This window comes from Eublepharis macularius, chromosome 7 (genome assembly GCF_028583425.1).
Source record: "Eublepharis macularius isolate TG4126 chromosome 7, MPM_Emac_v1.0, whole genome shotgun sequence".
NCBI classification, from domain to species: Eukaryota; Metazoa; Chordata; class Lepidosauria; order Squamata; family Eublepharidae; genus Eublepharis; species Eublepharis macularius.
Window position 1 is genome coordinate 53,150,897 of NC_072796.1, and position 72,089 is coordinate 53,222,985.

Consider the following 72,089-nt stretch of genomic DNA (forward strand, 5'->3'; position numbering starts at 1 on the left):
AAAAACAACTCCCAATGGATACAAATCTGATATAAAAATGATAATATTTACAAACCACTGAGAGAACTTTTCTGATATCCAGGACATGCTGGGTTTGGAGGCTTGATCTTATGAGCCTCGGGTGAAAGTGACTTATGGATCCAGGTATCACCTGTCTTTCCCTTCACCCATCTCTAGGTTAGGAAATTCCTGGAGATTTGGGGGGATAGAGCTGGAGGAGGGTGAGGTTTAGGAGAGGAGGAGCCTCAATGGATATAATACCATAGAGTCCATCCTCCAAAGCATCCTCAATGGGTACAATACCATAGAGTCCATCCTCCAGTTTTCTGAAGATGAGTTGTAATTCCAGGAGATCTTCAGGCCTCACCTGGAGATGGGAAATCCTACCCAGTAGCCTTTTGAGATTTCCCTCAAAAAGTATGGGATGGTGGTAATAGTAGGAAGTTTGTGCACAAAATGCCACAGCATTTCAGGGCTACAGCGAGGAAGGGGAATCAGGAAAAATTGCCCACTTTTACAAATTGAACTTGCACTACAGGACTTACTACCTTTTTGCTAATTTTCCCTTTCTTGACCGCCGTTATCAGTGCTTCATAGTATTTCATCCAGAAGACTCCTATAGCTCCCAACTCCAGTTTTTTTGAAGTATCAAGGGCTGCTGGAGGAACAGGTAAGCAGCAAAAATCTACCACACTGAGTGTTCTTGAACTCATGCCGCAAAAGATCCAACCATTGCTTATCTAAAAGGCACCCTTAGTCAAAAAAGGAACATATAAAGCAAACAAAGCATAGAATAGTTACATTAGACTTCATCAGGAAATCTGATTATATTCATGTAGGTCTTAATAAATATGATGCTTGATTCAGGTTAATTAGGGAAACCATTATCATCTGTTATTGTTCTTGAAGATGGTCACTATTAGACATGGGCACAAACCAAAAAAAATTAACGAACCAGCGGTTTGCGGTTTGGTGCCAACGACGATCCCTAGATCGCGAACCACAACGAACATTTTCCGTTACCGAGCCGGTTCGCAGTTCACGGTTCTTGGGGAGTGGAACAGCCCCCGTGGCACTTAGAGAGCCGATATTCCCAGGGAGTCTTTTGCAGGCTCTCCTACAGCCATTATCCAAGTTTGTACAATATTGCAAAAGTGATCTTGGAGTTATACCCTCTCCAATCCAAGGCCCCCAGGAAACTCCCACAAAAATCCAAGCTCAGTTATACTCTCAGTCTCTCTCCTCAAAGGCTAGCAAGTGGCAAGCAAGAGCTCTGTCCCACTCCACTGCTTGCTGAAAGTGAAACCCAGCCTGGGAGCCCACAGCTATTTATAAGCACAGGTCCCACTGAGCAACGCAGGAGGTCTGTGTTTGGCCATCAGAGCTGCCTATCAAGGTTTGCAGGGACGAGATTGGAGTGCCCATGGCTACAGAACACCCCCTTCCCCCTCCCTCCCCTGGGTATCTTCTCCCAACTTGTAACCGCTTTGCAGCTCTGTGGTTGGAAGGAAGACCTGCCAATCAAGGTAAGCTGGGCTTCCATTTGGGTTTTCAGGGCAACAGAAGGCATGCAGACAGAGTTCAGGCATTCCCCCGGCTCCATTGCCAGGGGAATTGATTGCTGGCGCCTGACTGTCTGGCTTCCTGAACCGCAGCCGAACGCACTGAACCAGGCCTCTCCTGAACACTGGTTCATTGGCCGTGGACAATCACAAACTGCTGGATCACGATTGCGCAATTGCCAATTTCGTGGGTTTTTGAAGTTCGTAATGCAGTTCGTGCCCATCTCTAGTCACTATCTCATATATATTTGAGCTTTGCTTACACCAAATGTCATCAACTGTACCTCTTGCATTTCATGGCCTTTCTGTCCCGCTGCTTATGTCTTTCTTTCCTCAACCCATGTAAAGTCAACTGAGAACATATTACATACAGCTGAAGAAGTGGGCTCCAGTTAACAAAAGCTTACATTGTAATAAATCTGTTGGTTTTTAAGGTGCCCAAAGACTCTCTTTGTTTTACCTGTGCATCTGAACCATGACCAAAGTCTTTAATAACTAAGTAATAACAGTAAAAGGTATTGTCTTGCTCCAAGTTTCTAGACTACATTTTTCCTTTATACACTTTATCTCATGTTATACTATCCATTTGCTTCCATTTTTACTTCTGTAACTAACCACGTAGCCATTGATGGTTTGTTCTGTCTCTTCTCTAATGCAAACACCTAAAGTATTAGCCACAACTTTTAAAACTCCAGATTTCAAACATGTTTATGATTTAAGAAGGATTTTCACTGCACATTAACGAGACATCAAGACACTTTAGTATGGGCTTATTTAAGTAACTGGTTTTTAAAATTATTTATTTCATAAAAAGACAGCGTATTCCACACGTTTAACATTATTTATTTATTTATGTATTTGCCATTAAAATAGACATCTGTTAAAATGTGGCTGATGATAAAAATGGATATTTTTTTTCACAGATTTGCATATTACAACTAGATAATCTTTTATGAATTTCCCCATTTTACATGTTTCTGTGTAAATTGTTTCACAGTAAATCTGCTTAAGTTTATTTATGGAATATGACAGGTGCATTTTTATGACACCTTGTACTTTAGGTCTTTATTTTGACAAATGTTCTTTTATCCTATTCGTTTGTACTTGAAAGTTTTCAATATCTATTATGTTTCAAAGGAAATTTTGACAAAGGCCATGTGTGGTTGTAGTTTTGATTTTGAGAAACTGCTAGCTAAAAATGAGATATTAGAGCAAATATAAATGGTCATAGAATAACAGAAGCAAGAAGGGAGCAAATGAATGAGTGAGGTTGCCACAGAACCCTCAAGATGTAAAGTGGACGGTCAGTAAAGGGATACATATTGCAGAAGAGCTACAAAATTTCTCTATACAGCTTTCATTTCAGGGTCCACTGGGGAAATACCTGCACTTTAGGAATAATTGCTGGAAAATAATTCTGAAGAAATGCCTTACACATTTATTTATTAAAACTTTATATCTTCCTCAGCAATGTAGAATTTTAGTGGCTTGTAAAATGGGGACCCTTTCTCCTTGTCTGCAATTTGGCAGGGAGAATCTTTTCACTTTCAGTCATGGCTACTATCCCTGAGAAAATAGCCTAATTGGATGTCTGAGGCATAACTTGCGAGAAAGCTTATAGACTGAAATGTGTTTCCCTTTTATCATTTCTAGAAAAGGGATACTTTCTCCTATTCACATGAACTTTGGTAGGTAGCTTCCCGTTGATGAAGAGTAAAACCTTTGGTAATTTGATTGCAACTGATTGGAATAAAAAAGGCTGAGGTGAAAATGTGTTACACACAGAAATCAAAGCAGATGACACAATAAAACAACCTCAATGAATTACACATTAGTTTTAAAGTCTCTGCTTATTCACCAGATAAATTCCTCATGCCATTTACAGTTAGCAGACTTTCCTCTGCTATTATAGTGATGATGTCACTTCTTGAAACTATAGTAATATAGTGATGATATCACTTCCTGAAACTGATGTCATCACACCAGTGTGGAGTCATGTATGCTAAGCGTGCACACAAAACCCCTCCCAAAGCACTGGGAAAGTAAGCACTAGGTCCCCACCCTCCCAGCAGGAGGGTAAAGGGACCTGGCATCCCCAGCAGTGGTGCTGTGCAGCTGGGGGACAATGGTAGGAAGCTGGCCTGGCCAGACCAGCTGTCAGGCGATGGATGACAGGATACGGTAGACAGGTCTCTGTACCATTGCAACAAGAAGTCCAAGCTCTTGGTTAAATGGTTTTATTCAGAAATCAGATCATTTCCATATGTATGTCCATAGAATTACTCAGAAGCAAGAAAGCATCTAAGCAGTACATGATCCATTGACAGGAATAGAAACTTGAAGAAAGTACAGCTCTAAATACCCAATCATTTCCCCCTTCCCACCTAGACCACAGGTTTGCGTGGGAAACAGTCTGGGAATTTCTTCTAGGGTTGATGCATCAGCCTAGACATGAAAAAAGGCAAAAGATTAAACTGTAACATTTCAGACAGTGCAAGGTCACTCCTGGGAGCATCAAAGGAAGGAGATAAGACAGCTGTGTTCTCAGGATGCTTTAGAAATGAAGTGATGGTTAGAGCATTTGGCAAATGACATTAAGGTACAGCATTAGCAATACATAGAACAATGACATGGATGTAGGGGTACAGACATGACACCAGCCTTCCTGGGGGTGTGCTGCTTGACATGAAACAAAGAGGCTGAGGTGCTGTGGGACTGTCCTGTGAATAGTGCTGGCTCCCAGGGCCCAGTCCACCTTTGCATGTTCTGTGACAGCTAGTGGTTTGACCTCCTCCACATCACACTGCTCCCTCCCCTTCCTGGCCAGCCCAATCCTCCTAGGGGTGCACTGCCTGACAGGGAGTAAAAAGGCTGGGGTGCTCTAGGCTCAGTCTGAGGGTGGTGCTGTAGCAGGACTAGGGATTTGCCCAAGGACTTGAAACCAAACAGAATCTCAAGAAGGAAAATTTATTAAGCCGGCTGGCTCAGATGTGATATCGTATCACTTCAAAATCTCTGAGCCCCGAATAGAGAGAGTTCAGATGCTGAAATAGTCAAGCTTGCTTACATCACATAGCATGTGGTACATAGTTGATTACAAGCTTACAATATTTTAGCTTCATCATCAGAATCAATTGACCCAGACATGACTTTTCTTAGTGCAGCATAAATCTAGACAAATTCTCTTAAATCATCAGTTTTATCTTTCAGGCAGTCTATTCTGAGATACACAATGCTGTATACTTCTTCTTTTCTCAGGCTACAAGTTTCCTGTTCCAACAGTATCTAGCTGACATGACAGCTATATTTTACTCTGAAGAAGGATTTTATTTAATCTTTTTAAATGTTAGTTAATCAGAACAATATTATAACACTTATTAGTTAATAATCAATATAATTGGTCTGCAGCTGCTAGAGGAGGTAAGGGCTTTTTGCCTTTCTTGGCTGTGGTGGGTTAAGCTGAGAAGCTAAGGGTGGTCCTCTCTAGCTTTGGGGCTTTTTGTGTGTAGTTTTGTGTTGATTTGAGAGTAGTTTTGAGGCTGAGTGTGTTTGGGCTTGATTGTGTTTGAGGGTGAGTGTGTTTGTAAGGCTGCTGGGGGTTGCTGGAGTACAAGCCACACACACCCCTTTGTGCTCACCTCCTGTGCTTAGCAGGAAGTGACCTTTTGCATTGAAAAGGCAACTGCTGGGCAGGGGCGCGAGCCTTTGGCGCGAGCCGAAGGGCGAGAGCTAAAGGGCTCTTGGCCGGGGGATCATAGCTGTTTTCTTTCCTCTTTCTGTGTTATTCCTAAAACAGAATAATGAAGTCAGAATGCCAGCAGGGGGTTGGGGGCTTTCCAGTGTATTGCACTGAGTGTCACATGTATGACTATCTGCCTTCTGGTCAGAAGTCCTGGATGTGTGCTCGCTGCAAGGAGCTCCTGGTTCTCAGGGAACGAGTACGTACCCTTGAGGCCAAGGTGGCTGACCTGGAGAAGCGGAGACAGTTAGATAGGCACGAGGACAAGATTCTCAGGGACAGGATAGATGTGTCCCACTCTAAAAATGGCAGCGTTCTTGTTGTCAAGGAGAATGAGGATCTTGTGGAATCAGGGCACTGTACTGAGGATAAGGGGAACATGCCCTCAGAAGGGACCTCTTCTTCAGTTGGTGAGCAGGTTTCCTTTCGCATCAAGGAACCATCCCTGGGTGGGGCAGGAGGGAGGCTCTTGGTAGTTGGTGATTCGATCCTTAGACAAGTAGATAGCTGGGTGGCACAACCGCGTTCTGACCGTATGGTGACTTGCCTGCCTGGTGCGAAGGTAGCGGACATTACGCGTGTTATAGATAGGCTGGTAGATAGTGCTGGGGAAGAGTCAGCGGTCGTGGTCCATGTTGGAACCAACGATGTTGGGAAATGCAGTTGTGAGGTCTTGGAACAAAAATTTAGGCTGTTAGGCAGGAGACTCAAGGCCAGGACCTCCAAGGTAGCCTTCTCAGAAGTGCTACCTGTTCCACGCGCAGGGCCAGAGAGACAAACGCAGATCAGGAGTCTCAATGCGTGGATGAGACGATGGTGTAGGGAGGAAGGGTTCAAGTTTGTTAGGCACTGGGATTCTTTTTGGGACAAGCGGGAGCTGTACAAGAGAGACGGTCTCCACTTGTCCCGAGAAGGAACCCGGCTGCTGGCACTTAAAATCAAAAAGGTGGCAGAGCAGTTTTTAAACTAAATGCTAGGGGAAAGCCGACAAGAGATAAAGTGTCTCTGGTTCAGGATGGTTCATCTCAGAGAGATGAAGGGCTAGGTATAACACTTCTACAGGGAGATAGATTAGAATTGTCAACTGAGATGGAGACAAACAGTGCAGATGACCTAACTACGTCTCGAGGCAAAGTGTGCCGGGGAAGTTACAGGTGTTTATATACAAATGCTAGAAGTGTCCGAGGTAAAATTGGGGAGCTGGAATGTTTAGTGTTGGGAGAATCCATAGACATTGTGGGCATATCAGAAACTTGGTGGGATGAGGAAAATCAGTGGGACACGGTGATTCCTGGATATAAATTATATCGGAAGGATAGGGAGGGAAGGGTTGGTGGTGGGGTGGCTCTATATGTCAGAGAAGGTATACATTCCAGTAAGATTGAGAAGGTAACTGAATTAGATTCGCTTCTGGAAATGCTATGGGTTGAAATTACGGGCCCAAATGGAAACTTAACTGTGGGAGTTTGTTATCGCCCTCCAGATCAGAAAATAGAGGAGGATTATAAAATGATGACAGGATTAAAGATGACTGCTAAACAAAAAAACTGTGTTGTAATGGGTGATTTTAACTACCCACACATTGACTGGGCCAATGGGTGTTCGAATCGGGGGAGAGAAAGTGAGTTTCTAGACTGTCTCAATGACTGTGCTATGGAACAGATGGTTACAGAACCTACTAGGGGAGAGGTGATCCTGGATTTGGTCCTCAGTAATGCTGAAGACCTGGTGAGAGATGTAAATGTGATTGCACCACTTGGGAACAGTGACCATAATGTTATTGAGTACAACATATGTATAAATAGGAAATTGCCAAATAAGACCAACACAGCCATGTTTAACTTCAAAAGGGGTAACTTTTCTGAGATGAGGGGGTACGTGAAGAAGAAACTGAAAGGGAAAGTAAAAAAGGTCAAAACACTTGGGGAATCTTGGAGACTATTTAAAACTACAATCCTGGAAGCTCAAATTAAATATATACCGCTGGTTAGGAAAGGCACAAATAGGTTTAGGAAAAGGCCAGCATGGTTAACAAGCAATGTAATAGAAGCTGTAAAAGGTAAAAAGGATTCTTTTAGGCAGTGGAAAACTAGTCGGAGTGAGGTTGATAAAAAGGAGCATAAGCTGTGGCAAAAAAAGTGCAAGTCTGTGATCAGACAGGCAAAAAGGGAATATGAGGAGCATATTGCAAAGAACATAAAGAAAAACAATAAACAATTCTTTAAATATATTAGAAGTAGGAAACCAGCTAGGGAGGCAGTGGGGCCCTTGGATGACCAAGGCGTAAAAGGATTACTAAAGGGTGATAGGGAAATGGCCGAGAAGCTGAATGCGTTCTTTGCTTCTGTCTTCACTGTGGAAGATAAGAAGTGCATGCCCACTCCGGAAGCACTGACTTTGGGAGGGGTTTTGAAAGACCTGAGTCACATTGAGGTGACGAGAGAGGAGGTTATGCGACTGCTAGATAATTTAAAAACTGATAAATCACCGGGCCCAGATGGCATACATCCAAGAGTTCTGAAAGAACTCAAGTGTGAACTTGTAGATCTCCTCACAAAAATATGTAATCTGTCATTAAACTCTGCATCTGTTCCTGAGGACTGGAAGGTAGCTAATGTTGTCCCCATCTTTAAAAAAGGTTCCAGGGGAGATCCGGGAAATTACAGGCCAGTCAGCCTGACGTCAATACCGGGTAAGTTGGTGGAAACTATTATCAAAAATAAAATTAGTGGGCACATTGATGACCAAAAGCTGATGAGGAAAACTCAGCATGGGTTCTGTAAGGGAAGATCTTGTCTCACCAATCTGTTAGAGTTCTTTGAGGGAGTGAACAAACAAGTGGACAAGGGAGACCCGATAGATATTGTTTATCTTGACTTCCAGAAAGCTTTTGACAAAGTTCCTCATCAAAGGCTCCTAAGTAAGCTCAGTAGCTATGGGATAAAGGGCCAAGTCCTCTTGTGGATCGAAAACTGGCTAATTAATAGGAAACAGAGAGTGAGTATAAACGGGCACTTCTCACAGTGGAGGGTGGTGAGCAGTGGGGTGCCACAGGGGTCGGTATTGGGTCCAATGCTTTTTAACTTGTTTATTAATGATTTGGAATTGGGATTAAGCAGTGAAGTGGCTAAATTTGCAGATGACACGAAATTGTTCAGGGTGGTGAAAGCCAGAGAGGATTGTGAGGCACTCCAAAGGGATCTGTCGAGGCTAGAAGAGTGGGCATCCATGTGGCAAATGAGGTTCAATGTAGCCAAGTGCAAAGTAATGCACATTGGAACCAAAAATCCAAAATATAAATACAAGTTGATGGGGTCTGAACTGGCGGAGACTGACCAAGAGAGAGATCTTGGAGTCATGATAGATAACTCACTAAAAACGTCAGCACAGTGTGCGACTGCCATAAAAAAAGCTAATGCTATGCTAGGGGTTATTAGGAAAGGGATTGAAAACAAATCAGCCGGTATCATAATGCCTCTGTATAAATCGATGGTGAGGCCTCATTTGGAGTACTGTGTACAGTTCTGGTCGCCACACCTTAAAAAAGATATCATAGCACTGGAAAAAGTACAGAGAAGGGCAACTAAAATGATTAAAGGGTTGGAACACTTTCCCTATGAGGAAAGATTGAGGCGCTTGGGGCTCTTTAGCCTGGAGAAAAGACGACTGAGGGGAGACATGATAGAGGTTTACAAGATAATGCACGGGTTAGAGAAGGTAGAGAAAGATGTGTTTTTCTCCCTTTCTCACAATACAAGAACTCATGGGCACTCTATGAAATTATTGAGCAGTCGGGTTAGAACAGATAGAAGAAAATACTACTTTACACAAAGGGTGATAAACACATGGAATTCGTTGCCACAGGAGGTGGTGGCAGCTACAAGCATTGCCAGCTTCAAGAGGGGACTGGACAAATATATGGAGCAGAGGTCCATCAGTGGCTATTAGCCACAGGAGATAGATGGTATTCTCTTTGTGGGGAGGTGGTGCTCTGTTGTCTTGGTGCTGGAAGGAAGGCAGTGGGAGGGCTTCTGGTGTCCTGGCCTCACTGACAGTCCTTTAGATGGCACTGGATTTCTAGCCACTGTGTGTGACAGAATGTTGGACTGGATGGGCCACTGGCCTGATCCAACATGGCTTTGCTTATGTTCTTATGTTCTTATAATATAAAACATTTTTCTTGAGGTTTGCTACAGTGCCAGGCCAAGTCCACTCCTGTCTGTTCTGTGGCGCCAGGTGGGCTGGTTTCCTCCATGTCACACTGCTTGCTTCTCATCCTTGCCTTTCCCTTTCTCCTCCCTATTAGAAATCGTTATATTTTGTTTCGTAGCAGAGTTAGTCAGAAATGTTTTCCCCCAAATGTAGTAATTAATCCTCAGGCACTCAAATTGTAGAAAGATAGCGCTTACAGTTTATTGAAGTAGATTCCATTCTTGAAGGATAAAGAAAGAGTCCTAGTCTAAGGAGTCTCTTTCCCTATAAATACCACAGCTAGTTAGTCCAGCACGGAGGCTGGAAGTGGGGGGGGGGGTCTGTGGATGAGGCCTTCATGATAGGAGTTCTGAGAAATACATCCTTCCCCTTTGGAAGGCCATGAGGCAAGAAGAAACAAAACTCTCAAGGGACAGAAAGACAGTGGAGGAGTCAGGAGGTGTTCCTGGCTTAGGCAAAGAGAATCAGTTTACTATCAAGAGAGTAACACATACACGCAGAGAGACATACTGCACCCCTCAATGTTCAAGGCATGTTGAGTCACCTATTCCATCATTCCTCCCTCCCCTCCAGGTGTCCAGTATTTTCAGGACATTTCCTTTGCACAGTCCATAAAAATACCAGTTGGTCCAGGTGAAAACTTGCACCTGGCAACCCAAATAGCCACTGAAAAGGCATGGGACCTCACCAGGGCCGGATCGACGGGGGGGGGGGCAGGGGGGTAGTCTGCCCCCAGCGCCGCCAAAGAGGGGGCACCGGGTGCAGTTGCCAGCCCCAGGAGCGCGCTGCCAGCCCCGGGAGCGCGCCTGGGGATAGGCGAACAGCTCAGGCTGCCTCCCAGCCACCTGCACTGCCTTTTGCCTTTCCCGCAGAACAAGGGGCAGCCGGCTTGCAGGAAAGGCAAAAGGCAGCATGGTTGGCTGGGAGGCCACCTACGCCGTTCGCCCTTCCCCAGGACAAGGGGCCCGCGGCAAGCCGGCCGCCCCTTGTCCTGGGGAAAGGCAAAAGGTAGCACAGGTGGCTGAGAGGCTGCCTGCACCGTTCGCCTTTCCCCAGGACAAGGGGCGCGTGGCATGCCCGCCACCCCTTGTCCTGAGGAAAGGCAAATGGTAGTGCGGGTGGCTGGGATGCCGCCCATGCCGTTCACCTTTCCCCAGGACAAGGGGCTCACAGCAAGCCGGCTGCCCCTTGTCCTGAGGAAAGGCAAAAGGCAGCGCGGGTGGCTGGGAGGCCGTCCACACTGTTCGCCTTTCCCCAGGACAAGGGGTGTGTGGCAAGCCGGCCGCCCCTTGTCCTGCAGGGCAGGTGAACGGCGTGGGCAGCCTTCGAGCCACTTGCACTGCCGCCAGCTCCTTGGCGTGCCAGGACAGCCGGCTTGCTGCAGGGGCGGGGGGGGCGCCCCAGCGTGATGACGTCACGGGAGTGACGTCATCACACAGCGCCAGGAGCGTGCACGTGCTATGCATGCACGTGTAGAGCCTGACTATGGTTGCCCTGGGTGCTGGCAACCATAGATCCAGCCTTGGACCTCATAGGAAAACCTCACAGTTGTCTGGGAGGAAAAATAGCACAACTAACTATGTTTGCTAGGCCCAGCTTAAGAAGTTGTTTCTTGGTTTCATATAGCAGGAATCACTCTTTTAGACGGTAATCCCCAGGTCTTGAAGGCATTTAAGGGTAAGGATTTGCACCTTGATGGAACTCAGAAGCAAATTATTGTGTTTTATTCATTGTTTTGCAAGTTATTTCATGTTAAATTTCAAAAGTGTGTCCCATTAAGGAGACTCTAAGTCTATAGGAAAGAAGAATAAAACTTGTTAAGAATTCTGCCTGTTGTTGACTGCATTAAGGTACAAACCAAATACTCAGCCAAAGGAACTGATTCAGAATCAGTGTCATATATGCCTTAAAATCCACACTGCCTAAAAGTCAGGCTACTACACTCTGAATGCACTGTAGTTTCTGAACTGCATGCACTGGAGCTTCCAAGGGTAGCCACATTCATTGACCTCAGTGGCTATATATAGAGTTTCCTCTGTGTAACATCTTTAGAAAATGATAACATACCTCAACTTTTTAAACCTAACAACCAATGTTAAAGTTGGGAGTCAGAGACTGGGCGGGGGGGGGGGGCTTGTGAACTTGACCCCAATGTCAACTTCATTATGTCACTTTCAGGTATAACCCCAAAGTGATAATGGGTAGCTTGTGGAATTCCTAGAAATTCTATAGTACACCCTATGGTTTTACCATAATGTTTCTGGCAGGTTCTAGAGCTACTCACTGCTGGCATAGAGGAACCAAAGGTTTTTGTTTTATTTTTTTCTCCTACCACCATTCCAAGTAGTGGTGGACAAAAGAGGTAATCAGCAGGATGCCTCCAGTCACATAAGTGGGAGGTGAAGGAGGTGGTAACTTACCAAGGGAGTGCAGTCATCAGCCCATTCAATGATGCAACTTTATTTGAGGATTGGCAGGCAGCAGTCTCAGTCTCCGGGACACTGCCCTCCATAAGTGGACAAATGGGAAGCCTATTTCCCCCTCCGTCTATTCCAATTTCTGGCTAGCTTCCTAGGACTCTGTGTGTGTGTGTTGGTTTTTCCTCTTTAAACAAAAATACTCTTTGACCTTAAAATCACCAAGTCTCATCTGCTACCTTGGGGAAAGGAGCCCATAAATGTTGGTTGAGATATCCCATTGTTATTCTTCTTGCATAGCCTTCCTCCTTGCCGCTAATTCCCCCCACTTACTTGCAAAGAGCCCATTCCAGGTAACACCTGTGCTTGCCCATCTGTTTCTAGACACAATTTGAAGTGCTGGTTCTTACCTGTAAGGCCCTAAATGGCTGGAGTGCAGAGTTCTTGAAGGACTACCTCCCCCCACCCCATACTGTAATGTCTACCAGTTAAGATCCTTCCCACAAGCCCTGATCTCTGTACTTTAGAGGTGAGGCAGGTGGTTACCAGAGTCAGGGCTTTTTCTGTGGTGATTCCGTCACCTGTGGAAGAGATAGGTAGGCAAGTAAATATGTACGCATGCTATGATTAAATATGCATGGACATTATGGTTGTGTTTCCTTTCCAAACCCTGGATTTCAAACCAGCTTTAAAGCATGCAAGCGTACTGCAAGCCATAAGTGCAAGCCACAGTTTGTTGCTCTGGATCTAACAATAATTTATAGTAAACAGAGATCACCAATGAATTCTGAATGCCTTGCTGTGTATTATATCTACCTGTAATTTTATGTTATCTGCAAAATTTCATAGTCAGGGTGGAATGAGAGCAGTTTTAAGTATTTGTACTATGTTGTCATTTTATTGACTATATTGGTCATTTCCACACGCTGTTAAAGAGACAGGCCACTTACTGAACGCTGGTATTTCCCCCCCACAAATTCCAGACGACTCCGATTTCAAACTGGAAGCAGGCAATTTGGCTTCCGTTTGTTCAGTGTCTTTTAGCAGGCACAGGAAAGAGTGGGAAATCCCGTTCTCAGAAATGACGCTGAATGGAAGCCAGACTTCCTGCTTCCACTTTGAAATTGGAATCATCTGGAATTTGTGAAAAAAACAGCCAGCGTTCAGTAAGTGGCCCGTCCCTTTAACAGCGTGTGGAAACGGCCATTGTGTTTTGTATTGTTTAACTGATGTAATTGTTTATGTTGTGAACTGCTTTGAGCTCTTAATTGAAGAGAAACAGTATAGAAATTGAACAAATAAATAAATGAGGAGAGGCAGAAGGAGGCAATAGAGTATTTGTTCATGTGACTAGACATGGGCACGAACAAAAAAAAATAACGAACCTGTGGTTTGTGGTTCGTTGCTGCTGACGAACCCGAATTAATGAACTGCAATGAACTTTTCCCGTTGATGAACCTGTTCGAGGTTCATGGTTCATGGGGCTCAGAACGTCCCCCCATTGGACTTAGAGAGCCCATATTCACAGGGAGTGTTTAGCAGGCTCTCCTCCAGCCAGCAGCCAAGTTTGGTCAAGATTGCAATAGGGATCTTGGAGTTTTACCCTCTCCAATCTGAGGCCCCCAGGAAACTCCCACTTGATACAATTAGAGCCACCAGTTGATGTTGGCCCAGTGTACAAGGGGTGTACTCGAAGGCAGGCTGCCTCCCCTCTAGGGGGCAGGGAGTATGGCCACTTGCTGGTGGCACCCCCATGTGCCCACCCGCCAGACCTCAGAAGAGTGCGTGTTTATTCCCGGTGCAGGCTGGAAGGTGGGTGATGACGGCGGCTGCTGGGCCTGGCAGGCTCAGGGAGGCAGGGGCATGCAACCTCCCCTCAGGGGGTGGGGGGTCTGGCTGCTTGCCGGTGGCACCCCCCATGTGCCCACCCGCCAGGCCTCAGAGGAGCGCACACTTATTCTCCAGGACCTGGCAGCAGCCCTGGCACCAGAGGGAGGGAGGGACTACAGCCCTAGCCCACCACTCTCACATACCTGACCAGATCAGGCACTAATAATACTGTGAGCCCTCAACCCAGGTGCCCACTGAGCTTGGCCCCAGGGCCTGGCAGCAGCCCTGGCACCAGAGGGAAGGGAGAGACTAGAGCCCTCACCCACCACTCCCAGAGACCTGACCAGATCAGGCACTAATAATACTGTGAGCCCTCAACCCAGGTGCCCACTGAGCTTGGCCCCAGGGCCTGGCAGCAGCCCTGGAACCAGAGGAGATAGATTCCTATCCCAAAAATCCAAGCTCAGTTATACTCTCTCTGTCTCTCTCCCCAAAGGCTAGCAAGTAGCAAGCAACAGCTCTGTCACACTCCATTGCTCGCTGAAAGTGAAACCCAGCCTGGGAGCCCACTGCTATTTATAAGCTCAGATCCCATAGACCAACACAGGAGGTCTGTGGTTGGCCATCAGAGCTGCCTATCAGGGTTTGCAGGGATGAGATTGGAGTGCCCATGGCTACAGAACACCCCCTCTCCCTCCCTCCCCCGGGTGTCTTCTCCCAAGTTGTAACCACTTTGCAGCTCCATGGTTGGAAGGAAGACCAGCCGATCAAGGTAAGCTGGGCTTTGATTCAGGTTTCCAGGGCGACAGAAGGAGTGCAGAGAGAGTTCAGGCATTCCCCCCGGCTCCGTTTCCAAGGGAATTGATTGATGGTGCCCGACTGTCTGGCTTCATGAACTGCGGAAGAACACAATGAACCTGGCCTCTTATGAACGCTAGTTCGTTGGCCATGGATGCTCATGAACTGCTGGATCGCGAATGGCCGATCAGGCGGTTTGTGGGTTTTTTGCGTTTGTAATGCAGTTCATGCCCATGTCTACATGTGACATTAGAACTTGCCCATCCATATGAAATTTCTGGAGACCCATCCTCCAAACATGGCAGAAATGTTTTCCTCAGAGAGATCTATTCAGGCATATCAAACACTGGTATTTCTAGCTTAGTATGATCACTTTTACATGTTTGAGTTATTGTTCTAGTTAGTTGTATTGTCCTTCTGTCTATATCTTCCAGGAAGAAATGAGAAATTTCAAAACATTCTAATGTACAATGAGTTGGCTTCTCTGTTACAAATATCTTCTGAAAAAAAAAGATGAAGAAGAAAAGCTCTTGGTATAAGCATACCTCTCCATCTCTGAGAAGCTAGCTTTGTGGGCTAAATGTCATATTTGAAATATTTACTCTCCTTTGAGACATCCATTCAAATCTAGGAAAGGTTGGCTCTAATCCCACATTCTTAAAGTAAAGAACCTTGTATTAATTTCTCAAATCAGACCTTGGAAAATATGACTTTGACTGTGCATTAAATGAACTTAATAAATTCAATAGAAGATCTCCAAAACTGTTAGTTAACTTGGTTGCGGCATTTCACTGGGAGAAAGTGAAGATTGTAGCAGCAGCAGCAGTAGTAGTTGGAGCATTTTGTGTGGTATGTTGGTGATTCATAGGAGATTAATGGAGGAAAATGTACATATGCAATTGTGTTTGAGCACATTTATAGGATCATCTGGTGAACTTGCTAAAATAATGACCTTAAGGACCACTTACAGAGCTCAGCTTAACAAACGGGGAATTCCTGCCTCCTCCCTCCCTCCTGCAACACTCTATGCCTTCCATTTGTGGAGGATAAGAAAACCTCTTGACCCCTCTTCCAAGCAGTGTTTGGGGCTGCAGTGGAAAAGGGGAAGATCACTGGAAATGAGAGAGACAAATGGAAATATCTTGCCTTCGGGTATTATTGTATCCAAGTGTAGTATCTGTATAATGTTGGAGAATGTGAAAACATTTTGTACCGGTTGAATATGCCATATACAAAATTTACTGTTTGCGATGTTTGCCATTTGTACACGGATTGTGCAATCTCACTATTCTTTGTTTTTGACTCACATTAACAACATACAAAAAATACAAGAATGATTACATGGAAGATAAACACCAGTAAATCATAAGTAATATGGTCCTCATATTGTACAAGAGAGTGTGAACTTTATTATCTACATATGTGCTAGATGTAATATGCAGAAAGCTCAGCCGTTGCAATATATATATTACAGCAAAATAGTATTTCACATTACAGCTATGATCACATGAACAGCTGATGGAATTTACTTCTGAATAAGCATGCATAGGGATGTATTGCAAGCAACATTCTTATCCTAAGAGATATAGAGCTTCAGCTTGGAAAAAAGGAAGAGCGGTAATCTTTTCAATGCTTTATTAAGGAGGCTGTGAGTTGATAAGGCTGCTCTATGGTAAGATGCAAGTCAAATTTCTGATACAGGAATAGTTACTCCATTTTTTCTTGTGCTGTACTGTTTTCTATTAATTCCAAGGTTCCATGCAGCAGAGCTCAGAGTGGGGCTCGGTGGTTCACATGACTAGAAATGTGCCCATTTCCCAACTTGCCCCAATTCCTCAAGCTGTCACTTGGACTTTTAGTGGCAAAGACACACTTGTCCCAGCAATGCTAATCTTGGCAGTCAGTTGAAGTCATCAAATTAACCACGAGCAGCTGTGCAGTCAGCCTAGAAGAATGTGCTACTTTACTCTCTTTTTTTCACTCCATTTCCCCCTCTCTTTCTCTATTTTTTCTTCTTGTTTGTATATGGCCTCTAATGTTATACTGGAGCAGATCTCTACCCCCTCCTCCCACCTAGCCTTTTTTTCCAGTGAATGCCCCCCCCCCCAGATCTAGCATGAGCTCTGCTTAATTAGATATTTAAATGATTGGAGCAATGCTATTTCTTTAACTTCTCACCAACCACAAACACATACGAAACATACTGTTGGCGGCATTTAATCAACAGCAGTCAATTTATCATTTTCACAGTTTTAGTGAGTGGTTATGAATCACTAAAATCACAGGTATTGTAGACGCAAGCGTTGTGGCACTATCATTAACAAATGCGCAGTGCACAGAGGGATGACTTGGTAATTGAGTGGGACTAATAAGAATACATCATTTAGCCGTGTGTGACAAACTGTGCCTCCAAACACAAGCATGGAAAATTCACATTTTGCTTAATAAATAAATTACACAGCCGATGTATTATACATAATTTGTGTCCTCATGGATTTGAGTGATATATATAATGCATGGTCCAAGTCATTTATTTATTAAGACTAACTATATATATTGTAGGTTGGGAATTTTAAACTCCAAAGCAAGACCTGCCAAGGTAACTATTACAACTACTGAGTTTGATTGGGCAGCAAATGAGGCTGAGCGTTCAGGGACTTGCAAACACACCAAGTGTTTCTAATGTTACAAGCTCCAGCATGTTTATAAACTTCAGTTTCCTCCATTTATTTAGGAGCCAAGGAGGAGAAAATCCCAAGCCTTTGTGGGAAGATGGCTATTGGATTTTGTTTTTGAAAATGGACCATGGGGCACCTCATTTAAAAGCGAGAAGGGATTGAGAATACTAATGTTAATAACTAATGTCACTTGGGACTCGTTCTCAGAGGCACTGAACTTGTGACTGTGGACTGCATGGGGTTGCCAACTTTGGTTTGGGAATTTCCTAGAGATTTGGCAGGAGTACCTGGGGAGGGCAGAGTTTGGGGTGGGGAGGGAACGTAGCAAGGATGTGATGCTGTCACAGAGTCTACCCTGTGAAGCTGGGTAGAGAAACTGATTTCTGTACTCTGAAGATCACAGGAGAACTTCAGGCTGTGGCTTGAAGTTGTTACCTCTAGGGCTGTATCACTTCAGACTGTTGTGGTGGTGGGGTGGGGTGGGGGTTGCACATAAACAAAAGCAGAACTTTTCTCTGTGTAACTGAGTGTTTTAAACGCAGAACCAATGTTTTATGTTGAGGAACGTTCCGTCAACCTACCATTTGAATCCATATAACCCAGATATAGGTTTATTACTTAAGGGAGAGCTAGGCCTACACGATTTGCCTGAAGGACTGCCTGTAAATTGACTGACCATAGAGTGTTTACACTGCAGGTATCAACACTGTTATCATCATAGCCATCCTAACACAAAAAAAACCCAATAGTGTTATTAATAAGTAAAAAAAAAATACTGACCAACAGATTTTCAAATAGTTCTCCAAACAGAAGAAATCCCAGAGATATGTGGCACACTGAATGAATACAGTAGGAGATAGTGAAAAGGGATGAAAGAGAACAAAAGGGGCTCATGGAAAGCAAAAGGGATGGTAAAAGAAGAATGGGCAAAAATGGACAGGAGAGATCTCCAACCTCATCTCCAAGAAAAACTCACCCCCCTTTGCGTTTCACTCGCATATGACTTGAGTGACTAAAAACAACACCATTTGTCTTTTTATGGTACATTATACAACTTGGGTATACATATGTGCAGTAAGACCAGGTGTCTTTACAGCTCCAAGTGAATGCCTGATCAAGATTATATATAGAGATTGTATATAGATTATATATATATAAGATTATATAGGATATGACACTGAATTAGTCGCTATACACCCTCCCTTTTTCTAATGCCTGTAACAAACCAATGGACACTAAGGTACCTTCAGTATACTCCTGGAAGGGGCGGTGTGGGGGCGGTGGAGGAAGAGAAATGATTTATGAAAGCTGCTGTGCTATAAACATGTCCTTGATATAATTTACATAATCTCTTGCAGTTATTTCCTATTAAACCTGCAATATCTGCAATAGTTCAAGGATTTTCTGTACACTTTCCTGCTTCAGTCTGTCATGCCTGATCCCCAAGCAGTGAACTTAGTTGAACAGGAAAAAAAAAAAAAGGAATGCTCAGACCCTTTCAGTCTCTGAGATAAATAAGATACTGCATTTTGGCCTAAAGGCCTAGGTATATGTTCCTCCCTGCTTAGATGACCCAGGATTCTTAACTCATTTTGGAGTCTGTATCTAGACATGTAAAAGTGTTAATGTTCCTCTATCACAGTACACTGATTACACACCCTTTCTTTCCGCCCAATAACCACAGACAATGATTATATTATTCATAAGATATTTTACCTGAAGTAATAAAGCAAGCAGCTTTAGTTATTATTTCCTAATCTTTTTTTTTTTTTTAATACATGATACACCTCTTTTTCTAGCCTCAGGGATAACCCTACAATTTACATTAACAAAAATACTTGCTTTCTGTCTTTTCGAAGCCGATGTAATAGTATAAGCAATGGCCAATGTATGCTGAGAATTTGTGTATTTTTGGTAAGGGAAGTCATGGGGAGGATTCTTTAGAACATTACTCCTTTGCTTAAAGCTGTAATGCTTTTTAATTAAAAAAAAATACTACCGCAGCTACTTAATATTGCTATAAAAGCCTAACAGTGCAATCCTAAGAAGCATTGTACTGTTCTAAGACCATTTTATTCTGTGGATTTAGAAAGGTAGAACTCTGGGGGTTTCATCGATTCTGGACTCATACTGCTTCAGTTTATCTCCTGATTTCTGCACATTTTCTTCTGCTTTTAGTTTTTGGGTCACTTTCCCCACAGCCTTTGCTGGTTCTTCTGAGAATACTTTTACTTCAATCATTTTTAAAGCTGATTTTGAGTTTCCTTTGTTCCTTGTGCATAATGTTTCCTTTGGTTTTGTTTGTTCCACCAGATCCCACCCCCACCCTCGCCTCAAACTCACTTTTCAGTTACTGGATTTCATCATCAAACCATGCTTTCTCTCATCCTTCTCCACCCTGGATTTTTTTAAAAAATGCATATCCTACAGTAATGCATTGCTATATTGCAATAAAAGGATGCTTCCAAAGGCATGCTTATTGCTCTTCTTGCACAATGCCACAACACTCATGTACATCGATAAGTGATTTTCCTGAGAACCTGTTCATAACTGTAATGATTTTGTTAGTTTTTAACCTTGCCTTTGGACTTTTAATTCAGCTCCTCCTTACATTACCCCAGGAAGACTGGTCACTTTTACCCCAGGAAGACTGGTCACAAACACTCCTTTTTTCCCCACACATACAGCTCCAGATGTTCTCTGCTTCATTTTGGGGTTTGAATCCCACTGCTAATAGCACCTGTGTTTTTGTGACCTATATATTGCTGCCTCCCTGATTCACTCACAAGGTTTTTGCTGCCATCAAAGGCTTTCGCCTTAGACCTCTTTTAACTAGTAATAGAGGATGGTAATAGAGGATGTCAAACTACCATATAGATGGTAGTTTGACAGAACAGTCAGCACATGAGGGAGGTTGTGAGATAAAAATGGGATCCTTTCTTGCTTAATCAGTAGAATTTATTTATAAGTACATAAGTGAGATGGCTGCAGACTGCAGAGTATTGAAAAACGTGTGGGTTTCAGAATAGTTCTTAAGCCTGGTGGTTTCAAAAATAGTTATATATTCACAGACTGTGTAACAAAGACTTATTTTCCACATAGTTCTTCACTAACAGAACAAACGCTCATCTCATCCACACAGACATAGATTTACTCAGGCACTATAGAAGAAGAAGAAAATGAACATGAAGCAGGCTTGTTTTTAATGTTGCTGGATTGCACTGCGTGGAGTTTTTCTCCTACTTGGGAATGCCCTGCTACTCCACTCACCAGCAGTCACCTTCTGTAGGTCCATTGTTGTATGTGTGTTATTGTGCTTGAGGAAAACTCAGTGGATCAATAGTTTAGTCTAGGAGGGGGACTAATGGTTATTGCTGTTTTTGGTTAAGGGTGAAAGCAGCTGCCCCAGAGCCTTGTTTCACCACCCCATCCTTGGAAAGAACTGAGTGCATTTGCGCATGTGGTCAATATGCATGCAATGGACTGAAATGAAAGAAATCAAATGGATCAGTTCCAAGCCCGCATCGTCTCAGCCAGAAAAAACTAATAATGGAACAGAATGATTCTGGAACTCCAGGAACTGAAACTGAAAGGGAAACCTTCTTGGTGCACACCCCTTTTATGAACTCCTATAATTCCTCAGACTAGGGCTGTCAGTCTCCTAGTTTGGTGGTGGGGAAATCTCTCGCACTCAGCCTTTACCCTCCACTACCACTTTCCTGGCCAGCAGGGGGGAAATGCACAGGGAACAGGCCTAGTAGGCAAGGAACCTCCTAGGAAAACATGCAGCTAGTGATCTCCTGGTGGGTGCGACAACATCACTTCCTCAAGTGATGTCACTGTGCCCAGCAGTGAGCATGTTCCTGTGTTTTCCAGGGTCCAAATTTGGCCCCCAATGGGCTAAATTGGCTCTGCACAAAGTGTGGGACAAGCTCACTGCCTGCACAATGACATCACTTCCTGGAAGGGATTGGACCAAAAGAAAGATACCAGGTCCCTCTGCCCACCACACACACGAGAAAGGTATAGGGACTAGAGATGGGCACAAACAGAAAAAAAAATGAACATGATGTTCGTTGTTTGTTGCCATCCATGAACAGGGACTCATGAACAACCACGAACATGGCCCTGTTCATGAACATGTTCGTGGCTGGCTGTTCGTGGGGGCCAGCAGGCTCTCCTCCAGCCATCATCCAAGTCCAGATCCCTACTGCACCACTTCCAGATACCTGACCTGAGCAGGCACCAGGAAAGGTACCAATAATAAATCATAGCTTGGCCCCAGAGCCTGGCAGCAGCCCTGGAACTTGAAGGGGTAGATCCCTACTGCATCACTCCCAGAAACCTTACCAGAGCAGGCGGCAGGAAAGGTACCAATAATAAATAATAGCTTGGCCCAGAGCCGGGCAGCAGCCCTGGAACTTGAAGGGGTAGATCCCTATCCCACCACACACAAAGAAAATTCAAGCTCCAATGCACTCTATCAAAATGCCAACAGCGACTCTCTCCCTCTCCACTGTCTGCCAGAGCTGGGTGCCCCCCTCTCCCCTGCTCGTTGCTCCCTTGTAACAAATTTGGAGATCCACACTTGAAAGGATGACCTGCCTATCAAGCTAAATTGAGCTTAGATTGGGGTTTCCAGGGCAACAGCAGGAGTTCAGACAGAGTTCAGACAATCCCTGCCTAAGTTGTCAAGGGAATTGATTGCAGGTGCTAGACTGTCTGGCTTGACAAACAGCAATGAACAGCAACCAATGAGGCTTGCAACGACCACCTGTTTGTTTAGAATGGGGCCTCATGAACAGCTTGATCACAAACAGCAGATTGGGCTGTTCATGGCTTTTTTTTTTTTTGTATTGCTGTTCGTGCCCATCTCTAATAGGGACCTGGCAATCCTACTCAAGATTACATCCCACATGTTATTGTTGTTCAAGATGAGGCCTCATGTTGAAAGTAATGGCACATACACAACAATTAGGGAGACTTCCCAGCCTCTGTCTCCTCTGCCCACTGTAACTCATTGGGTAAAAAATAACTGAAAATTCATAATCACATTGATGGAGAAATGTCACTTCCAGCAAATACCTGTAAATGCCATCACTGCACTGAATGCAGGGTATCACATTCATCATGGTGATGTCACCTCCATGTATTTGACAGTGCACCATTGGCATAACATCATTTCCTGTCCCTGCCCCTTCCTCTCCTATTAGTTGTCAGCCAATTGCTGGCAACCCTAACTGCAATGCATGTGCACCAACATGTACTTGAATGACAAAGGATAAATGGAAAAAAGAGGGAGGATAGAGGGATCCATTGCATACTACTTATCTCACACTATGTGCTGCTGTGCTCATAGGGGAAGGAATAGTGACTTAACTTTACATTCCTGGCACAATAGCCCATTTCACAAGTTAACAGTGAACACATATGCAGACCATGTACAGCATACAATTGATTTTTCTTTATATGTGTGTTGAGAAATTCTCGTGATACAATCAACACATATACAGCTGAACATGCAATTGAAACCTCACATTTATTCAGGTACTGGTCCCTGGTTTCATTTGTAAAGTGAATGCACATTGGCTCTTTCTTATACATAGCTGTACTCATGGCCATGCAGGATGTAGGTGCACTCATTGTAATATGTAAACAGGGCTATGGTCCATCTACTGCAGATTTCTGTTTAGTCATTCAAAAGCACATACACTATACCAGGCCCTATTGGAGAAAAATGGTGCAATGCATCCTCAGAAATATGCCACAAATCCCTCTCTGAATTCCCAGCTTTTAAAAAAAGTTTCTAATCTTTTTTTTTTTTGCTGTGAAGATACAGGAATGTGTGCCTTTGAGTATGTGTCAAATGACTTTTATTCATCAGCGAATAACTACAGTCGATGTTACCCCTGCCCCCCCCCCAAAACCCTGGGATTTGAACTGAAGAAGTATAATGCCCAGACAGCTTTGTTGTTAACAATATTTTTCTTCATGTCAACACTGTGGGAGTGACTGGTTCAAGATTTCAAAGCCTGAGCAGAGATTCAAATCTCTTTCTCTCTGGGCCAAATCCAACACATGTTGGTTCTTCAAGTGTAAACTTTCCTATCATTTCTTTTCTTCATTAGATATGTACTTTTCTTTATAGTTGTTTGAAAATGTAATGCTTTAAAATGCTAAAGTATTTGACAACTGCCATTATGTAACCACCTACGCCGCCACAATCATCTCCACTCCCCCCCCCCAAGAGTAAACATACTGAATTTGTTCAGGGTAGTTTAGGAAAATCTCATGCAGGAGCTGATTAAAATTCTTACTGAAATAAAGAGATATTATGTCATCCACACACATAAAGTAGTACTAAACTACTTTATGAAGCAATTATATGATATCAGAAACAATCCTAAACATATCTGCTCAGAAGTAAGTCTCATGTTATTTAAGGGGGTTTATTCTCAGGAATGTGCCCTAACAATTACAGCCACAGTATTCTGAATCCTTTGTGCAGTATTCTGTCAGGTTTTTTTACCAGGTTAATTGGTTTATTTGTTTAGGGTTTCCCCCTTTCTTCATAGTTGTTTTCCCTAGAACTTATGTGTAGCAATGTTCTATATTAGGTCTAGAAGTCAAAGTGTCTTTAAGGTACAAAATGCTTCATAGCTGACACTGGGAATGGTCAAGTGACAATTGCAATACTCACTTGCTTAATCACAAAGCTTATTTGATGTTCTCCCAATGTCTTGAGATCACACCAGTTCTCAGAGCTGAATTGGAGGAGGAACATCTCTCTCTCCCTCTCTCTCTCTCTCTCTCTCACACACACACACACACACACACACACAACTTTACAGTGTCTGTAGTCCTTTTGCATTGTCACTTGAACTCAAAAAAGCATTAAAACGTTTGTGTGTGTGCTCAAACACTAAATCAAGCTGATTAAGGTGTTAGAGCACCCAAAAGGTTGAAGAGTCTGGGCCTTTTCAGTTTAGAAAAAAGATTAGTACAGGGAGACATAATAGAGGTTTATAAAATTAGGCATGGGGTAGAGAGAATGGACAGAGAGAACTTTCTCTCCCTAAACACTAGAACTCAGGGGCATCCAATGAAGATGGTGGTCAGTAGATTCAGAACTTCTTTATTCAATGAGTGATTAAAAAGTGGAATTTGCTGCCAGAGGACTTAGTGATGGCCACAGGCATAGATGGTTTTAAAAAGCAAGTAGACAGTAACAGACAGGTCTGTTAGTGGCTTCTAGCCATGGTGCCTAAAGGGAACCTCCACATTCAGCAGCAGTAAAACTCTGGCTACCAGTGCCAGGAGACAACATCAGTCTCAGCCTCTCTGCCCTGTTGTTGGTCCTCCACAGTAATTTGCTGGCCACTAAGTGAGGCAAGATGCTCGACTAGATGGATCACTGATCTGATCCAGTAGGGCTCTTCTTATGATTTTATGGAAACAGCAAAGTTGTCTAGTATGCCCCCCCCAACCCTCCACTATTACTTAATTTTCAGCTAAGTGTAAGGCACACAAAATATTCAACCAGTCAGCACCACAGCTGAAAGGTAATATCTTTGCAATTTGTTTCAGTAACCTGACCATATAAAACAAGGAATATTATTTTATAACTTTAAAAAAATCAATGCAATTTTCCATTGATGCTTGTCAGAGAGAAAAGGCCTTGGCCTCATCTTCTGCAAGCTTTGCCCTGTGTGAGGTATCATAGCCTTTCCCTTTTTACACTTCCCTCAGAGATATAAATTAATATCTCAACATTGACCATAATATGCCCTCTAACAGTGTTTATTATTACTGCATATTTTAGACAGGGTGGTAAGTATTGGCACTTTTTATTATGCTGATAAACAGTGTTGGACTGCCAGGTAAAAGGCATTGTCAGAGGTGATTTCTCACATCTCTGTAGCCTCTGCTGGATTTTATTTAGGCAGGACAAATCCTGATTGCTGAAGCAATGGTCACTGTTGGGCCACAGATCCAGAGGAGTTAGTAGTGTTAGTTTGTAGTAGCAAAATAGTAAAGAGTCCAGTAGCACCTTTAAGACTAATCGACTTTACTGTAGCATATGTTTTTGAGAACCATCTGACAAAGAGAACTGTGGTTTGCAAAAGCTTATACTACAGTAAAGTTGGTTATTCTTAAAGATGCTACTGGACTCTTTACTATTTTGCTAAGCTACAAGCAGACAAGCATGCAGTGTGCTGAAAGTGTGACTCTCAGGAGGATTTGGGCCAGAATTAGGAGAGAGGACATCACACTGGAGATAGCCTAGATTGGCCCTTAGCAAAAAGTATGTATGGCTGTAGCACAGGCAAGTCAATCCACAGGCAGAGTCAATCCAAGTCCGCAGTCTGAGAGCCAAGCTACAAGTGACGCCTTACACAGGTTGGACACTTGTCAGCTTCCCTCAAGTTTTGATGGGAAATGTAGGCGTCCTGGTTTTACAGCTTGCCTCCATTACAGCTGCAAGACGAGGACGCCTACATTTCCCATCAAAACTTGAGGGAAGCTGACAAGTGTCCAACCTGTGTCAGGTGTCACTTGTAGCTTGGCTCTGAGTGAAGGGATCCATTGAAGCCTGGAGCAAGGGAGCCACAGCAAGTAGACAGCAGTAAAACGGATAAATCAGAGAGAAGAGGCCAGTGAGCACCGAAAAACAAACAGTCAAGGCAAAACAGAAATACCAAACTTGTGAAAACAAATAGACAAATCAAGAATCTAACTGGTTATCTAGACAGACAAATAGTATTCTTTCTTCCATCAGCCTGAAATATGGCAGGAATGGTCTTTTTAATGGGTACAGTCTTTGTGAATTGCATCCAGATAGATAGATAGATAGATAGATAGATAGATAGATAGATAGATAGATAGATAGATAGATAGATAGATAGATAGATAGATAGATAGATAGATAGATAATCTCATATTGGAAACCCATTGAAATGAAGAGAATAAAGAATATAAAAAGTATAATAAAGAAAACGAATAAAAAGGAACGCAACGTACTAAGCAGATACAACCTCTATACATATAACTATTTATTTAGGACAGTCATGTTAAAAGGTTCATTCTGGCTTTATTTCTGCTTTAATTTTCAGTCATAGACATTCACCCTGAGAATGCAGGCAAAGCGAACATAAAGAGGAGAACTGAAAATGTGATCAGTCCATCAAGTGGTCCTAAATTAGGGAGCCTCCAGATGGATAGAAACAAATGTGTCAATCATACTGACCCTGTGCTGCTTCATGCTCCTGCATTGCCAGAAAATGACATCATTTCTGGCATGATGAGAAAGCAACAGGTCACACTGTAGGCTGGTGCTCTAAAAATTACCCCAAAACTTAGTGTTTGGGGCTGATTTTTAGAGAAGTAATTTTCTGGTTATGAGGGAGTGTGCCTGCCCATTTCAACTGTGTGCCTCCTGGGTGGAGTGCATGCATTCAGCCAGTTCCTGAACCTCTTCCCCTCTGCTGCTGGCCAGGTGAGTGGTAGGAGAGGGCAGTAGCGTTGGGTGGCTGGGATGGGGAATCCCCTGCTCAACAGGGTACTGGCAACACTTAGGATCAGCAATGTAATGCATTTTCATCAAGCAGAAGAGCTCCTTAATTTTAATGATCTCAGTAAAAAAAAAAACTCAGACAAAGGAAACAATAGGCAATCCTCTGCAATCAAATTTGCCATATGTAATATTATGTACATACAACTCTGCATTTTAATGTCTGAATATCTGAAAGTTTTGGATTTCTTCCAGGTGATGTATTGTCGAAGGCTTTCACGGCCGGAGAACGATGGTTGTTGTGGGTTTTCCGGGCTGTATTGCCGTGGTCTTGGCATTGTAGTTCCTGACGTTTCGCCAGCAGCTGTGGCTGGCATCTTCAGAGGTGTAGCACCAAAAGACAGAGATCTCTCAGTGTCACAGAGATCTCTGTCTTTTGGTGCTACACCTCTGAAGATGCCAGCCACAGCTGCTGGCGAAACGTCAGGAACTACAATGCCAAGACCACGGCAATACAGCCCGGAAAACCCACAACCATCTTCCAGGTGAATTAGATAAATGGGTTTGTACAGTATTGGAGCCATGACAAATACAAGTATTTTACTAGGTCATCAGCATATTCTAAAGAACAACTGCACAAACCACTCAATGTGCCCAATTTGCCTTAATAATATCTGTGGCACCGACAATGACACCATGTGCCTAGAAGTCTTATGTAGTGGGTACAACAGTTCAAGTGATTTCCAATAACTCTTTTATTAACAGGAACACCACCACTCAAGGCACAAACATCAAAACTGCAGTTATAGAACACTCAACTCCCCCTCCAGAACACACCCACAATTAAACTCAACCAATAGCAAACACCTGGTATCCAAAAACCCTATTCGCTAATTCATTCGTCTGTAGGAGGATCCTGATTGGCCTGCTCAACAACATGGCCAATTAGAATGCAGCTGTATGGAACCTTGCTACAAAAGCCTTTTTGCTTGAAGCTCCCAGTACACTACACCCCTCCCCCCTAAGTCAGGGTTGAACCCAGTGACAAATGTGGTCCTTTAGATAGTGGGATGGAGCCCGCTTCCTCTGAGAATACCGCAGTCCATTGCCCTCCGTGGGAGTGCATGAATCCACGGCCGTAGATTGCTGTGGTGCTGGTGCTGTGGCAAGGCCAGAACATAATCCCGGAGAACTCTCCATAGAGTTGTTTGCCTCTGGATTAGGGGTATGCAATTCGGCATTTAGATTGCCGAAAGAAAGCCGAAAGAGACCTATTTCGGCTTCTTTCGGGGTACCCGAAACGTTTCAGGGGAAGCCGAAACGTTTCGGGTATCCGAAAGAAAGCCGAAACGTTTTGGCTTTTTCGGCTTTCTTTCGGCAATCGAGAGAATCGCCATTTTGATTTTGCTAGGCGTTTGCCTTAGCAAGCGTCTAGCAAAATCCTGCTGGAAGCAAAGGCTTCCTGCAGGCTCTAAGAAGAGGGGAGGGGGGGAGAAGGAGTGAATCACTCACTCCTTCTGTCACCCCCCACCCCTCTTGCAAAGGAGGATAGGGAATCTCAATCCTGTGCTTTGCAAATGCAAGGTGCATTGCATTTGCTAGCATTGCACTTTGCATTTGCAAAGCAGTGGAAGCAGAGATTCCCGCCAAAATTAACAGGTAGGGGAGGGGGAGCAGGAGGAGGGTGACTCTTGGAGTGTGGGTGGGGAAAGGCAGGGGAGGGGGGACCTTAGGAGTCACCAATCCCACTGCTGCATTCTCATGCCAGCCAATAGATTTAAATCTTTGGCTGAGGCTGCAGCAGGGGATTTAAATTTGGAGCAAGACTGTCTGGAACACTTCTGTTGCTGCTGCTGCTGACTGAGAGAGGAGAAGAAGAGAGACTGCACCTGGAGCCTGGAGGACATCTGCCTGGAGGATCAACTGTGCTGGACATCCTGAGAGGACACCTGGTAGGACTTTTTAAAATTTTTGTAAGTGTTTTGATGCTGCACTGTGCTGCTGTGGCCTGCCTCTTGGCATGGCCTGGGGGACAGGTTGGGCAGACAATGTTTGGGGGTGGGGTTCAGCATTGGTTGTTGTGCTTGCCTTCTTTAATGTTTAATTTCTCATGCTTGAGTGTGGGGTGGGCTTGATCTACTGTTTCACAGGGATTTAAAAGGAGTGTGCCAGCTTTGGGCCTACACAGGCCAGAAGCTCTGCTGGGTGTCTTTGGTGCCTGTCTTCTGGCTGGCTCTCACAGTTATGCTCCACAAATTGGGTTGGTGTGGGGTTTTTTTTCTGCCTTTGGTCCCCTGCTTCCAAGGCTTCCCACCAGGCTCTCAAACAAGTGTGCCAGTCTCTGGTCTACACACAGGCCTGATGCTCTGGCTTTGGGCCCTCTCTCTGCTAGCCGGCCTGGCTCTCACAGTTATGCTCCACAGATTGGGTTGGTGTGGGGTTTTTTTTCTGCCTTTGGTCCCCTGCTTCCAAGGCTTCCCACCAGGCTCTCAAACAAGTGTGCCAGTCTCTGGCCTACACAAAGGCCTGATGCTCTGGCTTTGGGCCCTCTCTCTGCTAGCTGGCCTGGCTCTCACAGTTATGCTCCACAAACAGGTTGCTGCTGACCGTTCGTGGACCTCTTCTGGACTGGACTGCACTTGGAGGACATCTGCCTGGAGACCTCTGCATGTGGGGGATCTACTGTGCTCAGCTGCTGGGCATCTGGAGAGGAGGACTGGTAGGGTTGTTAAAAAAATTGTTTTTTGAACTTATTGCTTCCGCTGTGGCAATCTGCTAGCATATGCTTTAGTTTGGTCTTTATGGCTTGGGCTAGGGGGGACATTTTATAGTTGGGCAAGAGGACATTGTTTGGGGGTTGGGGGGGTTCAGTATTGATTGCTGTGCTTGCTTTCTTTGATGTTTCCTTTGTTATGCTTGAGTGTGGGGTGGGCTTGATCTACTGTTTCACAGGAATTTAAAAGGAGTGTGCCAGCTTTGGGCCTGCACACAGGCCCGCTCTGCAGGGTGGATGTGTTTTGTTTTACCACTGGTTGGCCCTAGCCTTTTGGGGGGGAGGGGTGCCTTGACTTGACTTGTAGATCGGGGGCTTGACTTTTGGGGGTCGCATGTGCGGCGTGTGTTATTGACTCTGTTAACATTCCAACTTTCTTGACAGAATCGTGGAGGAGAGGAGGACTAGCTGCAAGACCGCCTGAACATCGCTGGACTGCAGGACTGGTGGTGGTGTGTGAGTCCAGGTTTATATTAGGGTGGGCTTAGGGGTGGGTTCTTGCTAGCTTGGGAGGGGGGAGGCTCATCTTCAGACCACCACATCCACACCCCACACCAACACACACCACAGAAACATTGTTCCCGCTAAATAGTGTCTTAGGTAGGTAGGCCAGTTGGTAGGTATTCAGTGGCTAATTGCCCTCAATGTAATCGTTAGGGAAACCAAGCCTAGTTTTTTAAAAAAAATAAATAGGGACTCAGCAGGAAAAGCAGTAGTGAGTGAGCGTTATATATATATATATATATATATATATATATATATACATTTGGAATAGCTGTCAATAGGCTTCCCATTAGTGCCCCCATAACCAGGGTTCCGCTGCCCATCTCTGGCACCCGTGGTGGTGCCAGGCCGGCCCGGGCATACTAGTGTGTGAGTGTCTAAGGCTGTCTGTCACCTACTGGGGTTTAGGGCCAGCTCAATTCCGGAGGAATTCAGCTGTTTGGCAGGTTCAGGTTCCCCGACATAAATAGGGTCGCTTAAAAGGGCACTTGATTGTTCATCTCCAAGTCACAGAGCCACTAGAAGCACAGATTTAGAGCAGGCAAGTTAGGTCTCGAAAACAAAGTTGACCTTTGTTTTCCCAAGGTTTTTGGATTAGTTAGGGTAGATTTCGGGAGGGGAAAGCATGGCAGAGAGGAAAGAAGAGAGGGGCCCTGGGGTAAAGGCTAAGGAGAAATCTAGACGGGAGGGGGAGGGGGACTGCTGCGTCAGCCCCCCCATCTGAGCAGTGTAGGCCCTCCCCTGCACTGCTGCCATTCACCAGCCTGGCTTCTGGTGACAGGAAGAGGGTCCGCAAGACTCTCTTTCCTGAGGCAGCTGCTGGAGGGCCACCCCCAACCCAGGTGTCTCAGGCAGGGGCTGGCACTGGGCAGGGGCCTGCTGCTGAGGCTCCTCCTCCTCCAGTGGTTGCGAGCCAGCTGCTGGAGGAGGGGCAGCATGTGGTGTCTCCTGGGACGGACGTGGGGCATGTGACTTTTCCATCCCTCACGATCACTCCAGGAACCCGGAGAATGTTGGAGGAACTGCCCGTGAGACCCCCCCTGGGGCGGTCCACCCCAGTTTCCTCTGAGGCCAGCAGCAGGCCTCTCGCGGCTGTGCAGGAGGGGAGGATGCAGGAGGAAGAGGCAGAGACTGTGGTGGAAGAGCCCACATCTCTGCCCCTTCAGCCTTGTCCATCCCCACCTGCCCGGCCGAGAGTGGGACATGGTGTGTCCGGCCAGAGCACCTCACAGGAGGTGCCTCAGGGTGGTCCCGAAAGTGCTTCTCCTGGGAAGCGTGGGATGCCCTTTTCCTCCGAAATCTGGAAGCACTTCCAGAGAACGGAGGATCCCCGAGCAGCCCAGTGCCTGCATTGTAGGCAGCACGTCAGCCATGGCAGAGATGTGCGGCATCTCTCCACGTCTGGGATGAGGTACCATATGAAGAGGCACCACCAGGCGGTGCATCTTCGGGAGGAGGGTTCAAGTGGCGCCGCACGGCCGCCAGCTAGCCAGAAGGAGGCAGGCTCCTCTGGTGCTCTCCCCCCAAGGGTACCTGCAGGGAAGGGACACCAAGCCTCTCTCCTGGAGATGCTTGGTATGCAGGCCACTAGTGTGTCCAGAGAGGGGATCCGGAGGGCGAGCTGGCGCCTCACGCGCCACATCGTCAACATGGTAGCGGTGGATGGGAGACCGTTCTCCATAGTTGAAGACTTCGGCTTCTCAGGGCTGCTCCACGATTTCTTTCCCTGGTATGCCGTCCCTGCTCGCACGACGTTGAGCAGATTGGTGGTGCCCTCGTTTTACAGGACTGCCAGGGACCATGTGAAGGCACAGCTGTCCCGGGTTGCCGGGAGAACTGTGCACTTCACATCCGACATCTGGACCTGCCCAAGAGTGCAGCAAGCATACCTCTTGCATACTGCTCACTGGTGGGAACCCGAGGCGGTTGTGGGTGGGGGACGGGGGGAGGTGCCTAGCACAGCTAGCCAGGGAAGGATGGGAGACCGCCGGGCCGGCTACTGCAAGGCCTTGCTTCACGCCGAGGTGCTCGACGTGTCCCACACGGCGGAGAACATCGCTGCCACCTTAAGGAGACAGTTGGAAGAGTGGGTAGGCCAGGGACCTGCCACCATGGGATGCATGGTGACGGACGGTGGCAGCAACATGAGGGCGGCAGCACGTCTAGTGAGCTGAGAGTGCGTCTACTGTGCAGCTCACAAGCTTCACCTAGTGGTGAGAGACACGCTGGGGTTGGGCTCCTCGAAGGAACCCTTTGATACCCGGACCCGTGAACTCCAGTTACTGATCCAGAAATGTCGGAGGCTCACGGGTCACTTCTCGCGCAGCGTGAAGTCCACCACGAACTGCGCCAGACACAGGTCAGGACAGGTGTGCCAGAGTACGCTCTGATCACTGACGTTAGCACTTGCTGGAACTCCACCTGCGCCATGCTTGAGCGCTTGGTGGAGCAGCAGACCGCACTCCACGCGTGGCTCTCCGAGAACCGCAGTGTGAGTCAGGTGGGTGAGTTCAGCTGGGAGGATTGGCTCACCGTCACCCAGACAGTGGAGGTCCTGAAGCCCTTCAAGGACTTCACTGTGGCGGTCTCGTCAGACACGGCGACCCTCGGTCTGGTCATTCCCCTGGTGCACACGCTCCAGAGGAATCTGGCCACCCTTGCAGACCGGGTCATGCCCCGTGCTGACCTTGTTCCAGTGGTGAGCGCATTAGTGAGAAGGCTGCAGCAGGGCATAGCTGCCAGGCTAACTCCTCTCACTAAGGAAGAGTCATACATGTTGGCGACCATGTGTGACCCTCGCATAAAGGGCACTTTCGCCAAGCGGGACAGGAACCTCACCAAAGCCAGAGACGGGCTCTGCTCTTGGGTGAGGCGCAGGCAGGCCAAGAGGGGACGCCTGTCGACAGGGGGGACGCAAGAGGGGCCCTGCCGTGCGGGTCCCTCTGACGCCCCCTCTGCGCAGGCCCCCCCCCCCGCGGACACCACCGGAGTACCGATGGAGATGGAGATGCTCCGGTGGGCCCTCGTCCCCTCTGGGGTTGTGAGGACCGTGAGAGAGGATCCGGCGGAGGCAATGGTCAGGGACTACTCGCGGAGCCCTGCGAGTCACTCTCCACCGATCTGCTCAGCTACTGGGCCAGGAAGGAGTCAGTCTGGCCGGACCTCTCCTTCGAGGCGCAGCGGCTGCTCTCATGCCCTCCGACGAGCGTGGAGAGCGAGCGCGTCTTTTCACATGCGGGCAACATTGTCAGCCCACATCGCACTCGCCTTCTCCCATGGAGAGTCGAGCAGTTGACCTTCCTGAAGGTCAACTCTCGCCTCTTTGATTTCTCAGGACTGGACTTCCAGAGTGACTGAGGTGAGCCCAACTTGTGGCCTGCATCCTCTGCGAGTCCAATCCTTTGGAATCACGCTCTCCCCTGCATAAAACCCTGTAGACGCAGTTAAAACCGGCCAGTAGAGGGGATTCGTTTTCGTTTTCTCAGCCATGCCGGACGCTCCTCTCGGCTGGTCCGGGAGGAAACGACCGGGCACCCTGACCGGGCGGCTGATCCGCAAGGATTAGCCCCCAGGACTCCCAGGGAGGGAGCCAGGGTCCGGGACGCGGCGGGAAGAACTCCCCGAAATCAATGCGGGGGGGGAATTGCCCGTTTGTCCCTATGGAGGCCGGCAGATGTGCGCGGCGCCTCGAGTGCCGCCGGGCAACGAGAAACGGCAAGTAAAAGAAACAGGCGGAAGCCTGTAAACAAGCGAATCCCTTCTGTTCTACAAGCGTTTGTGAAGGAGAGGTTGATCTGAAGAAGACTCGCTCTTCCCCTTCGTTGAGTTCCAGAATTTTGTTGCCCCCCCCAAATGGCAGCAAAGAAGCAAAGTCCCGCTCTCGGTAAGTCAATCTCGGCTACCTTGAAGGGGGAGTCGCTCGAAGAGTTGGTGCGCAGGGCGGTGGTGGAAGCCATAAAACCCTTTGTTGACAAGCTGAACGAAACTGATCAAAGGGTGGGCTTAATTGAAAGCGAGGTGAAAACCATTAAGGCAGCAGCGGGGGGGGGGCAGAAAAGTCTGCTCTGGAAAGTGCGTCACTTGTGAAGGCTACAAAAAAGGAGCTGAAGTTGGTGGAGAACCAGCTGATCGGGCTACAGGTGGAACGAACGCAGACAATTTTGCGTCTCCAAAACGTGAAAGAGGAGGAAAATGAGGATCTGTGGGATTTGGTCTCAGAACTACTGGCGACACCCGCGAGGACGACTAAAGAAGAGGTTAAAAGCGCCATTTTGGAGGTCCGTCGGGCTTCTTCAAAATATGTAACAAAGCGACAGTTGCCTCGTGAGATCATTATTGATTTTTCATCTAAAAAGATTCGGGACACCATCCTATACAACTCATACAATGCGGATTTGGACTTTATGGGTTTGAAAGTCAAGATTTTGAAGGATGTTCCATTTCTAGTCCGGAAACGGCGTTTTAAATATAAAAAGTTTGCAGCTCTTCTGAGGGACCATGGAATAAAGTACAAATGGTTATTCCCGGAAGGAATATGGTTCAGATATAAAGATCAGGCCTATAAGATATTATCAGAAGATCAACTAAAGGATTTTGAGAATAAAAACCCAGAACTCTGCTGCACCAAGAACGAAGAAAAGGAGGAGCCGGAGGGGGGGAGGAGGAGGAGAGCATCGCAACAGCAGTTGCACAGAGAGAATTGCGTCCGGGACCTAGAAGGGGGAGGAAAGTTTAATCAGATTTTGAAATGTTTATTCTCTGTATGATTAACCACTCCATCATTATTCTATGGAGCTATTTTTGTATTATGACAGTATGAAGGGAAACATTGAAGTGTAGTGTTTAGTGTTTGTAGTTCATTCCCCCCCCTTTTTCTTTTTCCACCCCCCTTTGTCCCTTCCCTCTCCCCTTTCCTTGTGATAGTCTGTAGTGTTTTGTAGTTATGAAAAATAAAAAAAATTATTTTAAAAAAAAACCCGGCCAGTAGAGGGAGGGTGGTTAGGAACCAGTGGCAAAGGGAATCCCCCCAACAATTTGGAACCCCCCCCCAAGGGAATTAAAAACCTCTCCCAGCACTGAGACAGACCCTGTGGGACCAAATCTATTCAGAAAAATAATGCCCCAGAAACATGGATTGCCACTGGAGGGAGAAATAGGTTAGATAGGGATTGCTTAGGTGGGGATTAGGGAATGGGAAAACTTCAGATGTTTATCACTGTTTTTCAATGTTGAAATATTTGTAAAAAAAAAAAAAACCAAAAAAAAGTTATTGTTTTTTCAAAGTTGTTCATGTTTAAAAAAAAAAAAACCAAAAAAAAATTGTTAATGTTAATGTTTGGTTTGCTGGGGCGGGGGATGCGGGAAGAGTTGTGGATGGGCACCAGCCAATGATGATCTCTCGCAGATGTTTCCAGGTAAATGCTGAGGCTGGTGTGGGGGTGGGGGGAAACCTCTGCAACACTGCTCCGGAAATACCAGTGTCCAGTGCCTTGGCAGTGCCCAGTCCAGCTTTTTGTGCCTGAACTGAAAGCATAGCTGCAGGAAATGACATAGGTTCTGCTGGACCCTGTTGCAGTGGTTTCCCCCCATCAAGTTGGGTTGTGGAGGGAGGGTTGTGTGAAGCTGGTAGATATGATAATCTTGTCTAGTGGGGGCTTCTTTTTCCATGCCCTGTTGTACCCTCCTACTATGTAACCTGAATATGTTCTAAAATTTAGAGTTTGTCCTTTTCCATTTTTTTTTTAAAGATTCTCTGATGTGTAGTTAATTGTGCTGTCCTTTTGTGTGGGAGCAGTTATTGTGATATGTTGTGATTTGTTGACCTATATTGTACTTTGAAAGTGATAAAGTAAAGTTTTTTTTAAAACTTGAATCATTGTGTCTGTGTTCCCTTCTTTGATGTGAGGTTGGTTCCTATCATTGGGAACAATGGGGCAGGCTGGCCAGCCTTCTCTGTAGGTGGTGGTGGGGGGCCAGGGGGTGGTTGTCTGTGTTCCAGGTCAGGTGCTCTTTCCCAGGGACGAGTTGGCACTCAGGACAGGAGTGTGCCCACCATTGTGGCACCCCTGGGCTATGCAGATTTGCCCTGGGAACGAGAGTTTGGAACTTCCCAAAGGGGGAGGGCTGGCCAGCCTGTTCCTGGGGTTATGGGTGTGGGGGAGCTGGGGGTGGATTTGGGTCTGTGAGGGGCTACTGGGGGGATTTGGGTCTTTGTTGGGCAGATGGGGGGTGGAATTGGGTTTGTGTGGCGCTGTAAGGAGTGGACTTTGGGGGATGAGATCACCTACTTGGGGACTTTATTCTCTGGTAGCCCTTTTTCCCAATTAGGCCCTGGCTAATGTCTTGGTGAGGGATTCCATGCCTCTGTCAGTTACTGGCCCTCCTTTGCCATCTTTATCAGAAATTGGCCTAGGGCTGCCAAACTCCAGATAGTGCCTGGAGTTCAGGTTACAGAGAGTGGTTCCCTGGAGAAAGTTGCAGCTTCAAAGGGCAAACTCTTTAGAGGGCAAAAGTTGCCCATGGAATCCAGGGGAAATCCCTACTCAGATTTCCCTTTCAACAAGTCCCACCCCCAAATTGCCAGGAACTTCCAAGGCCAGAGTTTGCAACCCTACAGAGATCCCATTTCCACACTCATAGCCTTGGCACGGTAGGTGTAGCCCCCATGGAACATTTTCAGGTTCCTGATTCCAAGTTCATTGACGTCAATGTAAGACAATCCAGACCATCATCAAAAATGGGTTTTAAACAGCAGAGGCTTTGGGCTGTGTTTAACTCATTCACTTGTCCAGTTGTACCCAAACATTTTGCTTATGTTTTTAAAAGCAAAGAATTTTAAGTGTGGCACTAAAGACATTTTTAAATGGTTTTTAAAATATATTTTTATTTTGTGGTAATTAATGTGGCATTGCTCAAGGCCTTTTGTCCAGATGAGCAGTTTCATTAAAGTGAAAGTTGGACAAAGCTGACAGGAAGAAAATGCATTCAAACTGTGGTGTTGGAAGAAAGTTTTGGTTTACATATAACATGGACTCCCAAAAAGACATGTAAGTGTCTTCTAGACCAAATCAAGCCTGAATTCTCCCTTGAAGATAAAATGATTTTGCTTTGGACACATCATGAGAAGACAAGACTCACTAGAAAAAACAATAACGCTAGGAAAAATTGAAGGCAGTAGGGAAAAGAAGAAGACCCTAAAGGTGGTGGATTGACTTCAGTTTGCAATACATGAACAAGGTTGTTGGGATACTTTGGAGCTCATTAATTCTTAAGTTCACCATAAGTGATTTGAATGCATAAAACATACACACATACACATAAAATATATATCTTAGTGCATATATTACCCCCCCCCACACACACACACACACCCATTTATTAGTTTATCCTATGCCCTGGTTTTCTCCCCCCCGGAAACCTATAGTGGCTTACACACTATTGTTCTCCCTTGCTTTGTTTTAACATCATTATAACAAACAGGATAACAATAGACAGCTGCTCCATGCCCCACATTGGGAGTGACTTCAGCCACCGATGGCCTTCTTAGTAGTTGAAGGGGGTGGAGGGGAGGGGAGGGAGACAACACACTCCAGCCTACTCTATCTGGGGCCTCGGTAACAAAAGGGAAAATAGTGGCAGCAGGAGCTCCTGCCCACTCCACATAGGGCAAGGGCCACCCATTGCTTGGCCTTGGCAAGGAGCCAGTGGCGGGGCAGCACTGATTCTGGGGCCCCGTCCTGCACATTTGTCCAGGTCCCCAGGATCAATAAGACTGCCTCTGGAAAAAAACAACTCTATGCGTTACATTGGCTGAGCCAAGAACATCCATCAAGCCTCCAAGGCACAGGATCAGAGTCTCCCAGATTCTAGTCCAACACTCTAGCCATTGCACTACACTGGGTATCTTAAAATTGGTTATACCCCCACACCACCCACTTAACCATTCTTCTCCAAAAGGCACACAACTTGGCTGTGTCTCAAAAATGAGTATGATGCATGGGCCAGTCACCGCAAACTGGTTCTAAGGCTCAGAGCGGGGGGGGGGCATTGTTCCAATGCTACCCTGGCTTTGGAAGGGTACAGAAAAATAGATGAAATAATCTAGGTTCAGTGCCTCCCTCCTTCTCTGTCTCTCTCTCTCTATAATGTGTGTGAAAACATTGTTAACATTACTACACCATCACTGAAGCCTAGAGGATACTTAGGGTCTGTTCACACATGCATGATCATTTCATGGCACTGCACTGGCATGATGATGTCTCTTCTTGGGAGTGATGTCATCATCACACAAGGCTGGGGAGCACACATACTTCACAGCAGGCTGATTTGGGCCACAAATGATCCTGCTTCGGCCTGTTTAGGGCCCAAATCAGCCCGCAGCAAAGCACAGGAATACTCTCAGGGCAGCCAGATGACATCAGTGGCATTACTGCAGCAGCCCCAGGAGCGTACCCCGGAGGCTCATTCTCTGACTTTCCCCCTTCCAGCCAGGTAAGCAGTGACAGGGGGCGAAAGGTGGGAGTGGGGGATCCCCCACCAGGGGAAATGGATCCCTAATTGTGTCTGAGGATCAGTAGAATTCAAAGTGCGAATGGTTCATTAATTCTATAGTGCTTCAGTCTTTGAGGGACTGACATGCACGTGATAGTGGACTCCAGATTTCTTGATTGTTAAGGAATGCATGAGGTGTGGGGTGGGAGTAGAGGGAGTAGAGGTGGGAGAAGGGCCCCAGAGGATAGGGGTGGCATTTTGCAAGACAAGCCTCCCCAGTAGTAGAGAAAAGAGCACCTACTTGGGGAGGCCATGAAATGCCCCCCCAAGGGGGAGCAGGCTGTGCCTTGGTGGGGGGTGGGAGAAGGGCCTCAGAGGGTTGGGGGGCATTTTGTTGCAGTGGTTTCCCCCCATCAAGTTGGGTTGTGGAGGGAGGGTTGTGTGAAGCTGGTAGATATGACAATCTTGTCTAGTGTGTGCTTCTTTTTCCATGCCCTGTTGTGCCCTTCCAATATGTAACCTGAATATGTTCTAAAATTTAGAGTTTGTCCTTTTCAAAAAAAAATTATTTTTTTAAGATTCTCTGATGTGTACTTAATAGTGTTGTCCTTTTGTGTGGGAGCAGTTATTGTGATATGTTGTGATTTGTTGACCTATATTGTACTTTGAAAGTGATAAAATAAAGTTTTTTCTAACCTGAATCACTGTGTGTCTGTGTTCCCTTCTTTGATGTGAGGTTGGTTCCCATCATTGGGAACAATGGGGCAGGCTAGGCAGCCTTCTCTGTAGGTGGGTGTGTGTGTGTCAGGGGGTGGTTGTGTGTCAGGTGCTCTTTCCTTGGCACTCAGGAGTGTGCCCACCATTGTGGCACCCCTGGGCTGTGTGGAATTGCCCTGGGAAAGAGAGTTTAGGAGTTCCCAAAGGGGGAGGGCTGGCCAGCCTGTTCCTGGGGTTATGGTGGGTGTGGGGCAGCTGGGGGTGGATTTGGGTCTGTGAGGGGCTAATGTGGGGATTTGGGTCTGTGTGTGGCAGCTGGGGGGTGGAATTGGATTTGTATGGGGCTGTAGGGGGTGGACTTTGGGGGCTGAGAGCATCTACTTGGGGAGGCCATGAAATGCCCCCCAAGTGGGAGCTGGCTGAGCCTTGGTGGGGAGTGGGAGTAGAGGTGGGAGAAGGGCCCCTGAGGGTTGGGGGGCATTTTGCATGCAAAATGCCACCCCTGGCAAGACAAGCCTCCCCCAGCTGTCAGTGGTAGAGGAGATAAGAGCACCACCTACTTGGGGAGGCCATGAAATGTCCCCCCCAAGTGGGAGCAGGCTGAGCCTTGGTGGGGGGTGGGAGGAAGGGTGGGAGCAGGGCCCCTGAGGGTTGGGGGGCATTTTGCATGCAAAATGCCACCCCTGGCAAAGGAAGCCTGCCTCTTCATTTTCCCCCATAGGAAATAATGAAGAAGATGAGAGGATAGGGGGACCTGGTTTGGGGGGCCATAACATGCCCCCCCAAAGTCCAATCCGTCTGAAACTTGGGGGGTTGTTAGAGAGGGGTTAGAGGAAGGTCCCCACCAAGTTTGGCTTGATTCGGTGGGAAAATGCCTCCCCCAGGCGTCCGGAAAGACGCGGAGGCATTTTCCCATTAAAAAGCCGAATCCCGGACTTCCAGTTTGGGATCCGTGGAGGTCTAACACAGCTCTAAGAGCTGAGCTGTCCGGGCTGCTGTTTTGGTGGCTGGAGGGGCTAAAATCGCCCGCGGCCAACTGTTCTCAGGCGGAGAACAGGCGTAGAACGCTCAAGAACCTCAAAAAGAGTCCAGTAGCACCTTTAAGACTAACCAATTTTATTGTAGCATAAGCTTTTGAGAATCAAGTTCTCTTCGTCAGATGCCTGATCAAAACTGGGCAGATACAGAAGAGGAGGGGGGAAGAGAGAGAGAGAGGAAAGAAGGGGACATAAATCACAAGGGGACAGAATGCAATTAGTGTGGAGGCAATCAAAACGTTCCTTTGCTTGGAAATGTAAACATCTCCTTTTGGTGTGCAGTCAGTTTGCCGTATTAGTTTGTAGCAGTGAAAGTATCCAATCCCTATGTAGTATAAGCCTTCGATAACCACAGCTCTCCCTGCCAGCTGCATCTGACAAAGAGAACTGTGGTCCCCGAAAGCCCACACCAGGCGTCACTGGGCTCCCCCAGATCACGCCTCTGTAAAGAGAATCTGTTACCTGTGATAATGTGATAACCATTCATAGTCTCTATTCAGTCCCAGCTTGACAGAGTCAAATTTGCATATGAATTCCAATTAAGCAGCCTTCCATTGGATTTTGTTTTTGAAAGGTTTCTGTTGAACCACAGCGACCTTTAAGTCTTTGGTGGAATGTCCTGGTAGATTGTGCGCACAAGAACCTCAGGGCGCATTGATCTCGGGCAAGGGGGGGGTCCTGCGCAATGGACTCTCTCCCGTCCCTTGAGGTCCCACCCGAAGACAGGTCGGCTAAAATCTCTGCAGCAGCTCAGGAGCCAATGCGGTTGGCATAAGACCTGCATGCCCAAGCTTCAACAGGGATAAAGAGAATTGATGGGAATTGGAGATTGAAACAGCGATTACAACCCGCGAAAGTGCTTAAGAAGGTAAAGATCACTATCTCTTGAAATGGGACAGATTACTTAAAGTAACGAAGCATTAAAGTAGATTTTAAAACTGCAACAGATTGATTATAAGGAGGGGAAGTTCCGGCAAGAACTGTATTAAAAAAAGGACTAAGTAAAACAGAGACATTAAGGAAATTGGACTATTGTTTTGCATACCTGTGGTGATAAAAGATATCGGGCTGTGAGAAAGTCTTACCATCGCAAGAACTGCTGTGGGAGGTCGGGAAACAGGAAGAACGTAACAGCGATAGAGTTGCTGGAGAGAAGCGGCCCTTTCTGGATTACAGGAAGAAGGGAATCGCCATTTTTGAAAAGGGAAGAGTCGCGGCTTTGGCAGAAGCGGAGGTAAGCCATATTGGATTACAAATAAAGGGGAATAACCATAGAGGAACCATAGAGAAAAGACGCCCAACATTTTGGACTCTTTAAATGACTTTTTTAGAAAAAGACCGGGACATTTAAACTAAGGGAATACCAAACTAAATGCCACGGAGCTAAGGAAGCGAGCGGACTCGTGGGAGCGAGGTAAAGCAAGCCCCACGATGTCGAAAAAAGAGTGGCAAGCGGTGATAGAGAACTTGGACAAAAAACTTTCAGAAGGGATTAAGGAGCTTAAGGACATGATACCCGAGCTGGCGAAAGAGTTTAAAGAGACACTTAAGAATGAACTGGCAGAAGTGAAGAAGGGTATGGAAACGATACAAAATGACTTGCAAGCGACACAACAAAGAGTTAATGTAGTAGAAAATGCGGTGGAGACTTTAGCAGACACGCAACAAACTGAGATGAGGGTGATGAGGGGCAGAATGGCAGTTGCGGTGAGTAAACATATGGAGAAGCAGCTGAGGTTTCGCGGCTTGCCGGAAGTGGAAGGAAAGACGGCCCAAGAACAGATCACCGAGGTGCTGGCTGAATACCTGGGGAAGGAGGAGGAAGAAACTGTGGCTATCCTAGATGTGGTGTACAGAATAAATTCAAGATTTGCAACCCAGAGGAAATTACCAAGAGACGTGATTGTGCAGTTCACGACTAGGAATGTAAGAGAAATGATTGTGAGTAAGCAATTTCAAGATCCATTGGAGGTCGAAGGCAAGACGGTTATTGTCATGAAGGAGCTACCCAGATCGGTGTTGCTAGACCGGAAAAAATATAAAGCTCTAGTCCAGATTCTGAAGGACATGAAAATAAGGTACAGATGGGAAATGCCTGAAGGATTGTCCTTTGAATTTGGGGGAGTGAAAAAGCGCATTAGATCTGAATTAGAAATGGAAAAGTTTATTAGGGACAATGAAAAGGACTTACCAACAACAAGGCTATGAATATGTAGTGTAAAGTTTTATCTTGGAATGTAAATGGACTCAATTCACCTAATAAGAGAAAAAACATTTTCCACTGGCTATCAAAACAAAAATGCGATATTGTGTGTTTACAAGAGACTCATATTAGAAAGCAAGATGCAAAATACCTTAAATCGAATAAATTGGGTAATGACTTTGTAGCGGCCTCAAAAAAGAAAAAAAGGGGAGTGGTATTGTATATAAAAGAGGAGCTACAGCCAAAATTAGTGGTGAGAGATGAGGAAGCCAGATTTTTAGCAGTGGAATGTATATGGAATTTAAAGAAAGTGTTGGTGATTGGAATTTATGCACCTAATGGAGCAAAAGAAAGCTTTTTCGAGGATTTGAAGAAGCAATTGGATGAACTTTCTTATGACCAGATAATTCTTGCTGGGGATTTCAATGGAGTTACTAACTTGGATCAGGATAAGAAATCAGCAACTGCACAAAAGAAAAAAGGACTATTACCAAAGACTTTTTTTGCATTAATGCAACAGGAAACTTTAGAAGATGTATGGAGAAGACAGAATCCTAAATGCCGACAATATACGTTTTTCTCGGCGAGACATTCTACGCTATCACGAATCGATATGATCTGGGCCTCAAAAGACTTAGCGCTTTGGACTAAGGAGGTGGAAATAATGCCCATGGTAGGCTCAGATCATAATCCAATTATGTGGAAGTTTGGAAAAAGAATTAAAAGGAGAGGATGAAGAATAAATGAAGATTTGCTACAAGAGGGAGAAAATATGGAGACGCTAAGAAGGGAGACCAAGTTCTTCATACAGCATAACATGAATAGAGAAGTACCAACCAATAAGGTATGGGATACTTATAAGGCAGTAATTAGAGGCATACTAATGGACTTAAATGGAAGAGCGAGGAAAAAAAGAGAAGAGAAGAGACAGGAGATTATGGAGAAAATAAAAGCCAAAGAGACACAATTAAAAAAAAGACCAGGGAAAAAGAAGATATATCAGGATATTAAAATCCTCCAAGAGCAGTTGACGGCAATGAACAACAAGGAGTTGGAATGGAATCTTAAGAGAATGAATCAAAAGTCGTTTGAGGGTGCAAATAAACCTGGGAAATATTTGGCGTGGCAATTAAAGAAGAGAAAGGAGAAGCGGATAATAAATAAAATCTGTGACGATAATAAAGTATACCTGGAACAGACGGCTATTAGTAGAGCCTTTTATAAATTTTATGCAAAGCTGTACAATAAAAAAGAAGTGAACAAAGACTCAAAACGAGATGTCTGGGGAAAATGAAGCTCCCAGTAATTTCGGAAGGATGGAGAAATAAATTGAACAGTGAAGTAACGGAAGAAGAGTTAAGGAATGCAATACAGTCAACAAATTTGGGAAAGGCGCCAGGCCCTGATGGACTTACAGCTAAATTTTATAAGATAATGGCTAATGAACTGGTGCCATTTTTAAAGGAAGTGATCAATGGAGTATTGAGGGACCAAAGGACTCCAGATACTTGGAGTGAAGCCAACATATCATTGATCCCCAAAGAGGGACAGGACTTGACTAATGTTAAAAATTATAGACCCATCTCGTTACTGAATAATGACTATAAAATCTTTTTGAAGATATTGGCGGAAAGAGTAAAAGGATGGTTGTCTGAAGTTATTGCGGAGGAACAAGCTGGTTTCTTACCAAATAGACAAATTAAAGACAATTTAAGGACAGTGATAAATGCTATTGAATACTATGACAAGCGGTGTGACAAGGAGGTTGGCTTCTTCTTCGTGGACGCTGAAAAAGCGTTTGACAATTTGAACTGGGACTTTATGTTTGCCACTATGGAGCAGCTACAAATGGGGGAAAGATTCATAAGAGCAGTGAAAGAAATTTATAGAGACCAGAGTGCAGCAATTGTGGTGAATGATGAGGTGACTAAGAAACTGATTATAGGCAAAGGTACAAGACAAGGTTGCCCGTTGTCTCCACTGTTGTTTATTTTGGTTTTGGAAATATTGATGATACAGATTCGAGAAGATGATGCAATCCGTGGAATAAAAATAAAAGACTGTTCCTATAAGGTCAGAGCATTTGCGGATGATATAATGTTAATTGTGGAAGACCCAATTGAGAATATGCCAAAGGTAATAGAGAAAATTAAGGAATTTGGAGATCTAGCAGGATTCTATGTAAACAAAAAGAAGTCAAAGATACTATGTAAAAATATGACTAAACAAAAACAACAGCAATTAACGGAAATAACAGACTGCGAAGTAACAAACAAGGTGAAATATCTGGGAATTGAACTGACTGCAAAGAATATAGACTTATTTAAGAATAATTATGAGAAACTGTGGACACAGATAGAGCAAGATTTGATTAAATGGAATAGACTAAATCTGTCATGGTTGGGAAGAATTGCAGTAGTTAAGATGAATGTGTTGCCGAGAGTGATGTTTCTGTTACAAACAATACGAATTATTCGGGATTCTAAGCAGTTTGAAAAATGGCAGAGGAAAATATCAGACTTTGTTTGGGCAGGCAAGAAGCCTCGAGTGAAAATGAAAGTATTGCAGGATTCTAAAGAGAGAGGTGGAATGCAGCTGCCCAATTTAAGACTCTACCATGATGCAATTTGTCTGGTGTGGTTGAAAGACTGGATGACGCTGAAAAACCGCAAACTACTGGCCTTAGAGGGATATAAAAAAATATTTGGATGGCACGCATACTTGTGGTATGACAAAGTAAAAGCAGACTCTATGTTTCTACACCATTACATTCGGAGAAGCCTCTTCACAATTTGGAAGAAGTATGGAAACTACCTACAGGACGGAATTCCTTCCTGGGTGGTTCCATACGAAGTAATAGATCCGAGAACTGTTGATAATGAACAACAATATTTAACGTATAAGGAGATAACAAGAATAGAAGCTTCTAAATTAAGAATTAAGACGCAAGATGAGTTATCTCCAAGTTACGATTGGTTTCAATATAGACAGATCAGAGATCTCTATAACTCGGACTGTGCGAAGGGAGGGATAAGAATGGAGAATTCGGAATTAGAGGAGGTAATTCTGCGAGAGGACAAAAAGGAAATCTCCAAGACTTATAAAGTGTTGCTAAAATGGTTAACAGAAGATGAGATAGTTAAAGTTCAAATGGTGAAGTGGGCAATAAACTTTAACAAAGAGATAACAATGGACGCGTGGGAGTACTTGTGGAAAAATACGATGAAGACTATGATATGCACCAACATTAAGGAAAATGTCTATAAAATGATCTATCGTTGGTATTTGACACCAAAGAAAATTGCGCTAGGGAATTCTAACATGTCTAATAAATGCTGGAAATGTAAAAAGCATGAAGGATCTTTGTATCACATGTGGTGGACTTGTGAGGTAGCTAGGCAGTACTGGGGGGAAATAATAGAAGTAATAAGTGAGATTTTACAATTTCAAATTAATAAGAACCCAGAACTGCTGCTACTGAACTTGGGAATGGAAGATATTCCAGCACAATATAGGACATTGCTATTCTATATGATAACAGCGGCTAGACTTTTATATGCGCAAAAATGGAAAGTACAAGAAGTGCCAACTATAGAGGACTGGATTTATAAATTGCTGTACATGGCGGAAATGGACAAAATGACAAGGAAACTGAGAGATCTCGATCCAGGACAGTTTAATATGGATTGGGAGAAGCTGAAGCAATATCTGGGGAAAAAATGGGAGGTGGGAGGAGAACTGTGGCAGTTTGAAAATTACTGAAATACAATAAAAGAAGAGAGAAGTGACTTTACCGGGGGGAGGGAAATTAAAGAAGAAGTTCTAAGCAATTATTTTATTTGATTACTATATATAGTACCAAATATTAGAGGTGTTATTATAAGAATTATAAGGCTATAAGTTAATTAAGTATATTTCTGGCAGATAAATGTATAATGGATAATTATATAATCAAAATAGAATGAATATAAGAAAGATGGAAAGAAGTACATAGTAACATACAGAATATAAGTTAAATTGATTGATTTATATTGAATATATACAATGTTTATAGAAGTACTTAGAGATGTGCAGAATTGGGGACAAATTGATTGTCCCATATTGATGAGATTAGAGTGAATAAGTAAGAGGATAGAGTTTAGAAAACGGATAAAATGTCATATTATTAAAGAATAAATGCTAGGAATGTAACATTTAGTTTGATAAGTTAAGTGGGGAAGGGAATAAAGATAGCACTGTGTTATAATAGATAAGCTTAGAAGAGAATGAAAGTGTATGTTTAAAAGAATATAGTAAGTTTGAATTGAGTAAGAAAAAAGATAGACAAGGGGTTGGAAAACTGTTGGAAGTCAACAAAAAGGGGGGGAAAGGGAGGGGGTTAGAATTGGAATAATTTAAAGGGAATTGATTGTATTGAATAATTAAATGATTTCTAATCCAATAAAAAAATGTTTTTAAAAAAAGAAAAAAGCCGAATCCCGAAAGCCGAAACAAAGCCGAAAGCCGAAACGGCTAGCCGTTTCGGCTTTCGGCTTAGCCGATAGAGATTCTCGTTTCGGGTTTCCCGAAACGAGAATAACGAAAGAGGGTGCCTTTGCACACCCCTACTCTGGATGTGGAGTCATCGTCAGATCTGGAATTGGCCATACAGGAGTCCCTTCTGCGCTGGGTGCTGCCATGAGTTCCGGAGTGCTGGCTGCAGAGATGTCTCCATCTACCACTGCTCTTTCTGGTCATCTTCATCTTAGATGATCCAGATGGTGATGCAATTCCCGGCCATCAGCTGTGAACACCCTATAAGACACTAGTCCAGTCGCTCTTTGCACTGATGCTGGCAACCAGGTTGGGCCATCATCATAGTTCTGGGTGTAGACCAAATCTCCTGGTTGGAATGCTCTTCCCTCTCCTGTGGGTTGCTGTGGCTTTTCCGGTGACAGGTCCTGATGCAGTCTGTCGAGTGTGGTAGTGAGCCTTCTGTGCATCAGGAGTTCTGCTGGGCTGTGCCCTGTGGCGGAGTGGGGCATCACATGCTGCTATAGTAAGAACGCAGCCAATCAAGCATGCCAGTCTCCCTGTGTGATCCTGCAGAGACTGTCCTTTGTCGTTCTCACCATTCATTCTGCCTGCCCATTGGTTGAAGGGTGAAATGGAGCAGACATGATGTGCCGGATGATGTTGTAAGCCAGGAACCATTAGAACTCTGCTGCCATGAACTGGGCCCCGTTGTCAGGCATGATAGTGTCTGGAAGTCTGTGTGTTGCAAAGAGGCGACGGAGTTCCCGAATGACAACGGTGGTGGACATGGTGGATACTGGAACGACCTCTAACGACTTGGAGAAAGAGTCCACCACTATCAGGAACACTTGTCCTTTGAACAGCCTTGCAAAATTTACATGGAGGAGGGACCGTGGCATGTGCGTTGACTCCCATGGGTGACCTGGAGCATGGTCCAGAGCAGAATGCGACTCTTGGCTTGGGTGGCAGGTACGGACCCACCCTTCAATTGCTTTGTCCATACTGGGCCACCAGGCGTAGCTGCGGGTGAGTGCCTTCATGCACACGATGCCCAGGTGGCCAATGTACAGTGCCTCAAGGACTAGCTGCCATAGCTTGGGCAGAATAACAACTTGGTTTCCCCAAAGCAGGCAGCCCTTATGTATGGAAAGTTTGTGCTGCTGGGAGCTGAATGGCTGGAACTCCTCAGCCAAGCGGCCCTCCAGCCACCCCCTCCACACCCAGTAGAGAACATGGGCCAGGGTACAGTCCTTGGCAGATTGTGTGGTGACATTGGAGGTGCGGATCAGCAGATGAGGCAGTTCTTCGAGCTGCAGAACATGGTGGGCCAGTGCTGGGTCAATCGTGGTGTCTGGCAGTGGAAGGCATCTGAGGGCGTCTGCATGGCCTAATGCCTTGCCTGGGAAATGCTGTAGGTCATAGGAGCAGGCGGGCAGGAACACAGTCCAGCGCAGCATCCATGACAACAGGATCTGTGGTGTCTGCCAGTCCAGTGCGAAGAGGCCCAGCAGCGGCTTCTGATCTGTGATGATGACGAAGTTCCAGCCGTACAGGTAGTCATGGAACTTCTTGACTCCAGCGATGATGGTTAGTGCCTCTTTGTCAATCTGTGCGTAGTTGTGCTCTGCCGATGACAGTGTCCTGGAGAAGTAGGTGATAGGGGCCTCACGCCTGCAGGGCATCTTGTGGCTGAGGATGGCCCTGATGCCATATGGCGAGGCATCACAAGTGAGGATGAGAGGCTTTTTCTCATTGAAGTGCATTAGAACACTCCCTGATGACAAGAGGTCCTTCACAGCAGTGAATGCTGTGTCTTCTTTTTGGCCCCAGACCCAGGGTATAGAAGACTCCAGGAGGCGATGCAGAGGCTCTGTGACAGACGCCTTGTGTGGCAAGAAGGCGTGGTAGAAGTTCAGGAGCCCCAGGAAGGTCTGCAGTTCCTTCTTAGACCCAGGTGCTGGCATGCTGCGGATGACGCACACCTTGGCTGGGGTTGGGTGAATGCTGGCACTGTCTACAAGGAATCCCAGGAACTCAACTTGTGGAACTCCGAACTGACACTTATCCCTCTTAACTTTCAGGCCTGCGTCCTGTAGCTTGCTGAGGAGAGTCCATAGTCACCCAGCCAGTTCAGTCTCAGAGCTTCCGGCAATCAAGACATCATCCAAATATGGAATAACGCCTGGAATTCTGTGGAGAAGACCATCCATGATACTCTGGAAGATCCTGGGAGCGACATTGACACCGAACTGCAGGTGCTTGACTTTGAACGCACCCCTGTGTGTCATGATCATCTATGCCTCTGCTGCGGCATCGTTGACTGGCAGTTGCTGGTAGGCCTGGGCAAGTTTGAGTTTAGTGAAGACCTTCCCACCATTCAGTGATGCCAGAAGGTGGTTCACGACTGGCACTGGATAAACATGCTGCTGCAGAGTCTTGTTTACTGTACATTTGTAGTCTGCACAGATTCTAACCACTCTGTTGGGCTTGACTGGCATGACAATTGGCTTCTCCCATTTTGCATGTGGAACCAGTTCCAGGACTCCCTGCTCGATCAGCTGGTACAGTTCCTCATCTATCTTTAGCTTGAGAGCAAAAGGAACTTGCTGGGGCTTCAGGCGAATAGGAGCAACTGCTGGGTTGAGGTTGAAGGACACTAGCATGCCAGTGTACTTCCCCAAGGAACTGTCAAACACTGTGGGGAACTCCCTACAGACAGCTGTGACATCGACATGGCTGATCTGTTGTATGCCTGTCACTAAGAGCGGAACTACACAATACGAAAAGCACGAGTACAATGAGTGCATAAATCACATCTGATCATACCTGCCCGTGTTCATTTCTGCCCCACGATGAACACGTGTGCCACTCCTATGCACGTGTTGGGAAATATGTCTAGCTGTATTAGCGAGTGTTGGATGAGATACCACTGAGTTCCACTGGGCGAGTTGGCTGGATTGCCTGCACTCGGGCGCCTCTCTCTCCCTCCCCCCCTCCCCTGGCAGACCCGGCGCACCTCCATCCCACCCAGTACGGCCCTCAACGGGGCTGCACCGGGCGAATTGGCAGGATCTCCTGCACTTGGGCACCTCTCTCTCCCTCCCCCCTCCCCTGGCAGACCCAGCACACCTCCAGCCCGGCTGGTGGTAGAACGAGTTTGTAGATCCCCAACAGCCAGATGAGCCTTAAATGTACAAAAGAATAAAATGAGACATGACAGATTTGGGGGCGGATTCCAGATTCCTTAAATCCAGCAATTTTGTTGTAGGTAATGTGTACAGCCTTCCGCTTCTCTGTATTCCCCTTGGCTCTCTTTAAAGGCGCTGACTAGGATCAGGGGACTGCACTTCCTCCCCCCCCCTTCTTGAATGAGCACTGTCCATGAAAGAGCAACAGTTTGCCAAGGGATGAAAAGGGACTTTGGGGTCAATTACTTGCTGCTGCACTCCACATGCCATGGGGCTTGTGGAGAAAGAGCATAAGAGTGCCACCTGGTGTTCAAAGTCTTAAATTATTCTGCACAGAGAATAATCACAAAAAAAGAGCTGAGCATGCGCAAAGCTGCAGTGCTTCATGGTATACCTCCCTCGTGGCGGGTGGACTGCGGAGAAACGTGCAAAAAAGGACACGGGAACAAGGACAGTGTGATCACAGCATTCAAGTGAACAGGTGAGCAAAAGGCGTTAACCTGTGTAAATCTTTTCACATGCTAAACACATGATATTCATAGTTCCGCTCTAAGATACTCAATGCTTGGAACTATTCTAGGCCAAGTAGGCTTGGTTGGTGGCCCTGGACAACCAGCAATCGAAGTGTGCCCTTAAAGTCCTTGTAAGCTACCTGGCACGTACCGATGTCCATGACTGGCACTCAGCAGCCCTGGAATTCTTTGAGGAGCAAATAGACTGATTCAAGGCAGCAGCTGGATGACCTGGTACAGATATGCTGGAACATGCTGGAGGAGTTGATGGACACTGCAGACATGGAATCAACTTCCATCTCACAGGGCACATCTTGTATCCTCACCATCACCTTGATCTTGGCACATGTCAGCGGTTGTAGCGTTAAGACAGAAACACTGTTGGTTCCAGCCAGCGTGACATGCGACTCACTTGTGGCAATGCGTCATGGAGCCAAGCTGAGCAGCAGGCACAGAAAATTTGTCCAGTTTTCCCGCAGTTCCTACATTGTGCATTCCAGAACCTACATGACCTTTGGTGGGACCTCCCACAGCTGCTGCAAGGGACCCCCTGGAATGACTGAAGCCCCTCTTGCTTCCGGCTGGTGACCTTCGTGCACAAGATCTCCTTGTCGTCCTCATCCACAGAGGAGAAGTCTTCCGTGCACCCCTGGTGGACTGCTTCGGTCTTGCAGGAAGGAGGGGGGCTCCGCACTTGTCGGACCTCCTTTGTCGACTGCTCTGCGGCTTCTGTGGTGATGACCTCCTCATAGGTTGTCTTGAAGTCCAAGTTCCTCTTTGAGAAAAGCCACCTCTGGGGCTTCTCACCCCCGAGGCCACACACCAAGCAATCACAGAGGGCCTCCTTGAGGTTGGAAAATTCACACAGGTGTGCAGCCTTTCTCAGTGCTGTGACAAAGGTGGCGATTATCTCACTTGGAGCCTGGTCTCGCTTATAGAAAGCGTGGCGGCATGCGATTCTGGAAGGCTGCGGTGAGAAGTGCTTTCGTAACTTGGCCTTGACCACTATGAATGGCATCGCCTCTAGTTCTTCCGGTGCCACGAGAGCATGGGCAATCTCAAAGGTGGCTCGCCCACAGATGCTGAGGAATGTGGCCTTGGCACGCTCAGCACTGGTGATGTCATTTGCCGTAAGGTAAAACTGGAATCGGGAGACATATGAGTCCCAGTCCTCGGCAGCAGCGTCAAACAGTTCGAAATGGCCCTTGGCGGCCATACTGACGGCTACCCCAAGTGCACGTATACTGGTTGGCCGAGGTGACAATTCCTCACCAGTAAATGATTCAGCTCTAGCCTTGAGACTTCCTACCTAAGCAGGATCCCATCCTTGTCACCAATCTTACGTAGTGGGTACAACAGTTCAAGTGATTGTCAATATCTCTTTTATTAACAGGAACATCACCACTCAAAGCACAAACATCAAAACAGCAGTTATAGAACACTCAACTCCCCCTCCAGAACACACCCACAATTAAACTCAACCAATAGCAAATACCTGGTATCCAGAAACCCTATTTGCTAGTTCATTAGTCCGTAGGGGAATCCTGATTGGCCGGCTCAACAACATGACCAATCGGAATGCAACTGTACAGAACCTTGCTACAAAAGCTTTTTTGCTTGAAGCTCCCAGTACACTACAAGAAGTATTTTATTATCAGAAATCTTGCCTAGAAAAAAATCCAGATAACATCAAGTCTGTTTCCTTTTAGATCAACAGGTAACCGATATTAGTCTTTCCAGCAACTGGCAACCTATGAAGCCAATTTTTACCAGAAATTTCTTTTTTAGACTCTGAAACTAGTACACATTCAGTGCAAATATGTATGTATGTATGTATGTATGTATGTATGTATGTATGTATGTATGTATGTATGTATGTATATTGTAGCATTGGAATCCTGCCAGAAACATAGATCATCATTACAGCAGTGTATGTCTTTGGTATGACATTGCTGTTACAAAATTGTACTAAAGGTTTCACTCTTAAACAAACAGTTCCTAAAAGAAATACATTTATTTATAAAGTTACATTCAGAGCATCTGAAAGATCGTTACCATGCATATCGACCTGCTTGGGCCCTGAAATCTACCGAATTTGATATAAACACAGAAGTATCTGTTTTGTAGATTATTTTTTCCTGTTGGTTAGGTTAGGCAAATGGGTGAATGGGGAACAGGAACGAGGGCAGCAGCAGGAAAGCAGTACGAAAATGTCTGTGCAATGGAATCCAGAACAATTTAAAGCATTTGATAAAAAGTAAACATTTTTTTAGCATTGAGGGGCGCTGCTTATAATCTGTAGTCAATTTGCGTTTCCAAGAAAAGTGTTTTTATTTATTTTATTTAAAAATATTTATATGCCTGCCTTCCTCCTGACCATTTAAGGCCAGCACTTGTTAATAGTTAACAATGAAGCATTTTGAACAATTTAAAGGAATAGCATTCAGACCATGGGTCATGGGGTCTCCCCTACTGGATTGCATACAGCCACACTTTTTTGTTTGAGTCCAGTAGCACCTTTAAGACTAACCACCTTTATTGTAGCATAAGCTTTCGAGAATCACGGTTCTCTTCATCAGGTGCATCTGATGAAGAGAACTGTGATTCTTGAAAGCTTACGCTACAATAAAGTTGGTTAGTCTTAAAGGTGCTACTGGACTCTTTTTGATTTTGCTACTACAGACTAACATGGCTAACTTCTCTGCATCTACTTTTTTGTTTGGTTGTTTTTGGAAAGAGCCTATTGCTAAGTTCCATCAGTGCTGCTCTGCCCTCTCTCTCTTTGCATGAACAGTAAGATGAGCAGTAGGACAGCAAGCTGAGGTCTCTGAGAGCATTCTTTTTTCCCAAAAGGGGATATAGGCTCCTATCCCAATCTCTATTCTGTCATATGAGCCTGGTGGTGTCCATGGCTGCAGCTCAGAGGGGTCCTTGCTGCTGCTTGGGGCTAAAGGTCTGGAAAGGTCAGAAGATCATGTTATGCTAAATCATGTTATGCTAAATGTCATGCTAAGAATTAAAAAGGATTACATATCAACAGTAACAGAAGAAAAAAGAAACAAGCAATATTGACACGTATGGTTTCCCAGACCTGTTGTTAGTGTATGTGTGGTGCTTACATACAGCTAGCAAGGGCCAGGCTACAGTTTTTACCTAGCATTACTTCTACAAAAAGTTTATACAAAAGCCTGATGTCTCTTCTGGGTTTTTCCAGAAGTGACATCATGCTGTTACTGATAGGAGCCCTCTCCATTCCCACCTCCCCGTCAAACACTGTGAGGCAACCTCAGAGCCAAGCTACAAGTGACGAATGACACTTGAACAGCAAGTAAACAGGCTTACGTGTATTCCTCCCTGTTCACTTGCGTTCCACTTGCGCTGCACCTGATCATGTAGTGATCAGGCAGGAATACATGTGAGTCAGTTCACTTGCTGTTCAAGTGTCATTCATCACTTGTAGCTTGGCCCTTAGTTTAATTTAGCTAGTGTTCCACTATTAGTGCCTCTTCCCATGCCTCACCCCATTCTTAGATGTTACCTTGGCAAAACCAGTAAATGTTGCAATTAAATATGTAATGGAGGAGCTGGATCTGATACACTGTATTCTTACCACACAAGAAATCTTGGAAATGTGCATGTCTGCAGTGACCTGCCCAACTGTGAAACAATACATGTGTTTCTTCCTGTCTCAACCGTCTGGCATACAAAACTGGCAATTACTTGACTGCTTGCTATCTGTTTTTAGCCTTGTTTGGAGAAATGTTCTGTACACTGGAATAAAACTTCTTAACAGCCAAGCAGCCACAATTCCTGAGGTTTTAGCAAACAATGAGAAAAAAGAAATCTATTAAATGCTTCTTTTTACTGGAATGATTTGGATGCATCAGCATTTTTGCCATGCACTATTTTCTTACAAAGTTAAATAACTCAAGCTTTGCTTGGTCTTACATTAACACAATAAAGGATGGATTAAAGAGTGGAAGGATACAAATCACGCAGGTAGAAAGGAGTAATATATTTAGCTGGAAAACTTTCTGTTAGCTATCATGCCCCACGCTGTTGTGTATAATTATTAGCTGCAAAACAGCACAGCTTGAACCTTATTATTGCGCATTAAAGAACATTCCAGTCATAATTATGAAACAAAAAAGAAGTGCTTACAACTCATCTGCCAAAAAATAACTTTGCACATATAGGGATTTGAAGCACCCACCTTTTCATTCTTTACATATCAGCAACTTTCTTTCCCAATTTAAAAAATTAAATAAACCTACATACTGAAATTATAAAGCAACAAGTGGGGGAAATGCAAGGACACCCAGGGGACATTTCATTTTTCTTTCCCTTACTATTTCTTCTTACCCTTTCCTAAAAGCTCCCAGAGGCTCTCCCCTTTTCCTTCTTTCCTTCCCACCCGCCCATCAACCTACCTTTATCTGCCTATCTGGCTTCAGCTTTCTCTCTTTCTCTCCCCCAGCGGTTTTCTTCCAGGAAAAATCTGGCTCAGTAGAACAGAATGTACAAGTACTTGTGGGAAGCATTTCACTTTCCCCTGTATCCACTCCCTACACTATTTCCTCTTTCTCTCCTCCTGGCATCAACTTTTCCTGTTTCCTTCTCTCCTTCCTACCCCTACTCACTAGGGTTGCCAGCTCCAAGTTGGGAAATTCCTGGAGATTTGGAGGATGAAGTCTGGAGAAGGAGGGAAAGGACCTCAGCATGGTATAATTCCATGGAGTTCTCCCTACAAAGCAGCCATTTTCTCCAGGGGGACTGAATCCATTGTAATTCCGGGAGATCTCCAACCACCACCTGGAGGCTGGCAACCCTACTCTTCACCAACCTACCTTTTAGTGACCCTCTTCAGTATTATTGATTTATTTGTTTCATATATACTTGTCCTTTCTCCCCGCGGGGAACCAAAGAAGTGTACATCATTCCTTTCCTCCATTTTATCCTCATGACAACCCTGTGAGCTAGGTTAGGCTGAGAATGTGTAACTGGCCCAAGGCAACTCAGTGAGTTTCCATGGCAGAATGGGAATTCCATCCTGGGTCTCCCAGATCCTTGTCTGAAGTTCTAACCAGGGCTTTTTTTCAGGGGGAACGTGGTGGAATGAAGTTCCGGCACCTCTTGAAAATAGTTGACAATAGTGCTTGAAAATAATATTATTTCAAAGAAACCCATGTGTTTCTTCCTCATTTCCCTCTTGAGAGTTCCACCACCTCTTTTCCCAGAAAAAAACCCTGGTTCTAACCATTACAACACTCTGGTTTTCATGAGATGGCTGCTGTTGAACAGTGCCAAGTAACTGGGCTTGGGTGAATTATGCAAGCTGCATGGTAGCAAGTTACCCACAGATTGCTGCTGGGCCTGTCCCCAAGGAGTCCTCCCTCTAAGGCCAAAATAGACTTGGAAAGAGGCCTTCCCCTTCCCTCTGCCTTTTACAGACAGAAAGTAAGCCTCGAAGACTGGCTGTACTGTTGCAGTTGCCTGGCAACGGCCACTGAGGGCATTTATTTCTTAAATGTGCAGGCTCTGGTTCTCTAGTTTTGAAGATTTTTACCCCTCCCCCCCCCCCCGCCATATATTTTTTTCAGTTTCAGATTTTTCTGCAGATCTGAGGCTTTTGTTCAGGTTTATGGAAAGATCTGTCTTGTCTATTCATGGTTCCATTTTCTGGATTTTAAGTATCCTTCAATTCAGCTGAGTTAAGAATTAGATATACAAGTAGGGACCCACAAAACTCTTGGTGGGGAAGACCATTTCCTGCTTGCCTGCTGAGCTAGCTAGTTGCTTGGCAGCCCTCCTGCTGGCAATGCCTCTGTTCTGCTTATCCGGCTTACCTACCCACTCATTGGCTGCCAGTGAGGGGGGCACAGTGGTGGAACTGAAGGCTTCTTCCTCACCTGCTTGCCTGCTAGGGGTGTGCACTGAAAAGAATTCTATTTCAGTTTTGGAGCTCGGGTTCCCAAAGGAACTATGTAATGTTATTGGTTTTTTCTTGGTAGGGCTTTGCTGGCTCAGATTTAATATGTTTGGTATTTTTGTTATCAGTTTCAGCCCCGTTCTTTGCAATGAGAGCTTCCAGGCTCTTTGGGGCAGTTGTTTTTGCACTTGATATCAAAATCACACAGAACACAGTCCTCTCTCTAAACCATTGATCCACCCAGTTTTCCCTCAGTTACACTATGCACACACACCAATGGACCCTGAAGAAGGTGGGTGTTGGTGGGAGCATACAATAGTGGAAAACTGGCTGGCAAAGGAGTAGCAGGGTGGCAGTGGCATTAAAAACAATCCTGTTTTCTGTTCACTAGCAAGGACTCGATTGGCAGGGAGACAATCCCATTGCCTGGGTAGCGATGGGGAAAATAGATGCATTCATGCACATTGCACATATTCCTCCTTCCAGCCAATAAAATTAATTAATAACATAAAGAGTCTCTCTGTATGGGATCCAATGGGTGAATGTCATTAAGGAAAACACAATGATGTTGTGTGGGCCCAGAGCCTGCCTGCTACTGCTGCTGCTGCTGCTGCTGCTGCTGCAGGGTAAGAACCAAAACAAAATGAACCACACACACTTTTCAATGGGATGGTATCGTTACAATTTGATTTCCTGGATTTGGTTCACCATTACAGAAGCTGCTTTAATGGGAAAAAAAACATTTCTGGGTGTGTTTCTGGCTCATTTGTTTCATTTTGCACACACCTACTGCTCCTGCATTCATCCACCTGCCTGCAGCAGCAGCTCCTGCTCGTTCCCACACAGAGCACTGTCACGGGCATGATGGTGGTTTCTACCCCTCCCTGAATGTCAGCCTCCAGAGGAGAGGTAGTGGAGAGCTGCCTCAGGAGAAACGCTCACTTCTCCTTTGCTGATGTTAAATGTATGTTGTCTGCGCTTGCCCAGATGTTCTCCTCTATTGGGGGAGATATCAAGCCACAGATTTTAAAACAACTTTTCAGATTTTTCTGCAATCTGGTGGATGGGGGAGAACCCCCAAATTAAAAAACAAAAACAAAAACCCTTTCTTTCTCCATGGTCCTGATCTACAGATTAAGTATCTACAGATGGGTCCATGTTGAGTATATACTGATTGATAATAGATGAATGTATGTTAAGGAAAAATAAAAAAGACACAAATTGAGAGAAGAATGTAATTCAGGAAAGGAAAATATCATGTAAAGGAGTTAAAAGAGGACTAAGTCCTTCCTGTAAATTGTGTGTGTGAGGGGGTGGGATTCATAGGATTTGGAAAGGATTTTAAACATATAAAAAGCTTTCTCTGGCTTTGCTAGTTAATACAGTAAACGAATCACTTGTTCTCTCTTGTTTCAAGCCTCCCATCTTGTTGTTTGTGTTTCTTTTGTGGATAGAGAAAATGAAACACCATAGGTCCAAGATACTGAAATCCAAAGTCATTCCAAACACATTTAACACTGCCATGAGAGCCAGTGTTGTGTAGTGGTTAGAGTGTCAGATTAGGTTTTAAGAAAGCCAGGTTCAAATCCCCAATCTGGGGATCTGGAAGCTTAATAAGTGTCCTCGGGCTAGTTAGTTACACAGTCTCAGATTAGCCTACATAGGGTTGTTGTGAAGATAAAATAGTGGACGGGAAAATTATGTTAGCCACCTTGGGTTCCCATTGAGGAGAAAGGTGGAGTATAAATGGAGTAAATCAATAAATACCATAGCTGCTTTATATTATTTATTTTTATTTTAGATTATTTATATCCAGTTTTATAGTTTATGTCATTCATTATTGGTCATACTTTCAGGAGGTTTTTTAAAAACACAAATAAGTTTTCTGTAGTTTATACTTTTTAAACTAGGCACATTACAGTGACATTGTATACCTTCTTCCTATAGTTCTGTCTTGTGTACAAAAAAGTTGTTAATTTTCATTTTAATATTCAGTTAATGTTCAGATATATCTCGCTGAGTTTTAAAAACTGCCATGAAATTGGAAATTAGGCTTGCCAATGGGCTTGGAAAATTCTTAGCAATATTGGGTGGTGACTGGGGAGGGCAGAAGGGGAGGAATTCTGTGACATCATGTCCTAAAGGCCAGTTCTCATGTTCCATTTTGGTAGATACAGGAGTCATAGGAGGATATACTGATGTGGATTCAGGGAGAGCAGAACAAGAAGCCACTAGCAAATCAACATGCTTTGAACAGATGTCATAAGAGGAATTAAAAGAGATGGGCGATATGGTAAGATAGAGCAGACAGTTTTTCACTTGGCGCATCCATCTTCCTGCTTCCAAGTTTCCTTGTTGCTTCTGACTTTATTGTATATGCTTATGCAGAAGTAAGCCCCTGTGAATTCAGTAGGGTTTATTCTCAAATAAATATGTATGTAGCCGGGTGTAGGTTTAACAAGGCAGCATACGGCCTAATTTGAGTTTGAATTTTGACGATCAACAATTTCAAAACATTGGTTGTTGGTTTTGAAAAAAAAAAGTTATTTAAATGAAACGTGGCAGTAATCATACCAATGAGAGTGTTGGATTTTGGAAGATTATAAAGCCATTTTTCAAAGAGCTTATTTCAACATAATTACATTGTTTTCATGAAGGACCAGTATTTGAGCTTCATAACCGGATGTGTACAGTCATTATAAAGTGTCAGAGCTGTACATAATATTTGTCACTTTAAAGTGAATATGTACAAATTATCAACCAATAAATCAATTTTCTTCTACACACTTCTTATATCTGCAACTTATTAAAAGTGATGCTAGAATAAGAGGAGCTAATATGCATTTGCAGAAACAAAATAGAAATGTAGGCGGTTCCAGTATAATAATAAATTGCCTAGTGTGATGTTTGTCTGAAAAACTGGAGAGGAAGCTTTATGATAAAATGTCCACTCTGTGTTCTGTAGCAAAAACAGATGTTCATTAATAAACACACTGGCCATAAAACATTAGAACTGCCATCTGGATGGGATGTTGCAAAGGAGATATTTTGTCTCTAATATTTCCTTTGGTAAAGTTCTTGTGGGAATCAAATTATTTCTTTATGGATTGGCAATATATGATTATATCCCCAGCCTCCAAATAAATCAATGCTCTTATAAAGTAATTATGTCCAAAAGTTGTTGTGAAACCAGAATTTCTATTTAAATCAATATCAGCTTCCTAGGTACCAAATGATAGTTTTCTGATCAATAATTGCATTGTTGGGCCTTCATACCAGACACTTAAACATCATACCAGAAAATACTTTTGCCGATACTCTGTCATGATAGTAGTGCAGGAACAGCACTGAGACTGTTCAGGATAATGTATGCACAGCTTCCACTACTTACAAGTCACTGACAATTGTTGTAGGTGATGGGAGTCTATCAAACTAAGATGGATTGGAGAGCCCTCCTGTCATCCAGATAATTGAAGCCACAACCATATTGTTGTGCTGAAAAAATTCAGAAGTGTGAGTGTGATGTAGGCAAACGTGAGCAAAACCTGCATCATGATTGCATGCGGCAATCACAGAGATTATTGTTTGGCTTGCTAACAAAAACTTTGAGCTTGTTTGCCAGACTGCTTTCTGTCTCTCGCGTGTACAGTAAGCAGCATCTACTTATGTTCTTATCCATTTGAGATATGATCCCACCACTGCCATCACTGCTGCTGCTATGCACTGCTGCCAATAGTTTAAAGGAAGAATACAATTGCATATAAACAGAATGATATACTATCAGGGGAAGAAATGTGTCAAAAATGTGTCTTACTTGTTGGTGTTTGTCTGGTCTGCCTGTCTGCCACATAAATGACTATGAGTCTGCCTGGCTGTAGAGCAGTTTACATGCACATGCTTTCACACAGTCTCATGGGAGTCGTACATTTCACTCACCAGTGAGTGAAGTTTTGATCTGTGTATTTTAATGACCTGACCCAACCATGACACTGGGAAAAACTTATTCCCCCTATTGTGTCTGAGCAAAAGTAAGCCACAAGTATCGAGAAACACATTTACTCACTTGCTTGCTTGGGTATTTCTATGCCACTTTTCTCCTCAAGGTGATTCAAAGTAGCTTACAGAAATTTACTCAAAGCAAAACAACAAATTCCAACAAGAACAGAACATCTCTGGTGAGTCCTGATTAGACATGAGCATGAACGGAAAAAAAACCCCAAACAAGCTGTTCATTGTTCATTGCTATCCACGAACAACGAACAATGAACAGTAATGAACGTGACCCTGTTCACAAACATGTTCGTTGTTCATTGCTCGTGGTCCCTTAAAGATCCATTTAAACTATCAGCTGGCAGGTGGCAGGGGGAATTCCCCCCTGCCGCCTGCCAGCTGATAGTTTAAAGGGCCCTTTCCTGCCACGTGCAAGGGGCAGGGCCCTTTAAACACCCCACAAACTGACTTTCCCAATGTCCAATACCCACCAAATTTGCTGGGGACAGAGTCCTCACTGTCCTCCAAAGAGCCCCCAAGTTTCAGAGAGATTGCACCCCAGAAAAGGCATGATCCATGGGTCCTTCCCTTCATTGTCATTTTCTCTTCACTGTGGCAAAAACGGGACTCCCTGGTGGAAGCTAATTTGAGGGGTTACAAACTGATCTTCCCAATGTTCAATACCCACCAAATTTGCTGGGGACAGTGTCCTCACTGTCCTCCAAAGACCCCCCAAGTTTCAGAGAGATTGCACCCCAGGAAAGGCATGATCCATGGGTCCTTCCCTTTGTTGTCATTTTCTCTTTACAGTGGCAAAACCGGGACTCTCTGCTGGAAGTACTTTGAAAGGTTAAAGCCAGAAGGAAAGCCAGAAGGAGTTCAGACAAAGTTCAGTCCTTGCCTTTGCCAGGGGAATTGATTGAAAGGCCTCAGACTGTCTGGCTTGACGAATGGCTGACAAAGGCAACAAATGAGGCTTGCAACAACTGCTTGTTCGTTTAAAATGGAGCCTCATGAACGGCTTGTTCGCAAACAAACGAACGGGCTGTTCGTGGGTTTTTTCCGTTCGTAATGCTGTTCATGCCCATGTCTAGTCCTGATACACAGGGCTGGCTAGTAAAGTGCCCAGTCTGAGAGCTGCAAGCTACGAGTCAAGGGTTCCTACCTCTGCCCCTTGCCTAGGAGAAAAGCAAGTAGAGGAGAAAACAAACTAATCCCTGATGGTATTTAGCTGAATATTCCCAACTTCCTCTTCTGTTAATGCCTATGGTCTATGCAAAGCTGCCTGCCTTGGTGCTCAAATTGGGTGTCATGCAGTGGAGGCGAGATGAACTGCTCCATAGTTTAGCACATGGGGAAGGCATGGCTCCTAAAGAAGGAATATTCACCTGGCAGACATATTAATGCATATGAAGCTCTCAGCATGACTAATGGGGCTTGAGCAGTAGTAGGTCTGGTGCTTAATAAACAGCCTTGCTATCCATTCTTATTGTACCACCCCACTAGACTTGCTGGAGAAAATTCTTAATAATCACCACTATTGTTATTACCAACTCTCCTCTCTCTCTGATTTAAGCATCCCTTCATTTCCTCTCCCCACATTTAAACTTATTTATTTATTTTATTATATTTGTATCCCGCCCTACCTGTGAACAGGTTTAGGGTGGCTAACAACAATAAATTACAGAGTTAAAAACATCATAAAATTACAGAGATCAATTAGATGTCAACAGTACAGAGACTACTATAAAAAGCTACAGGACCAGCCATGATACAGCACTCAGGACATCCAGGAACAGGGTGCAGCTGTCAGAGAAGGGACAGATCGCTGTCTACTTAGGCCTCCAAAATTCTCTCAGTACCAAAGCAGTGTTACATTCGTCAGTTGAAGCACCCTTGTCATGTAAATATTGTATGTTTTTCACCAACTTCCATTATGCTATAACATTTCTACCACCATCACCCCTTGTTTCACATTCCTTGGCATCAGCATGACTAATGTATATGGGATAGAGAACTGGACTGCTGTTGAGACATGCAGTAGCAACTATTGGCTTAGGTCAGCCTTTTAGAGAGCATCGTTTCTGAACCCTAAAGTTAAGTCAGTAATTGGTGTAATGTTTTGCAGAGAATCCACTAGGGACCTCGCAAGACCTTTAACAGATCAGTATATGGTAGAGTCTGCTAAGCCCCTGGCGAGGGCAGGGCACCCCCTGCATTCACATCTCATTGCCCACCACAGCTCAGAGAGTCAGATGGAGAAAATACTTTTTTTTAAAACAGCCTTGTGTACTTACTGGAAATTCTTACCAGAAGTGACAATGGGTAGTATTAGGAATCTTCAGTAGCTCTATGGTAGCTCAAAGAATTGTCAGAAACTATGGTTTTACCATAGATTTTATGGCAATTGCTAGACCTACCCTTTATCACTTACTGTAAAAAATTCAAAATCAAAAAGAGTCCAGTAGCACCTTTAAGACTAACCAATTTTATTATAGCATAAGCTTTCGAGAATCAAGTTCTCTTCATCAGATGGCTGATCTGATTAAGAGAACTTGATTCTCGAAAGCTTATGCTATAATAAAATTAGTTAGTCTTAAAGGTGCTACTGGACTCTTTTTGATTTTGCTACTACAGACTAACACGGCTAACTCCTCAGGATCTATGTAAAAATTTCAGTAAGTATATAAGGCTGTAGTTTTTAAATTTCCCCCCTGTGATACTGCCCTCCCTCCACAACCCTCCCTGCCTGGCAACCCTAGTATATTATATGTGTCAATCTAAAATAGCATCAAAAGGGAGATACATATGTTTTAATTGGCCTACGAAGGGCAGCACTGGGGAAGGGGGGGAGTCTACCCATTCCTTATCCTGTTCCTACCTGAGTCCTGACCTCATACTTGCAGTTCTTCCTCTTACTTCCTTTAAAACTCGAATTAGTTTATTTGCCAGAACTTTACTGAAATGATTGGATCTACTTTTCCTTCAACTATTGTTTACATCTGTTTCTCACTTTGTGGAGCAGGGAAAGGAAGCCATCTCCTTGGCTGATTTTGCTAAGGCATACACTTCTTGGTTGCAAAAGCTAGTCAACTTCAAAATCTCAGATTGTAGTGCCAGGCAGATTCCCTGCTTCCTTTCCCTGGCTTTTCAAGATGTCTAGTTAGCAGTCACACTCTGCTTATACTTGTATAGCTGGCTCTGTGAGTCATGTGAGAGAACAATCCTCCTTTTAGGTCTGAGGTTGCACTGAAAGGCTTGTGGTGACCTACAACCCAATACTCCCATGACTTCATATGCCATAAAGCTGTGTTGTATCCTTAGGTAGCCCAAAAGACAAGAAAAGACTTTATTAAGCTTACTTATTCAGCAACCACCACTGGCTGTCAGTAACTCACCCTGAAACTGCTTATTAATTTGTTCCCACACTGCACTGTTTATTGATATTGCTTTTATTGTGGTACCTCACCTCAGCTATGAAGAGAGAGGATGCACACCTTCATCTAAAGCTAATGGTATTTCTGCCAATGCTGCAGAGAGGTTGAAGAGCAATGCGACTAATAAAATATAACCAATAAAAAGATGAAAGCTAAAAATCGTCCTGCCTAGTACAGAATGCATATTCCAAGTAGTTGCACGGTGCATGAAGCTATTAATCACCACTCCATGGGCACCCCTAAACAACAGTTAGGAAAAGATTATATTGCTCTTTAGGGGACTCAGTAGGGTGGAATTTGTTTGACTGGCAGATGGCCGTTCTTGGAAGGTACAGCCTGGCTAGATATAGCTGCAGTAGGTGCAGGTAGGATTTTATTCATATTGTGCCTGAAAATCTCATCCCTATGAGAGGGAATAGAATTGACTAGGTGTCTAAGAGGGATAGGCTAATTATAAACACAAGCCACCCTGGCCATCTGAGAGGGAGTTTAAGGTGAAGAAAAAAATTGCAGTTGAGATAAAAATCCCTGCTCTAATTCAGCAGATGGCAGAACTGGATGCTGAGAGCCTCACTAAGAGGAAAAGAACACACTACAGTTGTCACCATCAGTCATTATTCATTTAAATAATTAGTGGAGGGGGGGAAGGACTTGCAAATACTTCCCCTCCCTCACTATTTCTTCTTTTCCTTTATGAAATCCCCCATCATCTCTCCCCTTTTCCTGCTGCCTGCTCTGCCTATCCACCAGCCAACTTACCTTTATCTGACTTCTGGTTAGAGATGGGCACGAACTAAAATACGAACCAAAGTTTGTCACAAATTGGGCCAGTTCATGGTTCCTGAACCAGTGGTTCATAAGAGCCTATTTCTGATGAAATATGACAAACTTTAGGCCGGTTCATTTGGTTCAATTTTTGGTTCATTGCTGCAGACAGCCTGGTGCCAATCAATCAGTTTCCTAGGCAACCGGTAATGGAATTTCTGCAGTAGAGGTGTGTACCCGACTGCTTTTCAGCTGATGGGAGGGGGATCCCCTATCAGCTGAAAAAAGCTGCCAGCGTTTGAAGGCAGTAACATTTTTCTTGCCCAGTCCCTCCTCTCCCTCCCCTCAGCTGAAAAAAGCTGCCTTATTTGCAATTCACATCACACTTTTTAAAAAAACTTTGAGCAGGCACAGTAAGATTGCAGTGTTGGAACCCATCCTCCCCCTGTATTTGCTGATTGAGCTGTCCTCTGCCCACTGGAGAGGCAATTGGTGGCAGAGTTCTGGGGGGGAAATGTACGTTTCATGCTTATTCCACTCTCGTTTTTTTTAAATAGTCAAGCCAGGAAAGGGTTAAAATGCTGCTGCTTCATCCCCTCCCTACAGCTTCCCTGCCACTTTGTTTCCAAAGGGCTGTGCAAAGGGCTTGTTTCCCCCCACCCTCTTTGACAAAGCCTGAAACATGTCTGAGAGGGAGGGGAAAGCAGCCATTTAATCCTTTTAAAGCCAGGAGGAATGTGAAGTAATGTTACAATGTTACTATGTTACAGTGTTGCAACATTACAATTCATTCTTGCCTTTGGGGAAAAAAAAGAGAGAGTGTGCATACCCCAAGGGAGGAAGGGAAAAGCAGCCATTTAACCCTTTCCTAGTTTTTAAAGCCATGAGGAATGTGCAGTAATATTACAATGTTACAATGTTGCTCTGTTACAACGTTACAAAGTTATAACCCATTCTTGCCTTTGGGGAAAAAAAGAGAGAGTGTGTGCATACTCTAAAGGAGGAAGGGGAAAGCAGCCATTTAACCCTTTCCTGGCTTTTAAAGCCAGCAGGGAATAAGCAAACTCCTGCAAACACGGAAATCAGAACAGATACTGAAATGCTTTAAAGTCCCAGTGGAAAAAGGACCTCAGCTGATGGGAGGGGGATGCCCCTCCCCTCAGCTGGAAAAAGCAGCTAGCGTTTGGAAGCAGCAACACTTTTCTTGCCACACAAGAAAAGTGTTGCTGCTTTTAGCACAGGTGTTTGAAAGGGAAAGGAGAAGCACACACAGACCTTCTGCTGCCCTGGAAGTGACGTTTTCACAAACCAGTTTGCGTACCAGGGCAGGTTTGTGAAATGAACCACAAACCACACAGTTCGGATTTTCCTGGTTTGTGCCCGTCTCTACTTCTGGTCTTCAGCTTTTCCTCTCCTTTCCTCTATTTTATATTCATAACAATCCTGTGAGGTAGATTAGTCTGAAAGTGTGTGACTTGGCCTAAAGTCACCCACTGAAGTTATATGGTAAGTAGGGATTCAAACCTGGGTCTCCTGTAGCCCAGTGTGACACTCTAACCACTACACAACACTGGTATTGTGGAGTGTCTGCTCTTGAATAGGAGCAAGCAGCTGGGCCTGGGTGAGTCATGTATGTTGGATAGTATGAAGTTGGCTGGTAGTTGCTGTGGCTGTTGCTGGGCTTGGCTCCCACGAGTCCTCCCTCAAAGGCCTAAAAGGCCCAGAATGATCAATGCCACCTCCCCTTGCCTTTTGCTGGAAGAAATCAAGACTTGAAGTCTCCTTATGTATAAATTACATCTTTGTGCAAATAATTATAAAATCCTTTGGAAAAAATGCACGAGTAATCACTTCAGTCTTAATAGTGAGATAATTACTAGGGAATAATTTCCTAACAATTACTGCCATTGAGAAACTTTTTACCATTCTGAGTAATAGTGAAATAGTTGTTATCATGTTAGAATAAAAACCTATCTCTAGTCCCCAAACTTGGAACAACAGGCATCAATGCTGATGTCCATTTTTCTTTCATGTTGATTAGTCTTGATTTTGACCTGCACTTTAAAAGATCCCATTCTGCAGGTTCCTCATGCAACTCTCATAGATTCATTGACAAGCTTTCAGCATACCAGTGCACCTTAGTTCCTTCCTATACATCTGTCAGATTGGAATGACAATACTGGCCTTACATTAACCTGTAAGGTTAATATACGGATTGCTAAAATAATATGTGTGAACTGCTGTGAGCAATTAGGAATGTGCTATAGAAATACTAAACACGTAATGGTTCTGCTGGCATTCTTCCATATTCACTATCTGTTCCATGTTAGAGATGTTATAAGAACCAATTCTCCCACTCTCCCATTTCATCTATTAGCTCACCTTTCAGTCATTGGATAACTTATGATTAAAGCTTCATCTTACGATAAGGTTTCCCTGCAAAAAAGTTGCTATGTGAAATTCCCTCCATTTGCTGCCATGTACCTGGAGCATGTGGCAACAGAACTGGTATCATGAATTGTCTAATAAAGAGTGCCATTGTGAGCTTCAGGGAGTGCTAACCTTGTGTTTCTAGGTGGTACATCTCTCTGCTTGCCTAGTAATGAAAAAAAGAAAGAAAAAAGCCACAAGTCTGTTGTCAAATGTGCCTTTCAGCATGGCTGTACAAAGATTCCCTGTGCGTTGCTGAATTAGTTACTGTTCATCCTTTTGCACTAATGTTTTGAAAACTTTCATATAATCATCATCAGTCATTCATTATCAGCCTCTCCCAGCCCACTGCTGGGCAAAGGCTTTCTACATTGCTCTGGCCCCTTGTGTTGGAGGGGTTTGGCCAGAATTGTGCCAGGCCCAGTAACCAGTGCCAGTTGGTGAAGCTCTAATAGTGTTTGCCAACTCGTTCTCCCCAGTGACTTTAGTACAATGAAAGAGCCTCCCAAAGACAGATATCCCTTATGAAATTCGATGGGCGTTCATTTGCTCTTGGGATAAGTTTAGAGGAACAATGAGTTAACGCTAGAAAAACTAGGCTACCAATGTATCCAGGGTCTGAATATTGATTTAAAGCATCCTCACCCAGGGATAAAATATGTTGCTACTCTTCCAGCATCTCCCCCCATCACACAGAGACATTTTCTCTTTGTGTAGCAAAGAAAGAGAAAGACAAAGTACAGGGAGCTTCCGCCATTTCTCATTCTTATACTGGACATAACTGTGCTGCTACTGGGTATATTGTGCAAGAGAAACTGTAGAATGTTTTCAGATTTGAAGCTGCTAATGCCTTTTTATGATATGGTGTGATAAGGTTAATATGCTAGCAAGAGAAAAAATTAATACTTTTAAACTCAACTGATAGGCTTTAGGAATGAGTCTGAATGGAATGAGATGAAGGATGAAATTTATGTTCTCTGGTATCTCCCCCTCCTCCCACCCCACGTAGTTAGTTTTCATACTTTCAACAAACATTTTATGGTATTGGATTGCTTGAGTAATTAACATACCTGTGTGGCTCCTTTTCTGGAGCAGCAACCACATAAAGAGAGTTTCAAGAGACATCCTCATGGTTCCTGAATCAAAGAATTAGCCTTTGGTCTGTCTCCAAATTAAGTAACCTGTTGTATAGCTTGCAGAACTTTCCTGATCATTTCTTAAGAAAGCGAGGCCATGTCTTTTGTTGTTGTTTTTCAGTTCACTTCTCCAGTTAGACAAATCGCATCCAGGTAGGGTAGCCAGGTGCAGTCCTGCAATCTGTGGGACAGTTGGGAGGACATGGGGGGAAAGACATTGTGTACATGTTGACATCACTTCCAGGAAAACACCGGAGGTGATGCCATATATGCTTTAGGATGTTGCTGAGTTCCAAGAGCATTGGTGGTAGCACTTCGGAGTTTTTGCCAGAAGTGACATTGACATGCACACAATGTCTATTCCCCCCCCCATTCCCCCTATCCACTACTCATTAGAGCAGTGGCAGGCACTGGGAGGCAGTGGTGAGAGATTGCCCACTAAAGCGGGTGAGTCGGCAAGCCTACCTGCAGGAAAACTTGAAATTCCTTAACAGATGGGGAGGACTTGGCTTCTTTCTTTCTTTCTTTCTTTCTTTCTTTCTTTCTTTCTTTCTTTCTTTCTTTCTTTCTTTCTTTCTTTCTTTCTTTCTTTCTTTCTTTCTTTCTTTCTTTCTTTCTTTCTTTCTTTCTTTCTTCCTTCCTTCCTTCCTTCCTTCCTTCCTTCCTTCCTTCCTTCCTTCCTTCCTTCCTTCCTTCCTTCCTTCCTTCTTGCCATTGCTGGCCTTCAAAAGTCAACTTCTCCATTCCAGCAATATGAAAGGATGTCCCAGGATGCCTATAGACCTATCATAATAGATAGTTTCTTTCAATGAGGTGGACAAAATGAGTTCTCCTGGATGGTGCTACCCCACTCTGAGTTGATAACTTAAGACTCAGAACTATGGATATTGCTGTGATTACTACTTTTTGCACTCTGTGTTGTTCCAGGAACTTGTGCATCTCCTGCTTTATGAGATATACTTGGCCTAGGGGACCAGAGTGGAAAGATGAGGGAGAAAGGAAGTGCATAATGGTATGGCCTCCAGCACTATTATTTATGACAGTATCCTTCCAGCAATCTGTGCCTGCATAGGGGGAAAGCATGGTTTCAATTCTGCCCTTGAAACATGGATTAAGCAATGTTGCTAATACATATTTGTCCCTGCGGCTGTCAAACATTTCACTGATACTAGACTCTGTAGACAGCTTAATAGCTAGGTCTTCTGTCAATGTTACTGCAGCAGTGTCTCCTTTACTTTAAGATGCTGTTTAGATTTATTCAAGCAATAGGTGTAGCCTGATGCTTGGTAAAGAGCAGCACCTGCTTGTACACTTACACTACCATTGACTGGATTTCCAAACAGAAAGGGATAGACAGGGATGGGAAGTCTGAGCTCCAAGAAGTCAATAGATAACATTATAAGGTGATTGATCTTTTTCCTCTTTCATGCTTGATGACCAACTGAACATGCAACTGAACATGTACTACAAGCCTCTGAAACGCTAAAGTAATACAACATGGATCTACAATTTGGCATATATGTAGATCGTAAGCTGCTAGGGGAAGGAAACTTCCTGTGGTTTATTTTGTAAAATGCCATGTATACTGGTGATAAGACTGGTGATAACTGATAATTGGTAACAATAGTAATGACAAAGTGAAATGTTGAGCTTTTAACAATTAATAATTAAAAGATGCCCCTGGAATTCAGAAATCTCTCCAGAGAGAATCTCTAGATGTAAGAGAGATTGGGCAGAGAACAACAAATTTATTGTTGTCTGTTTTGAGGCTTAAAAAGAACATCTGATCCAAATGGGAACGTACTCCTATCCATCAGAGGATAGATGCATTACTATGATGCAGGGACAAAATTTGCAAAAGAGATGCCACCATAGAACCTTTCTAATGCTTGACTTGAAGTAGGGATGCAAAGGTCTTTGTGGTTAACATGTGTAGCAGGTAAGCATGCCATTTTCATCAGCTGTGATTGCTTGTGAGTCAAGCCTTTGATTGGCTTGTTTCATCTTTGCTGTTTGGATCCTGGCTCAAATATTGTGTTGAGTAGCTTTGCAGTGGTGCAGTAGCCATAGTTTCCTTTCCTTTAGTCTTGCAGCTGCTTTTTAAAACTTGTGCAGTAGGTGAAATTGATTTTGTCCAAGGGACATGGATAGTTGGATTGGGTAATTGAATGATGCCAGTAGAAAAACTATTGTGTGAAACCTCTCACATGAACCTGCCAAGTGCCCACCACACCACCCTTCCCTCAGTCCAACTCCACCTCACACCTCTTGTAGCCATCACCTCTTACTACTGCCAAGAAGCAGTATGCAACTTAGAGATGCAGCAGGAGGTTTCTCCCAAGAAGCCTCCTGGCAGACGTTGTGCAAGATACACAAATGCTAAAAGGAGGAAGCAACTTAGAAATGCAGCAAAGAAACATGCACATCATACTCCTGTGGTGCACCAAGCAGCAGTGGCCAAGTACCAGCAAGATCGCCCTGAGGTGCACAGAGTGGCAGAGTAGAGAGGCACTCACTTCCATATAAGGTCAAGGCTCACTCAGGCATGGCCTATGATCCTTCACTACCTTCAAGCTGCCTCTTAATCTCATCCATGCAGAAACATCCCTGTTCAGCATTTCAAAACAAAGCAACATGGCCCAAGTGCTGCGGAACTGTAACCTCATTGTTTGGGATGAGAACACCATGGCGCTTAAGGGGTGTTTGAGGCACTGAGCATAACCCTAAAAGTTGTAAGGAGCAATGAGAGAGTGATGTGGGGAGTCACTGTGCTGCTGGCTGGAGACATCCGGCAGACTCTGGCAGTAGTCCCAAGGGGAACTCGAGCTGACGAGGTTACCGTGTGTGTCAAGGCGTCATATCTGTGGCCCCTCATCTGGAAACTCTCGCTAAGAAAGAACATAAGAGTCCACTTGAGAGGCGAGGTGTCTGCTGGGTAATTCTCTGAACTCCTACTAAAAATAGGTGACAGAGAGTATCCCGAGTCCAAGGGAAAGGTGACCATCCCTGCAGCCCTGGGCACAGTAGTGACGACCCCAGCATACCTACAGCCATGATATACCCTGGTATCGCCACTATCATGAAGAAGTCCATGGACTGCCAGTGCAAGCATGGCATTCTGACCCCCAAGAACAACAAGCCTGCTGTCATTAATGAAACACAACTTAACTCCCTCGAAGGGGCAGAAATGGAGTACAGATCTGTGGACTCAGTGGTGCAAATGGATGATGTGGTCCACTAACTCATGGAGTTCCTCAACATGCTCAACCTGGCTTCCCAGCCCACGAGCTTCTCCTGAAAGTGGGGGCTCCAGTGATCCTGCTCCGGAACCTCAACCTACCCAAAATCAGCAATGGCACCAGACTGTGAGTGAAAGCCCTCCACAGGAACATCATCGAGGCCACATTGTTCACCAGCTGTGATCGGGGGGAGGGGAGGGGGAGTTGGTGTTCATACCATGCACACCGCTCATACCATCAGAGAACCCCTGAAAATTCAAGAGACTGCAGTTCCCACTCAAGGCCTGCTTTGCTAGGGTGATCAACAAGTCCCAGGAGCAGATACTGAAGGTGACAGAAATTGACTTGAGGGAGGATTGCTTCTCACCTGGGCAGTTCTATGTGGCCTGCTCCAGAGTGAGCTCACCCAGCAGCCTGGTGATCCTAGCACCTGAGGGGAAAATCATCAATATGGTCTATAATGAAGTCCTTCAGTAG